Genomic DNA, 72089 nt, shown 5'->3' on the forward strand with positions numbered 1-72089 from the left:
AGATCAAGTATTAATGTTTGAAAGGGATCCATGTCCAAACCACACTGGTAGACAGCCGGAGGAGGGCTTTGATCAAGTGATCTAAGAGGGCGTTTCTGCTCGATCTTTTCCAACGACTCTAACCATGGTGAGGTAGGTGTTTTAATCCATTTCTTCACCGTTCTTTAAAATCCTCTCACAAGTTGGACATTCCTATCTGCACACAAGTGACACCACGAGAGATGCATGGGTGTTCCACTAGTGAGGTGACATTGTTGTCCGAGAGGGGGCACAAAGGACAAGGAGACCCCCCCACGTGCCCACGACCTAGGCACCTCGAACAGCTGGTGACTCCATTGGGATAAGCCACCCTATAGTTGGTACGAATTCCTTTCAAATAAATGTTTAATCTCTTTCTTTCTCAAAAATTGATATGGTGTTCAATTACTCATCTTTCATTCAAATTGGGGATTTTATTATCCCTACATTTGTAGTTTAACCCATGGGAAGAAAGATCTTATAGTCCACTGCTCCCATGTATCTCTTGAGTGGTCGCTCTGGCCCAATCACCCTAGCTCAAGGTAAGGAAAACTCGGGAAAGGGTACTCAAACCCTTCGTCCCCACTTTACTGACATCAAAGGCAAGTCCATTGATGTCAACTGCATAAGTTGTTTTAGGACCATCTTTCTTCATGCTCACTCTACTATTGGTAGACACTCCTCTACTAGTAGACAGTCTACGAGTTATAGGCTTAAGATTGGTTCTAACACCACTCCTTCTCTTCCCATGGTTTCTTTATTTCAGACCACCATCTCCATGGATAGCTGCAAAGTTACCCCACCCTCTCTCTACACCGGCACTAGTACGTTGCCCCACACACGATATGTTGGCGATTCCCTCGCCAGACCATCTTGTTTGGATGGCTCTAATGCCACTCCCCTCACGCTTATACATGTCATGGTAAATGGTTCAACCATTGTTGTGATATATCGGGGCAAGCAAAAGTTGACGCCAGCCACCTCACTTAATTCTGATCTCTTGGGACTCAGACCTGCTAAATGTGGTCCTAGAACCACCCTTGCATTCCATGTTAATCTCTCAGCTAGGGGAAGTCTGAAGGCTACACTGAAACGAGTACACGACCTTCAAATTAATCAAAGGTCAGACACAAATATGCACATGCATGTTAATAGCTCCAAACCAATCTAAATTGCAAAGATTGGCATTCCAAATGCCAAACCTTTCACTGCATTGGGGGCTGGTTCCCAAGCCACCCTAAACACTTCTATGGACTTTGCACACACATGCAGATCAAATATTGCTGCCGGGTACAAGGGAGAAGGGCTATTGCATACGCCCCCATCTACCCCTAAATCCATGACTACGTGGTACTTGAAGAAGTTCTCTTCAAGCACCATCCTGACTACTCCTTCTTCATAAATGCAACTCATCCCTCGAGGCTGAACTCGGGGCAAACTGATGTCCCCAAAGATTACAAAGCATTTCCTCCCTTCTTCATGCAAATCCAAACCTCCAAACTCAACTCCAAGCTCCCTCCTCCTAGGGCATCATACGTTATTCAAATTAATTGACCTTGTTGCCATCTCTATGGGACAAGCCAGTTGATCTGGATGTCAAAGCCAATTTCAATTCTGAGAGAAAATTTATTGGAGTCTACGAATCAAGCAAATAAAAGGGATGAATGTGCTACTTTGGAAAGAAAGTAGAGTCTTCAAATTCAGAAGACCTACTAAAACAAAACTCGTTCTATCCATTGCAAATCACGAAAGAGTCTGAAACAAGTGACATCGTTCACTTCAATGTCATAGAGGTGCAAGAAGATGAACCAAGTTCATCTGATCCGTAGCCCAAAGGCCGTCACAAGCAACCAAAGGAAATATGACCGCAAGGCCGCCACGAGCCCATTCGAGTTAAGCAATGATCCCATGGCCTTCATGCACCATGCTTACCATCAATGCAGCCCCTAGGCCTTCAAGAGCCAATACTCACTTGATCTCTGAGGCAGTCCCTAGTTCAATCAGGGTAAGCTGAGCCTTTACTATGTGGATTGTCAAATCAAGGTGTGAAAAGAATCAGGATCACCCCCTTTTATGAATCACTTAGTTCTAATGAAAAAGGTGATGTGTTGGTGGTGAGCCAAGAGGGTGAAGAATCTGAAGACCCAATGTCTTGCTTCAATAATATTCTGAGCAATACTTTGGATAGGCTCAACGGGTTCGAAAATGCTCGACCTATCAGGGTATCTTCACACCAAGAGGCCAATTCTCCTCTCAAGCCTCAATTCGAAGAAGAACAAAGGAGGCCTTCACCTCCTCCTATGGCCCAAACTCCAAGACCTTTATACACCCGGTCTTCCACGACGATTAACCCAACATAGCTTCTCAAGCTATTTCCCCATCGTTACGCAAGAAGGCATTCAAAACATGATCAATAGAAGTATCCAAGGCTTGCAAACTTCAAAGCCATAAGAAAATGTTTACTATAAAAAGCCTTATCCACCTTTTATTGACCAAATCCCTTTTCCCCTAGGTTACCAAAAAGGATGATTGCTTGTCATCGATGGCATTGACTCACCACAACAACATGTGGCACACTTCATGTCAACATGTCAAGAGTCAGCTTTTGACCCTAGACTACTCCTTCGATAGTGTTTAGAAACTCTGTTTGAGCCCGCTTTCAACTGGTATGCACGGTTACCCCCAAATTAAGTTTATTCTTGTGAGGAAATGGAACGTTTGTTCTATATGAGTTTTTACAAGGTGAAACGAGAGGTTCAAGCCATAGAACTTCTCACAATGACCCAAGGAATGAATGTACCATCAAATGAATAAATCCAAAGATGGAGGGATCTCGCGGTGTATCAAAAGCAACCCTATGTCTAAAATTAATGTCGTGCAAACTTGCATAAGAAACAGGAAGAAACATCAAATTTGTGTTCACTATAAAAAAAAAAACCGTTGTGTTGAGTTAAAAGCAGCCAAGCAAGTCAAAAATGAACTTAGCATAAATGACTGTACCAAACTTCTAAAAAAATAATTTAGAATTTTGGTGCGAAGCAAAAAGAAAGAAAAAGAAATTTTTGAACAAGTAAAAATTTCGATAGAAAAAGTGGAAAAAATGAAAGAAATTTAATAAGAAGAAAATGTATGTTGTTAGAAAAAATAACAACAAACTAAATAAATCATGTCGTTGCTACATCTGCAAGGAAGAAGATCACATTGAACCTAATTGTCCCCAAAAAGGGAAAAATGCCAAAAAGATGATCAAATTGCTTGATGAAAACAATCTTAAAATTTTCTTTGGAGAAGAACTCTCTGAAGATGAAATTGAACATGAATTAATCTCAGAATCTAGCAGTGTGTCAGAGGAAGATGATGAATATGTTTTCATCAAGCATGCTGAAGAAAAATCATAAAACTCCTCTCAGAGTTTTGAACAAAATATAAAGCGTGGTGATGTGATTCAAGAAGAGTTATTCATCGACAAAGAAAAATTGAGAAATTAAAAAATTTCAAAAGAGAAGAAATCTATTTCCAATTTTGGAATATCCGGCAGTTTTAGCACTTCAGTGGAAACACCACTGCAAAAGCAATTGTGAATGGTATCATAGCTTGTTACTGTTGTTACTATTGTTGTTGCTATTTAAAGTATATGAAGTACAGTTTGTTGAATTCAGGCTATCATCATTTTTGGTAAGATTTTAATTTCTTTACTTTACTTTATCTTTATGATGTTTACGTTCATTTTTATTTCGATTTAAATTATTTCTTTCACAAAGCAGTTTTATCTCTTTCAGTTTTTCTAAAACCCATACGCTCGTGTGTGGTTTCTCGAATTGTTTAAGCCATTTAGCCAGGAGTGCGTTTAGGCTGTTGAGTTCAAAAGAAACTTTTTATCACAGGAGGGCTTTAGATGCCAAGAAAAGTAATACGGGAGTTATAGATTGCTTAGCAAAAGATAATGAATTAGATCAAAATGACTTAGAACATTTGTATCATTTAGATAAAAATGAAGAAAAAGGTATTTCAAATATTAGTTGGAGTGTAAATGGACTTTTTGATTTTTGCATATTTTTCTGGAGCTGAGATCTGATTTCAAAATTAGTTTCTTTGATAAGACCAAATAGGTATAAGATTTCAGGAACATATTATTTCCAAAATTAGGAATTTTCCAAATGAGATCGTAGATATAAAGCATCTACAAAGCTTCCTAGGAATCCTTAATTATGGGATAAATTTTATTCCAAACCTCTCTAAAAAGGAAAGAATTCTTTTAGAAAAATTTAAAAAGGATAAATGATTCTCTTGGAATGTGGATGACACAAACATTGTCAAACGTATCAAAGAAGGATTGAAACATATTCCTTCAGTTTATTTTCCTAAACAAGGAGAAAAACTGATCGTTGAGACTGATGCCTCAGATGAAAATTGAGGAGTCGTCTTAAAGGCTGACATTGAAGGAAAATTAACTTGTATGTGGATATAATTCTGGAAAGTTTATACCAAACGAACAGATTTATATGATAAGCTTTCACATTTATCTTTCATTAGAACACTTTATTATCAAAACAGAAAATAAAGTTGTCAAAGACTTCTTGTCTAATAAAAAGTGAGAGGAAAACCCTCGATGCATAAGATGAATGAACCTTTGCAAATTTATACTTTTACTGTCGAATTCATCAAAGGTTCTAGCAATATATTAGATGATTTTTAAAGCAAGGAAGAATGGACAGACAAAGACGATATCCTAACCAAGGATCCGTTGATAGACAAGGACAAAATCCTAAATAAGGATAAGTTGATAGAGGAAATCCTAAACAAGGACCAATCTATCCTAAATAAGGATTAGTCGACAAAGGAAAGCGCACACTCCTAAACAAGGAGGACATTGAATGGTTTCGGGTGAATAACTCATTTGGTCAAACCCAAAATCCAGAAAATCTTTCTTACAAAGAAGCTTTGGAATTACAAAAAGATTATCACCAAAACTTCCTTGTGGAATCTAAACAAGTTTTTAGTTTTTTTAGAAACCCTGAAATTTTTTTCAATATTTATGAAGAATTAGATCAAGTATCGAAAAACCATATCTTAGGAAACAAAGGCAAGTTTATAAAACACATCAGTTCACTCTCTGACCTGATAACTAATCAGAGTCACAACTTTGAAAAATTCAAAGAGAAAATATTTCTATCCATTAAACAAATAGACTGGAACGAAGATTTCTCTTTTGAAAAAATTAATTCTTTTTTTTGAAAAAACATGAAGTTATGTTGTGTCTCGACTTTAATCAAAACTGTGATTATAACGAGATTGTGGAATGGTGCCTTACTGGAAAAACCATATTTGAGCACCTTCAAGGACTATCCCTTAAATTCATGCCCAACTTCAGAAAGAGTATGGTCTACAGAGTTTCCAAATCATGGATGCACATTGACAGCCTGACATTCAACATAACCAGCACCACTGGCCGGTTCTCTAGAGAAAACTTTTACCAGTCGTGCCAAATTTGGGAATTGAGAAAAACATATCAGATGGATTTCGTAGTAGAGGAAGAAATAAAAAATTTTGATGTCACTGAATATGCCGTTAAAAGTATAGTAGTATTCACTAAAAAATTGCATGCTATAAAAGAAACAAAATTTACATACGGTAGACGACTGATTGTAATTGATCGTCTATTAGCTTACACAGCTAAGGAAGAATTATATATAGATTTAGAAAAATATCTAAATCTTTATCTTACAACAGTACCGATGGATCTCCCCTCTGACCTAGCCAATCAAGCTGAAGAGCACCTTGAGATCTTTCAAGATACATTGCTGCACAGATGGGAAAACAATTCCTTTGCCAGTAGTGACAATTTCGACAGTATTGGAAACTCCAATATTGCTAACATGATGGAAAGATAATAATGGAAAAACAATGGACGAATCAACTGCAAAAATTATCCAGTACACGTGGCCTTCATGATGCAAGCCATGACATCATCAATGATGCAAGCACTAATGAAAGCACTTATGCCATTGATGACATCATGTGTTGCATCATCGCTTGCATCATCAGGGACACATGTGCTGGATAGTTTTCTACTGTCGCTGGTTTAAAAATATTTCAAAAAATCAACAAAAAAATTTTTTAAAAAAATTTAAAAGGTAAAAAATAAAATAGATAGTTTAGGATCTATAAATAATATAGACTTGAACCCAAAGTCAAAAAATATGTTAAATAGTTTTGAACAGTCTTTAAATGAAAATAAGATTTTCAAAGAGACTTATAAACCGCGTAAGTCACTTTATTATGGAATTGAAATCATGACTATAGAAGAAGAGTATAATGATTTCAAAGCCATAAAAGAAATACTTGAATATTGGAAATCCCGGTATAACAAAGAACCTAATTTTGAAATAAGATTTCAGCTCCATAAAGATATCCAAGAATTGTTTTCTGAAAATTAAAAACTCATGATAAAAAATAATTACCATCTCATCTTATACCTTCTGGTTCATCTTAAACCTTCGGAAAATATCCAAGAATGGTAGTTTTCCCATTCTTGGGCTGAATACCTTCTGGTTTCAGGGTCAGAATCCAAGTGACCTAGCTCCTCCACCTTTCTTTTTCCTTTGAGGTGTTGAGGTCTGAAGCTAGTTTTTCAGCTTCGCTCTCTGAATCTGATTCTATATCTGACTCAACCTTTACTTTGAAAACCAAAAAAGACTCATATTCATCTATGTTTAAGATGAGATGGTAATTGCTTTTTATCATGAGTTTTTCAATTTCACAAAACAATTCTTACATATTTTTCTGGAGATGAGATCGGATTTCAAAATTAGTTTCTTTGATATACCGGGACTTCCAATATTCAAGTATTTCTTTTATGGCTTTGAAATCATTATACTCTTCTTTTAGAGTCATGATTTCAGTTCCATAATAAAGTGACTTAGGCGGTTCATAAGTCTCTTTGAAAACATTATTTTCTTTTAAAGACTGTTCAAACCTTCTTAACAAATTTTTTGACTCAGGGTTCAAGTCTATATTATTTGTTGATCCTAAACTATCTATTTTATTTTCTACCTTAGAAATTTTTTCTGAAATCTTTTGTTGTTTTTAGAAATATTTTTAAACCAGTGAGAGCAAAAATCAAAAATACCATTTACACTCCTATGATAATTTGAAATACCTTATTCTTTATTCTTATCTAAATGATACAAATATTCGAAATCATTTTGATCTAATTTATTATCTTTTCCTAAGCAATCTCTAACTCCTATGTTGTTTTTCTTGGCATCTAAAGCTCTCATGTGATAAAAAGTTTCTTTTGAACTCAAGAACCTAAAGGCAGTTCTGGCTAAACGACTTAAACAATTCGAGAAACCACACACAAACGTATGGGTTTTAGAAAAACTGAAAGAGATAAAACAACCTCGCAAAAGAAATAATTTAAGCCAAAATAAAAATGAACATAAACATCATAAAGATAAAGTAAAGCAAAGAAATTAAAATATTACAAAAAATGATGATAGTATGAATTCAACAAACTTTACTTCATATTATTTAAACAACAACAACAATAGTAATAACAACGATGACTCTGATACCATTTACAAAACACATCTGATGGACAACCGGATTACAGTGGAGACGAAGAGTAATGAAGATGAGAAAGAAGGAGAATTTGAATGAAAGGCATGCAGAAGAGAAAAAAGAAGCAAAGGTATTATAACAGAAACATAAGACAAAGCTGAAGGGAAAGCAAAAAACTAATACTAGAACTCTACGGCTCGAACTCAGAGTGAAGCTCTGATTTTCGATGCTCAAATTGAAAAACTGAGCCCCTATTTATAGAAAAATGGGGCAAATTTAAAATCATTACAACACGTTTAAAGTCCACAATAATGATAGTAGATGAGCTATTATTGGGGCATGTGAGCAATAATGGAGGCGATGAGGTGCCCCGTCAACCTTGATAAGATGTCCAGTCAAACTGCTGAGGTGTTCAGCATTCCATTATGGCAGCCTGTTGAGGTGTACTGAAAGCAATAATGGTTGTCAGTTGACCAATAAATGAGACAAGTTCACCATATGGGTGCGGTGACATCAGCACTTACATCATTGCTTGCATCACTATTTATAAATTCGAAACTATCTATTTTATTTTCTACCTTAGAAATTTTTTCTGAAATTTTTTGTTGATCTTTTTTGTAGATTTTTTTAAATAGTTTTAAACCAATGATTGAAAAAATAAAAAAGACTATTTACACTCCTACTAAGATTTGAAATATCTTTTTCTTCATTTTTATTTAAATGATACAAATGTTCAAAGACATTTTGATCTAATTTATTATCTTTTGCTAAGCAATCTATATTCCCCATGTTTTTCTTAGCACTTAAAGCCCTCATGTGATAAAAAGTTTCTTTTGATTTCAACAGCCTAAATGCACTCCTGGCTAAACAGCTTAAATAGTATGAGAAACCATACACAGGTGTATGGGTTTTAGAAAAATTGAAAGAGATAAAACTACCTTGACTAAATAAATAATTTAAACAAAAGTAAAAATGAACATAAACATCATAAAGATAAAGTAAAGCAAAGAAATTAAAATCTTACCAGAAATGATGATAGCCTGAATTCAACAAACTTTACTTCATTAACTTTAAGTGGCAACAATAATAGTAACAACAGCATCAGGCTCTGATACCATTTACAAACACATCTTTTTGGCTTTTTTACCTTTTTGGGGACAATTAGGTGCAATGTGACCTTTTTCGTTGCAGATGTAGCAACGACATGATTTCTTTAGTTTGTTGTTATTTTTCTAACAACATACCTTTTCTTCGTATTAAATTTCTTTCCTTCTTTCCACATTTTCCACCGAAATTTTTTCTTGTTGAAAAATTTCTTTTTCTTTCTTTTTGCTTCGCATCCAAATTCTAAATTGGTTCTTAGAAGTTTGGTACAGTCATTTATGCTAAGGCCTTTTTTGACTTGTTTGGCTACTTTTACCTCAATACAATGGTTTTTTATGACAACGAACACAAATTTGATCCTATTTCCAAGAGTATCTACTGGTGTGTTATCAGTAACATCTTGTCATACTTTTCAGTGCAAATTTCATCTCATGGAAAATGCATGTTTTTGAAAAGTTGTTCTTTCCAAAAATCAGATTTATTGTCATCTAACATTTGGTATCATTTTTTAATTCTTTTGCAAGAGGTTCAAAACTTTGGATTTTGCAAATTTTTAACTTTGTGAATGAATAATCTGAATCTTCTCTCAGATTAGGATCAAATGCAGTGCCAGAGAATTCCTCTCTTAGAAGTTTTGTTACTTCTTTCAGGAGTTCTTCTTTTTTCTTATCAAAGAGTTTTTCTTTGACAAGTTTTTCTTTTAGTGAATCTTCCCACTTTCAAAGGAACTGTAAAACATCACCTTGCTGTGTGCCCGCAAGATAATCAAAAAATCTATCACTAGTCCATGAAGGATTTCGAAAACACATGAGTTCACTCTTTAACCTGATAATCAATCAGAGTCGTAAGTTTGAAAAACTCAGAGATAAAATATTTCCATCCATTAAACAAATGGATTGGAATGAAGATTTCTCTTTTGAAAAAATTAATTCTTTTATTGAGATTTCACAACTCCTCGATCATCAAACAGGTAATCCTGTTTTCGAAAAGATCAAAAGAATCTGTCTCTATAAAAAGGCTAAACAAGTCGTACCTAGCAACATATTTTCAAAAATATCCCAAACAGTGGACAGAGGTCAATTTTGAAAAATTCGAGATTTCTTGGAAAGTCAGTTGGAAACCTTTATCTTGACCTACACCAAAACATGAAAGTTGTGTTGTATCTTGACTTTAATCAAAACTATGATTATGGCGAGATTATGGAATGGTTCCTTACTGGAAAAATCATATTTGAGCATCTTCAAGGACTGTCTCTTAAATTCCTGCCCAACTTCATAAAGAGTATGGTCTACAGAGTTTTCAAATCATGGATGCACAATGGCCACCTAACATTCGACATAACTAGTAGCACTGGATGGTTCACTAGAGAAAACTTCTATCAGCCATACCAAATTTGGGAATTGAGAAAAACACATCAGATGGATTTTTATATCTCTGAAGAAAAAATTGTAACAGAGGAAGAGATATGAAATCTCAACATCACTGAATGCGTTGTTAAAAGTATAATAGCATTTACCAAAAAATTGTATGATATAAAATAGACAAGAATGATATAGACGGCATAAGACTGTTTATAACAGATCTTCTGATAGCTTACACAGCCAAGGAAGAATTAGATATAGATTTAGAAGAATATCTAAATCTTTATCTTAAAACAGTATTGATGGATCTCCCCTCTGACCTAGCACAAAGAGGGATTGGCATGAAAGACTCTCTGAAGTTCTATGGGCCCATCGCATTACAGCTCTAGGTCCAACTCAGTCGACCCCTTATTCTCTGATATATGAGGGTGAGGCTGTGTTGCGCCATGAAATACAGTTTCCCTCACTTAGAATAGCTGTCCATTATGGGATAACAAATGAGGAACGGGCTGCTCTTCATTGTCAAGAGCTCGATACAGTCAACGAAAAGAGATTCCAGGCGCAGCAATGTCTTGCAATTCAAAAGAAACATATGCAACGAGCTTTTGATATGTCAATCAAAATATGGTCATTTGTGAAAGGAGAATTGGCCTTGTCAGTAAGAAGACAAATCGTCAGTCATGGTCGAATCAAGGGAAAGTTTGAACCGAAATGGGAAGGTCCTTATGTGGTGAAAAAGGCTTTTCCTATGGGCATATATACTAGTTAATAGTGATGGCGAAGAAGCTATGCCCCCAATCAATGGGAGATGCATGAAAAAGTATTATTCATAGATATGGTCCAAGTAGCACGACCTTAAACTGCATGGCAACGGTCCAATTTATACAATCCTAAGCTATAGTGCACGTCCTGACCGTAAAACACTAAACTGTTTCAGACAATGGTCTAAGTTATATGACCTTAAACTATAGCATTCTGACCGCATGACGCTAAACTGATTCACACAATGGTCTAAGTTATACGACCTTAAACTATAAAACACATCCTGGCTGTATGACGCTAAACTGCTTCGCATAATGGTCCAAGCAGCACGACCTTAAACTACATGGCAATGATCTAAGTTATACGACCTTAAACTATAACACACGTCCTGGCCGCATGACAATGCTTCACACAACGGTCCAAGCTATACGACCTTAAAGTATAGCATGCGTCCTAATGGCAAGCCATTAAATTGCATCACATACGGTATCGAAGGCATGACCCTAACTGCCTTCACTCAGTCTTGGTGGATGACTTTAAAACACACCGACTCTACCCTAAAACTGCCTTCACTTGGTCTTGGTGAATGACCTTAAAATACACCGACTCTATGGTCTCGAAGGCACGACCCTAAAATTGCTTCTACTAGGTCCTGATGGATGACCTTTAAACACAACGACTATATGGTCTCGGTGGCATGACCTTAAAGCAGCTTCCACAAGAAAGATGGACATGACGAAAACCTGCAAGGGAATCATGGGTAAAAGTGTCAAAAAAAGAGAAAAATAAAGCGAAATGGAAGACATGGTGTAAAATCCATGGGAAAAATAGGTACAAAAAACATAGATATGGGGTTATTGTGAAAATTAGAAATGGCACATGCCCCAAGGACATGAACATTCAAGTTACATATATTGGAAATCAAGCATGCCTCAAAGCAAATAAAGCCCCTAAGCTCATCTCTTATCCCATTTTGAAAGGAGACAAAGACTCACAAAAGATAGATGGAGAGTGCAAACCATAAAGAAAAAACACAAGCCACAAAGCAAAGAAAGCGAAGATTTCATTTCATAAACAAGAAGGCTTACAAAATTGTGGTTACAATTATCAGTAGCTACAGAAGGAAGAATCCGTTCTAGATGAATCTTCGACTTATGGATGTGCAGCCAAAACGCCACCTCCTCCTTCCAAAATTGTGATCTCCTCATGAGAGGCAGTATCTTTATTTTCATGCTCAATGGCACTGAAAACAGTAGATTGTTCATGCTCAATGGCACTAAAAAACAAGGGGATGCTTGTTATAAACTTTTCCCTTCTTTATATCCCATGGTTTTAAATAAAACCATTTGATCACTTTAAGAAAAAGGGCATGTCCATGTTTGTAATTTGGAGAAACCACATTTGTGAATAAATAAATATCTTCTGATACGGAGCCAATGGAAATCAAACAACCCATTCTTTTCACATGCTTCACACCAATGGAACAAATCTACATCGTTTCTTCACACCTGCAAAGAATCACATGTGGAAAAAAACATTTAAAATCAAATAATCTTTAAAAATTGCCTTGGCTTTATACATGCCAAGCATGTCACAAGTGAGAACTAAAAGACATATGACAAAAAGATCACTTAAGTCATAACAAAATATAACACCATAATAAAACATATGACCAAATAAAACAAACGCCTAATTCCAAATAGGCCCCCATGCACCATTAATTGCTTCATGGTGATGTCAGAAGGTGAGTAGGGCCCAAGGGTTCCATGTGGCCACCCTATGGCCACTAGGGTGCCACGTAACATTCTCGGGGATGTCCTCGCTTGGAATTTCAGCAAACAAAATTGAAAAAGATTAGTTTGGTGTTTTAAAAATTATGAAAAATTCTAAAAAAATTCTCGAATATTTTCTACATTATTTCTCAATAATAAAATATCTTTTATCATCACAATGAAATAGGTGGATCAGAGGTAAATGAGATATCTAGATTTAACATTAGTTATTGGAGTACTCCATTGGGTTAGTCCTGATTGATGTTCCATCGGTGTCTAAAGCGAACCCAACGGACTTATATTTTACAGTCTATGGAAGGGACACATAATTGATCACTTCAAAGTCACTGAGAAAAACTTCTCATCATCAACTTCTCAATGAATTACAGGTGCACTCCTGTGGGACATACTATTATTCTAATATATGGGTCTTTTGAAGGCACAAGTACACTTGCTCTTCTATATCGGATTACACTACAGAAATGTGGCTTCCCATGCGACCGTAAGTGCACATGCCATGGAGAGATCTCGTGTCAAGGTACAAACTTCTGTCTCATAAGTCATAAAGCATTCATACATGGCCGATACTCTCAAATTACTCGGGTTCTATTGTACTCGATTGGTTCTCCTAACCTTGGTCCTCACAACCATGAGACGTCCTAATCAAGATAGCCCTGACTTGGAGGTGACCATCACACCTACCCGAGAGAAGACACTCTCAAAATTTAAACACTCATTGCCTCATGTACTCAGGGTATATGAATCTAGGGCTCAATGCACCGAGCACCCAAATTCATTCTCTCTCTTACTCCCACTAAGCGAATAACTATTGGCTTTAAGTCCTTGAAAAGCCACATAATCAACAATTTCTTTGTAAAACTTAAAATTTGAGATGGTTTCTTGTCTACAAATTTTGAGATAAGTTTCTTTCTTTGAAATTGTGGGGGTAGTTTCTCTGTCTAAGACTTAAAATTTGAGATATTTTCTCTCTTTAAAAATTTGTGATAGCTTCTCTCTCTAAATACTTTTCGGTACTTTCTTTCTCTAGAATTTAAAATTAGAGATAATTTCTCTCTCTAAATTTTTTGAGATAGTTTCTCTCGATAAAGCTTAAAATTTGAAATAGTTTCTCTCTCAAAAAGATTGAGATAGTTTAACTCTTTAAAAATTTCTAGATATTTTCTTTCTCTAAAATTTTCAAGTACTTGCTTTCCCAAAAACTTAAAATTTTGCATAGTTTCTCTCTCTATGACTTAAAATTTGAGATAATTTCTATCCCTAAAAATTTTGAGATAGTTTTTCTCTCTTAAAAGTTTTAAGTACTTTCTCTCTATAAAACATAAAACCTGAGATAGTATCTCTCCAAAAATTTTCAGGTACTTTCTCTTTAAAAAATAAAAAATTTGAGATATTTTCTCTCTCTATATAAATTTTGATAAAGATTCTCTCACTAAAACATAAAATCTGAGTCCGGTTATCTCTAAAAGTTTTGAGATAGTTTATCTCAAAAAATTTCAATTACTTTCTCTCTATAAATATTAAAGTTTGATATAGTTTCTTTCTCTAAAAGTTTTGAGATAGTTTGTCTCTTTAAAAAAAATTTAGGTACTTTTCCCTCTAAAATTTGATATAGTTTATGTCTCTAAGATTTTTAGATGTTTTCTCTCACTAAAACTTAATTTGAAATTGTTTCTCTCCATAAAAATTTTGAGATAGTTTTTCTCTAAAATTAGATATAGTTTCTCTCTCCAAAATTTTCAGATACCTTCCCTCTATAAAACTTAAAATGTGAGATAATTTCTCTCTAATTTGTGGGGTGCGTTTCGGTTTAATTAATTTACATTTTATGAATTGGGCATCTTCGTAACAGGGAAATCTAGTTGGAAATCATTTCGAAGGGTAAAGGCAGTTCTTGATTTTCAGCTTGGAATGAGGAAAATTATTTCTTACAAAAATGCTTGTCTGTCGCAAAATTTATCCAAACACAAGAAATGTACTATCTTCCAAAAAGAAAATAACATTTCTGTGAATTTAATTTTCAAGTACCTAAATGGCCCCCAAATTTATTTATGAATCAACTTCACATGCCAAGCCATGCTACTTCACATTGCAAGAGCTTGGTAGAGGGGAGTGATTCAACTTGTAATGTAAATAACTTTGAAGAGGAGTTCGCCCTCAGTACACTCACGACTCAAGAGCACTCCTAAGTATCCGCTCTAATTAAAATATAGGGAAAAGTTTATGGGCCCGATCATAGATATTTTGGGAGAGGTTTTTCCATCACAATAAAATCTTGAAATTAACGAGCAAGTAAAACTGTGCTCCCGCCGAAGCAATACTATATACTTACTTCCTTGGAAAGAAGGCCAACTCGGAAAGATGTTTTTGATTCAAAATTTTGGGAACAACCTAAAGATCACTAGATGATTATATTCAAAAGAAAAATTTTGAATTTTTGAGTTTTCTAACACCTAGATCTCCACCACCAAAATTTGATCAGTATCTATTCAATCTAGAGGTATTATTATCGGGCAAGCTTTCAATGTTTTTCATATTGCAGAAAACTTATATACTTCCATTTATTAAACCGTCCATTCTAAATGGACGACTGAGATGACCCCAATCATAATGTCATGTCTCTACACCATTTTTTTTTATTTTTTATTTTTCTTAAATATCTTCATACCAAATTTTAGACGTCCACTCCTCTCTTAAAATCGCACTTGCAAAAAATATAAAACAAATATTCTCAATAAAATAAAATGATTAAAATACCCCTAAATTCATGAAGGGATATTTTTATCATTATATTTTATTAAATTTTTTTTTTTTTTTTTCTTAGGCGTGTCCCACTGAGAAGATGGTACAGACCAATTTCATAGTCATAAAAGTTGTTGAAAAAAAATTAAAAATAAAATACTCTGAGACGTCGGATATAGATCAAATGGCAAGTGGCTCACTTGATAAAAATTGAATAGTTGGATCGAAGGGTGTTTCTTTATGCTATAAGGGAAGTATAGAAACCTTTTCAATTAATTTTTTCCAGCCCCTAAAGTGCAATTTGGAAAACATTTTATTGACTGTAGTATAGAGGTTACATCCCCAAAATTTGGCGTCCCTGAAATACTCCTTTATTGGTTTTGTCTAAGGCAGTAAATAGAAAATATTTTACTCTGGTGCATAAAATCGTTAGGAGAAATTAATTATGTCTACCTCTTCAATTATGGCTATGTTAGAAAAGGATTTTCTAGACTGCGTAGTATCAAAATTTTCTAGTATTTATAAATCTATTAGATCTATACCATTTTCGAAATTCTAAATTTCATAATTTAAGATAAAAATCAAAATTTTAATCTATCATAAAATTTTCCATACCAGAACTGCATCTCTAAATAAAATTTAGATATACGTCTTACTTTTACAGTATAAGGGGGATGCCTTGTGCAAACCTACCTTGTTTAATTGGCAAAGGACTGCGTGTGAGGGTTGCAATGGGCCGGACTCTGGCCAGGCCAAAAACTAAGGAAAAAAAAAAAAGGGGCGAACCTATCCGACAACTTGAATATCACGAAAGTGAAGGGGCTCATCTCCCGTAGTGATAATTCCCGAGTGTTAGTTAAAGAAAGCATTCTATGTTCCCCCTATTTCATAGAAGTTCTATGTTCTCCCACCTTTTAAGCCGTTGATTTAAAAAGGAGGGTTGACATTCATTCACTCAAGTTGTCACAAAATGGGGGGCACGAGGTCAACTGGTAACCCATTTTCAAATAAGTCAGATCTAGAGAGAGAGTAACCCATTTTTAAGGAGAGAGAGAGTGGCAGAAGAAAGGAATAGAGGGTTTCTTGGAGGAGAGACAGAGAATGCAGATCAGAGGGAGAGAGGGTTTCTTGGAGGAGAGAGAGAGCACGCAGATCATAGGGACTAAAACCCACGTCCAAAATGCTATTATCTCTATTACCCATTCTCTATTACCAGCACCCCATGACATCATTTTCTCTCTCTTAAAAAAATGCTTGAAAATACCCCCACTGAAGGGTTTTTTGGAGGAGAGAGAGAGCACGTAGATTAGTAGGAGAGAGGGCTTCTTGGAGAGGAGAGAGAGAGCACGCACCATTAAAAAAGGGACAGAAAGGTTCTTGGAGAGAGATTTTGTTTTTCAGAGGATTAGAGCAAGAAGATCCTAGAGAGAGAGAGTCCAAAGGCAGGCAAGAGGCAACACGGTCATCCAGGAAACAGGGTCTGCTCTTGTCATGCCCTGGCCTCTAGGTCAGTACCCAAGGCTCTCATCTTCGCCGTTAATTTGCAGATCCCATGTTTGATATTTTTCAATTTTATTTTTTATTTAATTTTAGATGTGTGTTTTCCTGTGCGTATGTTTTAAAGTAATCTCTGTAGCATCATTTGTGAAATTTATAGCTTTTTGCTCTCTTTCTCTCTAGCATTATTTGTAAAATTTGGAGCTGTTTATTCTCACTCTCTCTATCTTTGTTTCTTGAATTGTACTAATTTTTTGTGAAATAGGATTTGAATTCTAAGGTCTTTGTTGGAACTGCGCCGATCGATTTATACTAACATTGTAGCAAGATTGGAAATGCTCGTAAGGTGTTTAATGAAATGGAGGCTAGGGATGTAGTCACTTTTACCTCGATGATTTCAAGTCATTGCAGGATTGGTGAATTGAGTTTTGCTCAAGAACTCTTTGATGCCATGTCTGAGATAATCACAACTTCATGGAGTGGTTTGATTGATGGCTACTCAAGGGGTGGTGATATAGAAAAAGTGGCTTCACTCTTTGATGAAATGAGTCATAAGGATTTGGTTTCTTGGACCACCATGACCTTGAGATTTTCAAAAGTTGGAAGGTTTAAAGAGGCAACTGTGTTCAAAGAGATGGAGGCCCAAGTTGTGAGCCTTGATGCAGTAACCATGCCTACAGTGATCTCAACTTGCGCACAACTAGGGGTCCTTGATTTAGGGAGAGACATACATAAATATGTTAGCCGAAATGGTTTCAGTCTTTGGACTCTCTCTCTCTCAAGGATCTTCCTTCCCTAATCCTCTGAAAAACAAAATCTCGCTTCAAGAACCTCTCTTTCCCTCTTGTAATGGTGCGTGTTCTCTCTCTCCTCTCCAAGAAGCCCTCTCACCCTCTAATCTGCTTGCTCTCTCTCTCCTCCAAAAAACCTTTCAGTTGGGGTGTGTTCAAGCATTTCTTTAAGAGAAAGAAAATGAGGTCAGTGCTGATATTGGAGAATGGGTAATGGAGATAACAGCTTTTTGGAGGTGGGTTTTATTCCTCTGATTTGCTTGCTCTCTCTCCTCCAAGAAACCCTCTCTCCCTTTGATCGTTGTGCTCTCGCTCTCCCCTCCAAGACACCCTTTGTTCCATTCTTCTCTCGTGCTCTTTCTCTCCCTAAAAATGGGTTACTCTCTCTCTCTAGTATGGACTTATTTTAAAGTGAGTTATCGGTTGACTACGTGCCCCCATTTGTGATAACTTGAGTGAATGAATGTCAACCCTCCATTTTAAATCAACGGCTAAAAAGGTGGGGGAACATAGAACTTCTATGATATTGGGAAATATAGAAAGCTTTCGCGTCAATTAATAGGAGCAATTTTTGTCGCTTCATTATTTTTCGTAAGAATCATGACTTCTATGTCCAAATCCGAGATTTCTACTTACCAAAAATAAACCAAAAAAATTTGTGATTTGTAGTTTTAGTGGCCATCATATTTCGACACATATCTTGCCGCCAAGAGGTGAGGTGCATTGGAGCCAATTGGCAATGCATTCAGAAGAGTGTACGCAGAGTAGAATATTCCGACAACCTAACGGCGATGCAACTACCTTATAACGATCGAAGACCTCCTCCTTTTTTGGTTAGTATGAAAAGGCCCTCTCTCTCTCTTCATTTGTCCAAATCTTCTTAAACCTCTCTCTCTCAATCTCTCTCTCAGCTTTTATAATCTTACCTCTAATCTTATCTTCGTTTTTCAAGTTTCATCCCATCATTTCTCTCTCTACACCTCCTTACTCCCTCTCTATTGTCTGCATCATATATCTCTGTCTTTTCATCTTCTTTCTCTCTTATCAGTCTCTCACTTCATCTCTCCAAACCCTAACTTGCATAATCTTTCTTTGCCATTTCTTTAACTCTCATACGCATCTTTTCTCTTTCTCTCTCCCTCTTTTTTCTCTCTCCTACCTCCATCACAATCTCTCTCTTCATCTTCTTTCTCTCTCTTATTTGCGTCACCTATCTCTCACGCTTTCAATCCTTCGTTCTTTCCCCAAAGAAACCTTGACGAACCAAGATTTGGCTCCTTCACCATCATCGCCATCATGGCGCACAAGCGCTCACCTTCATCCTCTCCCCTCTTCGTCCCACCTATGACAAGTACAACTACAATAAGATCCAGAATCCCATGCCTACGCCCACCAGGCCGATGGCCACTCCCAAGCACAACAACATCTACAGATTCCACTCCTTTGGACACCCTGGGTGCGCCGCCACCTTCTCAGGAGCCTTCCAAGACAACATGCAGGACTTTTTGACCCATTGGGCCCAACCCTTGGCCCATCAAATCGAGGGTAATCCCACTTGGGTAGTACACTTGGCCCTATCTCAAGAAACCCTGACCCTTCACTATTGCATCGAGGAGGACGTCCGCGATTCGCCGTGGCCCCACTGTGACCATTGGCGTTGGGTAGGTACGTGAAAATTACTCAGATTTCTTTCATTTTGTTTAGATTAGTGGAAATTAGTTAGAATTATTGAATCCCTGATTGGATCATGGCGAGAACCACTCATGTAATAGCCGGATTGACAACGAATCCTAGAAATCGATACTTTTCCTTGTATCACTTGGGTTTCATTTTTTTATCACAGTATTAGGGTTTGATTGTGTGCAGTTTGTCTTTTTCTTTTTAAAATTATGGTGAAATTTTTCAAAATACCTATGAAGAATTTACAATTTAATGATATCTTTTGATTTATAGATTGTTTTAGTGCAAATGGGTAAACTGATTAATAATTCATCTTTTATGGCATTTTAATAAATTTTCTTTAGTTGTAGATGAACTAAATACAAACAAATATCTAATCAAATGAATGAAAAAGATATATATGAATATAGGCATGGAAGAGAAACAAGAAATTGCCCCAAGTTAATGAAAACGAAAAGATATATATATACGGATATAGGCATCTGGTGTTGACGCTCTCTCTCTCTCTCTCTAGGTTGGAGCCACCACCTGGTCTTACGGTGTCGCTACCAATTCATAATCGCCACCTCCGACCTATCCCTCTGCCTGCTACACAGCAGTACCTACCTCCTCCATGGCCTCATCCACTGCAACGTCTTCGGCCGCCTCCTCTCCCTCAATGGCCGTGAAAACGGTTCCAAACACTTCTCTGGCCACCACACTATGGACCTCTGGGATCGCATTTGCTCCATGCTTTGCACCAGGTACACCATTTTTTGACCAAAGTTTGCCTGAATCTCATCATTTTCCAAGAAACATCACTGGATCCACTAATCTCTTTCTTTTTTACAGGAAGGTGACAGTTGAAGACACTGTGCAAAAGCACTCTATGGAGCTGCGTCTCCTTCACAGCGCAGCCTATGGCCATCCATGGCTTTGGCAGTGGGGCTATAGCTTCTGCCATGGAAGCTTCGGCATAATAGAGCTCCGCTACTCGATGGCTGTAAAGACCCGGAACCAGCTTTCCCTTGCCATGCGTGACCCCCCACACCAAGATTGTTAAAATCATAATCTGTCACTTTCTCTCTTCACCGCATTCCCTTCACTCTCTCTTGACCGCCTCTCTCTCTCTCTCTCACTGCCTCATCCTTACTATCTCTTTAAAACCACCTCAATAAAAGGCGGTGGGAAACGACCATCAAAAGATACGTGAAGCATCTACCCTTTTTCATCCCTCGACAAATCAAAAGAGAGCACGCATAAAAAAATTGTGTACTTTGTAGAGGACCATCTCATAAAAAATTATATGTACTTTGTAGAGGACCATCTCAACTTTGTAATAAGACGGTAAAAAACAAATCGCCCTTGAAGGCTTATAAATAGGGCATAGGTTTCTTATTTTTTGTGCGTGAGAGCGTAGAAAAAAGAAAAGGTTTAATTAGAAAAATACGTTCTGATCCCTAAAGACCATAACATTTGTTTGCTATCAAAATTATTCCTATGAAATAGTGAAATATCGTTGAGTTGATTCTTCCACCTCTTCATCCCTATCTTTCTTTGCTATTTTCAAAATTATTATATCGACGCTTCCACAAATTCGGAGCATTTGGTGTCAGAGCCTAGATTTGTGCTTCCTAAAAGACCACTTTACCGATGGCATTAATCTCAGGTATGAATTTTACCCAAAATTTAATACCTGTCTTAGATGGAGAAGATTACGACTCATGAAGTCTCCAAATGAAGACTCTCTTTATCTCACAAGATTTGTGGGATATTGTTGTAGAAGGTTATGCGGTACCAGAAGAGGCAGCAGCACTTGATTCATGGTCGCAGGGAAAGCAGAATGAATTATAGGAAAATAAAAAGAGAAATGCCAAAGCCCTTCGTTCAATCCAGCAAGCTATAAGTAAATCTATCTTTCCTAGAATAAAAATTGCTTCAAAATCAAAGGAAGCTTGTGATATTTAAAAAAATGAATTTCAGGGATCCAAAAAAGTGATTTCTCTCAAACTCCAAAATTTATAGAGAGAATTTGATAATTTGATGATGAAAGATAGTGAAACAGTTCAAAACTTATTTACTAGAGTCGCGAGAATAATAAGTCAGATTAGATGTTATGGAGATGATATTCTTGATAAAAAAATAGTCCCGAAAATTTTGAGAAGCTTGCCTGTAAAGTTTGACCATATTGTTGTTGCCATAGAAGAGTCAAAAGATTTATCTAAATTTTCATTATAAGATTAAGTGGGTCTCTTGAAGCACATGAGCAAAGAATGAAAAAAGTTTCAATCCAAAATTTAGAAGAAGCTTTTCAGTAAAAAATGACAATTTTAGCAAAGAAAAATATTGAAGAAAATAAAGAAAGGGGGGCATTTCAAAATTATCAAAGAAGTCGTGGAAGACAAAATTTTTCCAGAAGCCAAGGAGGAGGAAGAATTAATTTCAATAGCTACAAAAATCCAGATGGAAAAGGTAAATCTGAATCTTATTGTATTATTAGCAAAAAATCAGGGCATGAATCCAAGGATTAACGATGTAAATGTCAAAAATGTAGAAACCCCAATCATTCTCAAAGAGATTGTTGGTTTCAACAGAAAAATGAAATACAGAAAAATGAAGCAAATTTTTCTATGAAAAATAATAATACAGGCCATATGTTTTATTCATGCATGAATGTCCAATAGAATTCACATGATATTTGGTATCTGGATAGTGGTTGTCGCAATTATATGACAGGAAATCAAAGCAGTTTTGTTGAGATGGATGAAAAAGTAACTTCTCAAGTCAAGCTCGGTGATGGGAAGATCCAAAATGTTGAAGGAAAAGGAGTAATTGCAGTAGAATAAAAAGGAGGCAATCCTAAATTAATTTATGATGTTCTTTATGTTCCTGGCTTGACTCAAAATCTTTTAAGTGTTGGTCAATTCATGAAAAAAAGATATTCAGCCAATTTCAATAGAGATGAATGTGTGATTTCTTATAAGAAAAATAAACAGATTATAGCCAAGGTAAAAATGACCCCAAATAAGATTTTTCCTGTGGTGATGCCGTTATGTGAAAATTATGCATTGAGTTATGAAAATATTAATAAATCTTACTTGTGGCATTTAAAATTTGGGCATTTAAATTTTCAAAGTTTGAAATTAATGAATTAGAAAGGTATGGTAATTGGGCTACCACCATAAATGAAGAAAGAAAAACATGTGGAGGTTGTATTTATGGAAAATTACATAGATTATCATTTAAGAGTAATCTTGGAGAACTAGAGTTCCATTAGAACTGGTTCATGCTGATATTTGTGGACCAACTCAAACAGAAACCTTTAATAAAAAAAGGTATTTTCTATTAATTGTTGATGATTATAGTAGAATGATGTGAGTATATTTCTTGGCTAAAAAATCAGAAGCATTTTCAGTTTTTACTCAGTTTAAAGTTGATGCTGAAAAACAAAGTGGTTTTCCATTAAAATATCGAGGAGGAGAATTTACATCAAATGAATTTTGGACTTTTTACAAAAAGAATGGAATTAGAAGAGAGTTGATAGCAGCCAATACTCCACAACAAAATGGAGTAGCAGAAAGAAGAAACATAACAATAGTCGAAATGGCTCGGAGTATGTTGAAAGGTAAATATTTTCCTAATAAATTTTGGGCTGAATCTTTTTATACTGTTGTTTATATTCTGAACATGCCTCCTATAAAATCCCTCCAAAATAAAACACCTTGTGAGGCATGGTATAAGAGAAAACCAAATATAAATTATTCTAGAGTTTTTGGATATATTGCTTATGGAAAAATTACATCTCAAAACAAAGAAAATTTTGATGAAAAAGGTGAAAAATATATCCTTGTTGGATACAGTGAAGTTTGAAAAGCTTATCGTCTTCACCATCCAAAAAACAAATAAATTGGTAATTTCCAGAGATGTTTTCTTTGATGAGAAAAGTGAATGGAACGGGAATGAAAACTCTAGCCAAGAAACAATAATTTTAGAACATGATGATTCAAATGGAAGTCCAGATCCAAGTCTGTCAAGTCGAAGTTCAGAAAGTCCAAGACAAGGAAGTTCAAGTTCAAGTTCTTCAGATTCAGATACACCTCTCAGAAAAGTAAGGTCTCTTTCAGATATTTATGAATCATGTGATGTTGCTTTCTTTTCTAGTGAACCACAAAATTTTGAAGAAGCAACTAAAGGAAAAATTTGGTTAAATGCTATGAATGAAGAAATTTTTGTTATAAAGAAAAATACTACATGGGAATTAGTAGATCACCCAAGAGGAAAATAAATAATTGGTTTGAAATGGATTTACAAAACCGAATATAATGAAGATGGGTCCATTCAAAAGCATAAAGCTCGACTAGTGGCAAAAGGCTATTCACAACAACCTGGAATAGATTTTAATGAAACTTTTGCCCCTGTTGCCAGAATGGAAACCAATCGTACTGTTTTGGCCATGGCTGCCCAATTAAAAATTCTAGTTTTTCAGTTGGATGTAAAATCTGCTTTTTTGAATGGGGAACTTGAAGAAGAAGTTTATGTTGAACAACCATTGGGTTTTATTGAAAAAGAAAATGAAGAAAAATTTTGTAAACTAAAAAAGGCATTATATGGATTAAAGCAAGCTCCAAGAGCCTGGAATAGTTAAATTGATAAAAATTTTCCAAAAAATGGATTTGAAAGGAGCCCAAGTGAACCTTCACTTTATGCGAAATAGGGAACTAGATATTCTTTCCTAATTGTATGCCTTTATGTGGAATATTTGATTTATACTGATACAAACAAAAGAATGATGAAAGAATTTAAGAAAGCTATGATGAAAGAATATGAAATGACTGATTTAGGAATTATGAAATATTTTCTTGGAATCCAAGTAAAACAGTCAGATGGAGAAATTATTATCTCTCAAGAAAAATATGTTGAAGATCGTTTGAAAAGATTCAGATTGTCAAATTGTAAACCAGTGAGTACTCCATTGGCAGTGAATGAAAAATTGTCAAAATATCGTGGTGCAGAAAAAGTTGATGCATCTATTTATCGAAGGTTGGTGGGATCTTTAATTTATCTAACTAATACAAGGCCAGATATTGTGCCTGCAGTCAGTATTTGTTTCAGATTCATGAATGAACCTAACAAATTGCATTTTGCAGGAGCAAAATGGATTTTAAGATATATCCAGGGAACAAAGAAACACTGTATCAAATATATTTATGAAAATACTAATAATCTTGTTGGATTTTCTAATAGTTATTGGGCAGGTTCTATTGATAATAAAAAAAGCACTTCCGGCTCTATATTATGCCTAGGTACAAAAGTGATATTGTGGTCATCAAGAAAACAAAATATTATGGCTCTATCATCTACAGAAGCCGAATACATCTCAGCAATAAGTACAACATGTGAGTTGTGTGGCTCAGAATTATTTTATTACACATGCAGCAAAAGCAGAATACCCCTACAACTATTTTCTGCGACAACATGTCAGCAATTGCAATGATGAAAAATGCTGATGCGGCACATCCATCACTGGGTCAAGACTGGTGACTCCCTCAACGTGCATGCCAAAGAAGCTCAACAATAATAAAGTGGTAGTGGGAATTGAGGAGTTGGCCACATCATGGCTGAGCCGGTGGTCACCCAAGCGGTTGAGGCCTCTGCGCGTGTCGTGGCCAACGTCTTGGAGGTGAGCGACAACTAGCAATTGTTGTGCTAGGAGGTTCAAGATGGTGCTCGCAGGCGTATCGGGGACACATGCCTCCTCGATTTCGTGCTCAAGTCGCTCAACAATTGCACGGTCGCCTGATGAAGAAAAAAAAAACTATTATTATTATTTTTAGTTTATCTTTTAACTTTAAGAGGTGCGCATGAGTTTGTGTGTGAGTTGATATTTGTGTATTTGGGTTAATTAGTTATTGATTGATTCGGGTTACTTAGTTTGGAATATAAATAGATAAGGTTAAATTAGAGGAGGTAGTTTAGGAATATAAATACGTTAAGGTTAAGTTTAGAGAGAGGTTATCCATATCAATAATAATCAAAGTTGGGGAGAATGTTGGGCAAAACATGGGATAGAAACGAGTCTAATGTTTGGCAAGTGAATTAAAGAGAGAGAAGATAGGGAAAATTAGCATGTGATTTTAAAAGAGAGAAAATAGGGAAGAAAAGATAAAATAGGAAAAGTATAGAGAGAGGTTTTTTTTTTTTAAATGTTATCTTATTTTTTAGTCTATTTAAAGGGGGGTTTCCCTTCATTGTAAAGGAAGGTGGATGAGTTAATAAAATTTGGTCTTGTGAAGAGATTTTTGGGGCAAATTCCCTTGCAGACCTTGAGAGAGGGTATATTCTCTCAACCTTGGGGTGAATTCCCTTGCAGACCTTGAGAGAGAGTATATTCTCTCAACTTTTTATTTTTATTTTTATGGTGTTATTATTTCTTTGCATCAAATCTGCATTAATTGGTATCAGAGCTGCCTTAATTGGTATCAGAGCAAGTTAGGTTTAGAGTTTACAATGCCACCAAAAGCGAATCAAGCGAATCCTGCTCTTATGGATTATCGTTGGGGGCAAGCTATAGAAATTTTAACTAATGCCCTAGAGGATTTTTTAACTGAAGTATGTGAGATGCATCAGGAGATAAATCAGATGTTGCAGTGGTTGGAGAGTAACCTTCATCGTGAAGAAGGTACTAGCAACCACATTAATCTTGCAACATCAGGAATTTCACGACAAATCCAAGGTGTTGATTTCGAGCGCAACGAAGATTACAAGCCAGATCCGAGTCCTATACAGCAACCAGGAGAAGATTATAGGCTAGATCAGCGTCCTATAGAATGACCACGAGAAGATTATAGGCCAGATCCACGTGCTATAGAACGACCACAAGATTTTGGTATTAAAGTCGACCTCTCAGAATTTCATGGTAAGCTCCACATCGAAGGCTTTATTGATTGGTTAAATGCAATTGAAAATTATTTTTAATGGAGTAAATTACAAAAGGAACGTAAGGTTAAACTTGTTGCTACCAAACTTCGTGGGTATGCTGCGGCCAAGTTCAACAATCCCGATTTCGTAGTGGAAAAGGAAAAACTACTGGCTGGCAAAAGATGAAAAAGAAATTGAAAGAAAATTTTCTTTCTGCAGATCATGAACAAATTTTCTTTCAAGAACTCCAAAATCTTTGACATAATGAAAAAAAGGAGAATACTGTATGGGGGAGTTTTATCGATTAGTTGCTCGAAATAACCTCCAAGAGACGGAAGGATAAAAGATTGCTCGATATGTAAATGGCCTTTAAGTTACTATTAGGGATGATGTTTGTTTACATAGTCCATGGACTTTAAGTGAAGCTTTTCAACTTGCTTTACAAGTAGAAACGAAATACCAAGGGACTACCGATAAACGCTTTTACCCCCAAAAGGAAGTTTTACGCCAATCGAAATTTAATGAAGAAAAACAAGATAAGGCAAAGTTTATGTGTTATCGATGCAACGAACCAGGACATTGTTCGTTTGAATGCCCAAAAAAGAAGATCGAGGTACACTTGACTAAGGAAGAGGAAGATGTTTCGGAAGATCAAATTCAACAAATCGACCTCCATGGTGATGAAGAAAGAGATCCGCTTTGAATCAAGCTCGAGACCGAGCTGCTCCCAACCTCGAGAGAATGATGCAGAAAAAAATATATATATTATTATTATTTTGAGTTTATCTTTTAACTTTAAGAGGTGGGCATGAGTTTGTGTGTAAGTTGATATTTATGGATTTGAGTTAATTAGTTATTGATTCATTTGGGTTAGTTAGTTTGAATTATAAATAGATAAGGTTAAATTAGAGGAGGTAGTTTTGGAATATAAATAAGATAAGGTTAAGTTTAGAGAGAGTTTATCCTAATCAACAAAAATCAAAGATGGGGAGAATTTTGGGCAAAACATGGGATAGTCTAATTTTTGGCACGTGAATTAATGAGAGAGAAGATAAAAAAAAATTAGCACGTGATTTGAAGAGAGATGAAATAGAGAAGAAGAGATAAAATAGAAAAAGGGTAGAGAGGGGTTTTTTTTTTAAGATGTTTATCTTATTTTTTAATCTATTTAAATGGAGGTTTCCCTTCATTGTAAAGAAAGGTGCATGAGTTAATAAAATTTGGTCTCGTAAAAATATTTTTGGGGTGGATTCCCTTGTAGACCTTGAGAGAGGGAATATTGTCTCAACCTTGGGGGTGAATTCCTTTGCACACCTTGAGAGAGGGTATATTCTCTCAACCTTTTCCTTTTATTTTTATGGTGTTATTATTTCTTTGCATCAAAGCTGCATTATCGACCCTCACCTCATTCGGCGCACTGTCAATCTCAAAACGAAGATCAGAGAATACTCGTTGTCATTGTTATCCACCGAGCTCGACAACTGTGAAGGTGAAGCGGCTACAAAAACCAAGAAAAGTGAGTCAGGAGACCACCCTCAAAACCAGATTCAGGTGGGGAGAAGTGAGTTCGAGTGAGACCTAGAGTACGTGTACAGGATGGTTCGGGGAAGGGGGTTTGGGTGGCGAGGTTGTGGAGGCAGCGAGGCGCGTGGTCCTAGACACGAAGCACCTTGCCAAAGAGTGGCCGACAAGGGACGACGATGGGAAGATGAGGTTCATGGTGAGTGTGGTGGCGGCTGAGGAAGAGGAGGGGATTTTCTCATCCGCAACTACTCCACCCGAGCTCGTGGTGCTACCACTCCACGCTTCAGTGGGCGACCTGCGTGCTAAGGCCGAGCGCATACTCTGCAACACCTACTACCTCATGGAGGGCTTTGTAGAGCAGGACCTGATCTGGCCCCAGGGCCTGGAGGTCAGCGAGGTGGAACTGCTGTTCCACGTGGCCCAGTTGGGGATGGGGATGGGGGTGTGGGTCAGAGGGAAGCGGGGGGAGAGCGGGGCGGCGAGCCTGAGGTACGAAGGTGGGGCGGAGGAGTGGAGGATGGAGTGCGAGTGTGGTGCGAGGGACGACGATGGGGAGAGGATGGTGGCGAGCGACCTGTGCGAGGTGTGGCAGCACACGTGGTGCCTTGGCATCCCGGACGCAGAGGAGGTGGCGCACCTCTGTTTCTGTGACAGGTGCGCCTCCGCGCTGCTCCAGCCGTTGATCGTGTGATGGAATCCATTGTCGTTGTTTGTATTTAACAAATTCTTTAGAAAGCTAGTCTATCGGCTCAATTTTGAACATTGGCTCATTACGCTTGAATTTTTTAAACTAAGTGGTGGATATTTTATATGGAAATAAAAGATGTTTTATATGGATATCGATCCTGGTATGTGCCTTTGAAGTTCATATTTCAGCTTAAAAATTAGTACGGCCCCAACATGTTTGTACACTTTTATAAATAATTTGAAAAACAATCGTTCAAAATTAATTTCCTTAAAAAAAAACATTAAATAGAATTAAAAAATCACAAATATAAAATTTAAAAATATAAAGGAAAGAGTTTATATTGGGTTGCAACCTTGAATTGTTTAAATAATGTGCATTGGAAAAACTTATCATAAAATATTATTTGATGTTGAAAATTCCTCTAATTGATTTTTCACATCGAGATCGAGATGTATGAATATATATAAAAAACAAAAAGAATTTTGGATCTTGAAAATGGTATATCTTGCAACATATTATTTAGACCGGCTATTTTAAAGAATTTCTTGTTTTTATAGATCTACTTGATTTGAACAGCTTTCGGGGTTGAAAATCTTATAATTAGATATGAAAATAGACATTTAGGTCAATTTCTTGCACCAAAATCATATTTATGATAGCATTTGGAGTTGCGGCTTAATTTGGTTGTTTAAAGTTGCAACCTTATGCAAACCACACCCAAATATGGTGCTCATTAATTGTAATTTTCTCACATAATGTATGTCATTATTTGTAGTTGTTTTGGTATAACTATTTGTATGTGATGTTTATCCTTAAAACTTGTTAGCACAAATCTCTAAATAGAAATTTGTATTTAAAAAATATAATAAATATTGTTTAAATTTCAAAATTATATTTAATGTCAGTGGAACTATGCTCACATTATAGCTCATGTGGAGCCATATTTCTTTGATAGAGCACTTGTGAGACACCAAAAGAAGTGCCTCCGTGCATTTAATGTTGTTAGTGTTGTTCTCTTGAGAATCCGATCATTTATATATGGTGAGTTGCCAAGGGAATTCCGATATTTCTCCAGGGTGAGTTGTCAAGTGAATCTATTATAATAATTATGCTTTTGATTAAAACTCATATAATCATTGTTGATAGCATGGTTGGTACATCGTTCAACCAAAAGTTATTATACTCCTCGAGAGTAGAATGTTCATTCACTCCCTTGGGTAGAATGCCAGTTAGAATGAATTTTAGGATCCCAAATTTTGGGATTTAACCTCTTCCGATTGAGTAGAGTGTTTATTTACTCCCTCGGGTAGAATGCCACTTAGGATTAATTTTAGGGCCCCACTAATTGGGGATGTAAACTTTTAAACCTATAGATTAATCTCAATTGAATTTTTTTTTAATTTCAACCTCTATGTACTTGAAAACATATAATATCTTGAGAATGAATAGAGACCATCCAATTTTTAGATAACGAGATCTAAGTGTTAGAATTCTTTAGTACTTCCCAAAATTTTATATGTATAAATCCTCCCAGAGTAGGTCTTTGGAGGGGAATAGAAGTAAACTATGCTCTTGAGGAAGCATAGTATATGTGCTTTGTTCTTAATACAAGAGCTGGGTTTTGAATCCATGACCTTTAAGAATGAAGAATTATAGGACAAAAGAATTGGGTCATGGCATATCTATAGTCAAGACACATTTTTTTACTGTATCTATCCAGTGTGTCCACAAAATTTGTTCTTTGGCACATACATATCATATGTTAGACTATTGTAGAGGCATGTCAATGTTTATAAGTGTCAACACATTTAACATTGTTGAAAGCGCTTTTCTAGGCTTGGAGATAGATAGTTGCATAGAGGGTTGTGCAGTGCTGACGTGGTTGCATGTGGTCTAATGTTTTTTTTGACAAACATGCAACCATATATTCGTTTGAAGTATCTGAATGGAGCACTTTCTATCTTCCTCTCAATAAGTACAACGCAAAAGCCAAGTACAAAACGTCCTCATATCGAGAGATGAGTGGGATTTGTAGAAAATTTCTCATTATTTTGAAATTTGTGGGCACTCATCTTAAAAATACAATATTTTGTGCGCTCATTATTTTTAAATGTGTGTGCACTCGTCTCAAAAATGAAAGATTGAAATGTGTGTGCACTCATCTTAAAAATCAAAGATTGAAATTTGTGTGCACTCATCTTAAAAATCCAGATTGCGGGGGTGAATGAAGTTTTAGTTTCGTAATCTCTTGTAGTAGATTAAAAATATATTTTTACATCTAATTCTGAAATTTAGACCTAAAAAACTTGTGTGAAAACATATAGTAAGAATAATATGTAGATTAAAAATATATTTTTATATCTAATTATGAAATTTAGACCTAAAAAAATGGTGTGGATTGAGTAGATCAGTAAAGAAAACATATAGTAGGAATAATATGTCACATTTTGCACTATGTTTTAAGATTTGAAATCTTTTCTTTTATATCCATACATCTTGAGGTAAAAATTAATATATTGGAACATTTTTCAACATCGAAACAACATGTTTTGATGGATTTTTGAGGTGCATGTGTTGACACCTCGATCTTGATTGAGGAAACTATGGTGGACCAAAATACCCTGTGCAAGCCTCCTCGATACTTGAACCACTCACACCTACCTTAAACCAACCGTAAACTAGTCTCCAAAGCCCTTAAGACACATGGGGAGAGCTGGAATTGCTTAAAAAGCGAGATAAGTCAAAACGGGATTCGAGAAAGACAACTAAAGAACAATCCGGAAGCACAGAGACCTGATGCCACTCCAAACACAGTCAGGGACACTCCCAATTGTGATAGAAAGGTGAATCCTACAGAAGCAGAAGCGAGTGACCACAATTAAGAGAGAAGGATCTGGTACCACTTATAGTAGCGTCAATGCCCCCTTGGACTGCCGCCAGACCAGAAGTGCCCAAAACGGCAGCAGTCTAACGAAAGTGACTTAATGCTGCGTGATTATGCTTCCCAGGGACTGACACTTGTCTAAGTGTACTGACGTGACCATCGGTGTCAGTACAGACCTGCGTGTTGACTTTTGGTTGGTTGATCCCCTGTACGACCAGCCACTTAAAACATGATGCGTGGCATTTTTTTTATTATGGAGCAAGTCTACATGGTGCCCAATTCGTGACACAATTGTGTTTACAATGCAAAATTTGACAGATTTTCTGACAAAGATCTCTCGGATCTTGACACCTTAAATTGATGAAAAAGAAATAAATAAAGAAGTGGTAAAGAAAGTGAGACAAATCGAATTCAGATCAGCCCTAAAATGAGTAGATTTGCTCTCAGATATGTGGCAGAGCCAGCATGATCCAAAGACAAAAAAACCACGATTTTAAAGAAGAAAATTAATCAAAACAGATCAAAATAAATTGAAAATGATATAAGGAGAAGAGAGAAGGGGGGAGAATACGATACCAAACCGGGCCGGATGGTCCAGAACTCTCGAGCCCATGAGGGCTCGTCTGTATCAGAACAGGTCCTCTTTGCCTCTCTGATTCGGATGTTGACCAGTAAGTCTCTCAAGCAAAAGGGTTTTGTGCCCTAGAAATGGTTTTAGAACTAAGGTTTCTCAGCTCATCGAGTTTTTCTCTCAAGCAATAGTCTTAGGGTTTTTAATCTTTCTCTAAGGTTTTAATCCCTATCTAGCCTAGGGTTTTTTCTTCTCTGAAGCCCGTCCCCCCTCAAATGGCCATGAAAAGATATCTTATAGGGGCCAAATTTAGATGGGAAGGATAATCTTCCCATAACCAACAGATTCCCCAGTCAAAGATGCAAATTTTGGGGGTCCGGATCAAGGCGACATGGCTTGTGTCGCCCGAGCGACCAGAGCGACACGCCTAGTGTCGCTCAAGTAAAATGGGGAAAAACCTCACAAAAGGTAGAAAAAACAACATGGAAAAAAAAAATTTCATTTCGAGCCAAAAAAGAATGGCATCGCCCGAGTGGCACTGGCAGTGTCGCCTAGTCTAGGCTGAGCAACACTGCTAGTGTCGCCCAACACAAATTGGTTCGAACTGAATTGTTTCTTTTCAGGTGTGTTCCTTAGCCTCTTGTGAAGATCTCAAAGAAAATTTGGGTCAAAACATATTTTTAATGATTGTTTTGGTAAAATAGGGCGTTTACAAGAATCTGGGTCAAAACATTGCTTCTGCGGGGTTTCGAGTAAGCAGATTGGTTCTGGGTCACGAGGTAGGCTGTGTGAACTATGGATTTTAGAATAAGCGTGGTCTTAAGGGTTCAAGAAACCACATAATTTTCAAGATTTAAAATGGGGCGTTTACAGTTGCTCCTCTTTAGCATTCCCTGTCCTTCGAGGGACAGGTGAGTGGCAATGAACTAGACACTCTGACGTTCCATGTCCTTCAAATGGCAGGTGAACGTCATAGATAATGCAAAAATTTTGAATTTCTTCCTGACGTCACGTGGTATTAGGCCACACCAACTAATCCCTCCAAGTCATTGTGCTCACGGAGCTCACCCACCTAGGGTATTTTTCCTCCTAGGGTTTTCAGCGTGAGAAGTCTGCGAGTTACACAAGCTGGAAACTCAATTTGGATTTTCTGGCCATGCCACTTAACTTCAGGGGTTTCATAGTTTGAATTTCTAACCTTGACATCTTCTTTTATCTCCTTAAGGTTTCCTAAGGCTTTCTATGGGAAAAGGCTTTCTATAGGAAGAGACTTGTTTGATCGATTTCAAAGAGAGAGATAAGGCTGCAATACAGCAATCGTGACAACATGGTAATCATCATATAGGGGTGTCCAAACTCTTTTGTATTAAAAGACATTTTTGAAGTTTGGAAAGTAGGGAGAGATTTGAATTAGAACTCCGAGCAAGGACATGTTACGATTTTAACAAAGAAATTAAAGTTTTTGAAAACACAGGACATATATAGTGAAAAATTTTGAAAATGGAAAGATATTTTGAAAAACAAGGTTGGTTAGCAGTTTAACTTCTACAACCATAGAGCCCTCTAAGAAGTTTAGCGTCATTCAACGATGGACCATACACTCAACCCTTTTACATCATACGGGGATAGACATAATACACCCGATCTTTTTATGCCATACGGGGCTAGACAGAATACACCCGACCTTTTATGTCATACGGGACTAGAAGGAATACACTCGACCCTTTTACATCATACGGGGATAGACGGAGTACACTCGACCCTTTTACGCCATACGGGGATAGACGGAATACACCCGACCCTTTTACGTCATACCGGGCTAGTCGGAATACACCTGACCTTTTATGTCATATGGGGACAGATGTTACTGTCTCGGCTCTTTTACGTCACATGCGTTTGATGTTGAAATGATACACCTGACCTTTTACATCATACGGGGATAGATGGTACCTGTCTCGGCTATTTACGTCGCATGAGTTTGATATTGAACTGGATACACCAGACATTTTACATCATATGGGGCTAAACAATACCTATCTTAGCTCTTTTTTATGTCGCACGAGTTTGACGTTGAACTGAATTGGACCTTGGTTGGCAGTTTAGGCTCATGCCACCGAGGAGAAATTTTTTTTTTTTTTAATTTTGAACTTTTTATTTTTGAAAAATTGGTTGGCAGTTTAGGCTCATACCACCGAGAAGCATTTCTTTTGTTCGAATTTTTTATTTTTGGACAATTGGTTGGTAGTTCAGGCTCGTGCCACTGAGGAGTATTTTGAAAATTAATCAAAATATTTAAAAACGGTCATAAAAAACATGGAAAAAATCCAATTTGGTTCCCGGAAGTCCCCAAAATTAAGTAGGGGTGTTTTTGTCAAAATATTTTTGGGCGGCACTGGTGGTGTCAACTGGGCGGCACTAGTGGTGTCGCCCTTGTCAGGGCGACACGGCTGGTGCCACCCACCAAAAAGAAAAAAGTATTTTTTTTTAAGTGTTGGGGAATTAAAAACAAAAAATATTTTGACAAGAAATATTCGGGCGACACCAGTGTTGTCGCCCAGGCGACATGTGCAGTGTCGCCATCATAAAGGTCTAAAGGGTTGAACTCGCCATTGATCAAAGGATCATCATCAGCATCCTTGTAAGGCTGAACACCTTCACCCAGAAAGGTGATGCTTGAATATGCTGCAAGGCAGAAAAAGATGCAGAAAAAATTCAGAATGATCAAGAGATATTCATGACACTCGGTCATCTATCAAAGATCATTGTATTATATAAATTTGCACTCAGATGTCCTTGACAAATAAAACTATGTTGTAACAAACATGCCACTGCTCACATAGCAGACAACGCAAGTACGCATAAAAAACAGTTAAAGAGATGATTGAAAACATCAATGGCACTTAAAAACAAGGGGATGCTTGTTATAAACTTTTCCGTTCTTTAATTCCCATGGTTTTAAATAAAACCATTTGATCACTTTATGGAAAAGGGCATGTCCATTTTTGTAATTTGGAGAAACCACATTTGTGAATAAATATCTTTTGATACGAGGCCAATGGAAATCAAACAACCCATTCTTTTCACATGGAACAAATCTACATCGTTTCTTCACACATATAATGAATCCCATGTGGAAAAAAAATTTAAAATCCAATTATTTTTTAAAATTGCCTTGGCTTCATACATGCCAAGCATGTCACAATTGAGAACTAAAAGACATATGACAAAAATATTACTTAAGGCATAACAAAGTATAACACCATAATAAAACATATAGGGGAAAGTTTAGACAAGGTTTCAACCTTAAAATGTAGAATTACATATGCACCTCAAAAATCTATCGAAATGGTTGTTTTAATATTGCAAACCCCTCAATTTATTCATCTCCACATTGAGATATACGAATATAATAAAAAAAAAGTTTTTGAATCTTAGAAATAGTGCACCTTGCAACACATTATCTAGGCCGTCCATTTTCAAGATTTTAATATATTTATAGATCTCCTTGATTTTACTATTTTTTGTGTTTAAAATTTTCTAATTAGATATGAAAATGTATTTTAAGATAATCCTAAGAATTTTTTACAACAAAATTACATGTTATGAAAAATCGGGGCAAGCAAAAGCTGACCCCAGCCACCTCACTTAATTCGGATCTCTTGGGACCCGGACCCACTAAATGTGGTCCTCGAACCACCCTTGCATTGCATGTTAATCTCTGAGCTCGGGGCAGTCTAAAGGCTACACTCAAACGAGCACACGGCCTTCAAATTAATCAAAGGTCATACACAAATACGCACATGCATGTTAATGGCTCCAAACCAATCCAAATTGCAAAGGTCGGCATTCCAAATGCCAAACCTCTCACTGCATCGGGGGCTGGTTCCCAAACCACCATAAACACTTCTGTAGACTTTGCACACACATGCAGGTCAAATATTGTTGTTGCGTACAAGGGAAAAGGGCTATTGCATACGCCTCCATCTACCCCTAAATCCATGACTACGTGGTACTTGAAGAAGTTCCCTTCAAGCACCATCCTAACTACTCCTTCTTCATATATTCAACTCATCCCTCAAGGCTGAACTTGGGGCAAACTGATGTCCCCAAAGATTACAAAGCATTTCCTCCCTTCTTCAAGCAAACTCTAACATCCAAAGTCAATTCCAAGCTCCCTCTTCCTAGGGCATGACATGTTATCCAAATTAATTGACCTTGCTCTCATCTCTGTGGGATAAGGCAGTTCATCTGAATGTCAAAGCCAATTTCAATTCAGGGAGAAAGTTTATTGGAGTCTACGAATCAAGCAAATAAAAGGGATGAAAGTGCCACTTTGGAAAAAGAAAGTAGAGTCTTCAACTTCAGAAGACCTACTAAAACGAAACTCGATCTATCCCTTACAAATCACGGAAGAGTCTGAAACAAGTGACATAGTTCATTGCAATGTCATAGAGTTGCAAGAGGATGAACCAAGTTCATCTGATTCGTGGCCCTAAGGCCGTCACAAGCAACCAAAGGAAATATGGCAGCAAGGCCGGCATGAGCCCATCCGAGTTGAGCAATGGCCCCATGCGCCACGCTTACCATCAATGCAGCCGCATGGCCGTCAAGAGCCAATACTCACTCGATCTTTGAGGCAGTCCCAAGTTCAATCAGGGTAAGCTGAGCCTTTACTATGTGGATTGTCAAATCAAGGTATGAAAAGAATCAAGATCACCCTCATTTATGAATCACTTAGTTCTGATGAACAAGGTGATGTAATGGTGGTGAGCCAAGAGGGTGAAAAACCTGAAGACCCAATGTCTCACTTCAATAATATTTTGAGCAATACTTTGGATGGCTCAAAGGGTTCGAAAATGCTCGACCTATCGGGGTATCTTCCCACCAAGTGGCCAATTCTCCTCTAATTCGAAGAAGAACAATGGAAGCCTTCACCTCCTCCTATGGCCCAAACTCCAAGACCTCTATACCCCCCTGTCTTCCAGGATGATTAAAACAACATAGCTTCTCAAGCTATTTCCCCATCGGTAACCCAAGAAGACATTCAAAGCATGGTCAATAGAAGTATCCAAGGCTTGCAAACTTCAAAGCCATACGAAAATATTCACTATAAAAATCCTTATCCACCATGTATTGATCTAATCCCTTTTCCCCTGGGTTATCGAAAAGGAAGATTGCTTGTCATCGATGTCATTGGCTCACCGCAACAACATGTGGTACACATCATGTCAGCATGTCAAGAGTCTGACTGCTCCTTCAACAGTGTTTGGAAAACCTGTTTGGGCCCGCCTTCAACAAGTATGCCCGATTACCCCCAAATTAAGTTCATTCTTGTGAGGAAATAGAACTTAATTTAAAATCACCATGTGGAAAAAAAATTTAAAATCAAATTAACTTTGAAAATTGCCTTGGCTTCATACATGCCAAGTATGTCACAAGTGAGAACTAAAAGACAAGACAAAAGAATTACTTAAGGCATAACAAAATATAACGCCATAATAAAACATTTAGGGAAAAGTTTAGATAAGGTTGCAACCTTAAAATGTAGAATTACAGATGCACCTCAAAAATCTATCGAAAAAGTTGTTTTAATGTTGAAAAACCTTCTATTTAATCATCTCGACATCGAGATGTATGAACATAAAAAAAAAAACGTTTTTGAGTCTTAGAAATAGTGCATCTTGCAACACATTATCTAAGCCGTCCATTTTCAAGATTTTCATATGTTTATAGATCTCCTTGATTTTTAGTATTTTTTGAGTTTAAAATTTTCTAATTAGATATGAAAATGTATTTTAAGTTAATCCTAAGACTGTTTTACAACAAAATTACATGTTATGATAAAATTTTGAGGTATGCCTCAATTTGATTGTTGGAGGTTGCAACCTTATAGAAACCGCACCCTATAACAGAATAAAACAGACAACCTTATTCCAAATAGGCCCCCACGCACCATTAATTGCATCATGGTGATGTCATTAGGCGAGTAGGGCCCAGGGGTTCCACGTGGCCACCCTAAGGCCACTAGGGTGCCACGTGGGATTCTCGGGGATGTCCTCGCTTGGAATTTCAGCAAACAAAATTGAAAACGGCTATTTTGTGTTTTAAAATTTTTGAAAAATTCTAAAAAAATTCTAGAATATTCTCTAAATTACTTCCCATAATTAAAATACCTTTTTATCATCACAATGAAATAGCTAGATTGGAGGTAAATGAGATATCTAGGTTTAACATTAGTCATTGGGGTACTCCATTGGGTTAGTCCTGAAGGATGCTTCATCGGTGTCTAAAGCTAACCCAATGGACTTATATTCTGTTGTCTATGGCTAGGACATGTAATTGATCACTTCAAAGTCACTGAGCAAAAACTTCCCGTCATTGACTTCTCAATAGATTGCAGGTGCACCCCTGTGGCACATACTATTACTTTAGTATAGGGGTCCTCTGAAGCCACATGTACCCTGGCTCTTCTATGTCGGATTACACTACAGAAGAGTAGCTTCCCTTACGACTGTAAGTGCACATACCATGGAGAGATCTCGTGTCAGGCTACAAATTTTTGTCTCATAAGTCAAAAAGAGTTCCATACAGGGCAAATACTCTCAATTTACTTAGGTTCTATTGTACTTGATTGGTTCTCCTAGCCTTCACCAACCATCACAAGATTGAGATGACCTAATCACTATAGCCCGGACTTGGAGGTGACCCTCATACCTACCCAAGAGATGACACTCTCAAAATTTAAATACTCATTGCCTTATGTACTCAGGGTATATGGATCTAGGCCCTAGTGTACCAAGTACCAAGATTCATTCTCTCTCTTACTCCCACTAAGCGGAAGACTCGCAGCTTTATGGCCTTGAAAAGCCACAAAGTCAACAATTTATTTGTAAAACTGAAAATTTGAGATGGTTTCTTTGTCTACAAATTTTGAGATAAGTTTCTTTCTTTGAAATTGTTGAGGTAGTTTCTCAATCTAAGACTTAAAATTTGAGATGTTTTCTCTCGTTAAATGTTTTTTGATAGTATCTCTCTCTAAATATTTTCCGGTACTTTCTTTCTCTAGAATTTAAAATTTGTGGTAATTTTGCTCTCTAAAATTTTTGATATAGTTTCTCTCTATAAACCTTAAAATTTGAAATAGTTTCTCTCTAAAATTAGATGAGTTTCTATCTCTAAAATTTTAAGATACTTTCTCTCTCGAAAACTTAAAGTATAAGATAATTTATCTCCCTAATTTGTGGTGGTGTTTTGGTGTAATTAATTGTATTTTACAAAGCGGGCATCTTGTAGCAGGGAAATCTAATTGGAAATCAATTTCAAAGGGTAAAGGCGGTGATATAAATTTCTTGATTTTCAGCTTGGAATGAAGGAAATTATTACTTGCAGAAATACTTTTCTGTCCCAAAATTTTGATCCAAACACAAGGTATGTACCTTCTCAAAAAAAATAAAAATAAATAAATAAATAAATAAATAAATAAAATTTCTGGGAATTTAATTTTCAAGTACCTAAATGGCCCCCAAATTTATTTATGAATCAACTTCACATGCCATGTCATGCTATTTCATATTGCAAGAGCTCGGTAGAGGGGAGTGATTCTACTTGTAATGTACTTTGAAGAGGAGTTCGCCCTCAATACACACGACTCAAGAGTACTCATAAGTATACGGTCTAATTAAAATCTAGGGAAAAGTTTATAGAGGCCCGATCATAGAAATTTTGGGAGAGGTTGTTCCATCACAATAAACTCTTGAAATTAACGAGAAGGTAAACTGTGCTCCCGCGGCAGCAATCCTATATACTAACTTCCTTGGACAGAAGGCTAATTTGGATAGATGTTTTTGCTCCAAAATTTTGGGAAGAGCCTAAAGATCACTAGATGATTATATTCAAACGGGAAATTTTGAATTTTTGAATTTTTGAGTTTTCTAATACCTAGATCTCCACCACCAAAATTTGATGAGTTTCCATTCAATCTTGAGGTATTATTTTCGGGCAAGCTTTCTATGTTTCTCCTATAGCATAAAAGTTATGTACTTCCATTTATCAAACCGTCAATTCTAAATGGACGATTGAGATGACCCCAATCATAATGTCATGTGTCTATACCATTTTATTTTTAATTTTTTTTAAAAAATATTTTCATACTAAATTTTGGTTGTCCAGACCTCTCTTAAAATCGTACCTGTAAAAAATATAAAAAGAAATATTTTCAATAAAATAAAATGATTAAAATACCTCAAAATTCATCAAGGGATATTTTGGTCATTATATTTTATTGAATTTTTATTATTATTTTTGGTAGGCGTGTCCCATTGAGAAGATGATACATACCAAATTTCGTAGTCATAAAAGTTGTTGAAAAAAAATTAAAAATAAAATATTTGAGATGCTGGATATAGATCAAATGGTGAGTGGCTCACTTGATATAAATTGAACGGTTGGATCGGAGGGTGTTTCTTTTATGCTATAGGGGAAGTTTAGAAACCTTTTCAATTAATTTTTTCCAGCACATGAAGTGAAATATGGAAAACATTTTACTGATTGTAGTATAGAGGTTACATCCCCAAAATTCGGGGTGCATGAAATACTCCTAGACTGGTTTTGTCCAAGGCAGTAAATAGAAAATATTTTACTCTGGTGCATAAAACCCTTAGCTGAAATTGATTATCTCTACCAATTCAATTATGGCTATGATGGCAAAGGAATTTCTAGACTGCATAGTTTCAAAATTTTATAGTATTTATAAATCTATTAGATCTATACCATTTTTGAAATTCTAAACTTCATAATTTAAGATAGAAACAAAATTTTTAATGTCAAAAAATTTTCACCGCACCTCTAAACAAAATTAAGATATACGTCTTACTTCTACAGTATAAGGGGGACGCCCTTGTTTAATTGGCAAAGGACTGCGTTTAAGGGTTGCAATGGGCCAAACTCTAGCCGGGCCAAAAACTAAGGAAAAAAAAAAAAAAGGGGGACGGCCCGATCCGACTCCTTGAATATCACGAAAGTGAAGGGGCTCATCTCCGGTAATGATAATTCCCGAGTGCTAATAGGAGCATTTTTCGTGGCTTCAATATTTTTTGTCAGAATCATGACTTCCGTGTCCAAATCTTAGATTTGAATTTACTAAAAACAAATAAAAAAATTCGTGATTTGTAGTTTCAAGGGTCATCATATTTCGACATGTGTCTCGCCACGGCGAAGGGCGTCAGAGCCCACTGGCAATGCATTCGGAAGAGTGTACGGAGAGTAGAATATTCCAACAACCTGACGGCGATGCACATACCTCATAACTATCGAAAACCCCCCTCCTTTTTTTAACGAAAGGGCCTCCTCTCTCCCTCTCTCTACATTTGTCTGAAACATCTCGCTCTCAGCTTTTATAATCTTGCCTCTGATGTTACCTTCTTTCTTTAAGTTTTATCCCATCATTTCTCTCTCTACACCTCCTTTTGCCCTCTCTCTAGTCTGCATTGTCACTCTCTCTCTCTTTTCATCTTCTTTCTCTCTTGTCCGTCTCCCTCTTCATTTGTACAAAACCTTCTCTTTCTTCATCTCTCCAAACCCTAACTTGTAAAATCTTTCTCCGCCATTTCTTTAACTCTCATACACATCTTGTAGCTCTCTGTCTCTATTTTTTCTTTCTCTCTCCTACCTGCATTACAATCTCTCTTTTCATCTTCTTTCTCTCTCCTACCTGCATTACAATCTCTCTTTTCTTCTTTTTTCTCTCTCTTACCTACATCACCTACCTCTCTCTCTTTCTAACCTTCATTCTTTCCCCCAAGAAACCCTGACGAGCCAAGATTTGGCTCCCTCACCATCATCGCCATCATGGCGCACAAGCGCTCAACCTCTGAACCCATCTTCATCCTCTCTCCTCTTTGTTCCACGTATGACAAGCACAACTACAACAAGATCCAGAAGCCAATGCCTACGCCCACGGAGCCGATGCCCACTCCCAAGCCCAACAACATCTACAGATTCCACTCCTTCGGACACCCAGGGTGCCCTGCCACCTTCTCAGGAGCCTTCCGAGACAACATGCGGGAGTTCTTGCCCATTGGGTCCAATCCTTGGCCAATCAAATCGAGGGTAAGACCACTTGGCTAATACACTTGGCCCTATCTCAAGAAACCCTGATCCTTCTCTATGTCATCGAGGAGGACGTCCACGATTCGCCATGGCCCCACTGTGACCATTGTCGTTGTGTAGGTACGTGAAAATTACTCAGAATTGTTCTTGATTTCTTTCTTTTTGTTTAGATTAGGGAAAATTAGTTAGAATTATTGAAATCCTGGATTGGATCATGGCGAGAACCATCGATTAACGTCAGTGGACGCAGCCGGACTGACAACGAATCCTAGAAATCGATACTGTTCCTTGTATCACTTGGGTATCATTTTTTATCACTGTATTGGGGTTTGATTGTGTGCGGTTTGTCTTTTTCTTTTTAAAATTATGGTGAAATTTGTCAAAATACCTATGAAGAATTTACAATTTAATGATGTCTTTTGATTTATAGATTGTTTTAGTGCAAATGGGTAAACTGATGAATAATTCATCTTTTATAGAATTTTAATAAATTTTCTTTAATTGTAAATGAACTAAATACAAACAAATTATCTAATCAAATGAATGAAATAGATATATACGAATATAGGCATGTAAGAGAAAAAGAAATTGCCCCAGGTAAATGAAAACGAAAAGATAAATATATACGGTTATAGGCATCTGGTGTTGACGCTCTCTTTCTCTCTTGGTTGGAGCCACCACCTGGTCTCACAGTGTCGCTACCACTTCATAATCGCGGCCTCCGACCAATCCCTCTACGTGCTACACAGCAGTACCCACCTCCTCCACGGCCTCATCCACTGCAACGGCTTCGGCCACCTCCTCTCCCTTAATGGCCGTGAAAACGGTTCCAAACACCTCTCTTGCCACCACACTATGGACCTCTTGGATCACATTTGTTCCATGCTTTGCACCAGGTACACCATTTTTCGATCAAAGTTTGCCTGAATCTCATCATTTTCCGGGCAACATCAACGGACGCACTAATCTCTTTCTTTTTTACAGGAAGGTGACAGTTGAAGACACCGCGCGAAAGCACTCTATGGAGCTGCATCTCCTTCACAGTGCGGCCTATGGCCATCCATGTTTTTCGCAGTGGGGCTACAGCTTCTGCCATGGAAGCTTCGGCATAACAGAGCTCCGCTACTCGATGGCGGTCAAGATCCTGAAGCAGCTTCCCCTTGCCATGCCTGGCCCCCAACACCAAGACGCCCACCTCCATTGCATCGTTGGAGAATACAAAACGATATGCAACTCGGTAATATCCACTCTGGGGGAGCTCTTGCACGCCATGCTCCTGCTCAACGCATGCCTCCCTTGGCAAACGGCAAATGCGGCACCAACCATCAATGGGTCATGACTGGTGACGCCCTCAAAGTGCATGCTAAAGAAACTCGACAATAATAAAGTGGCAGTGGGAATTGAGGAGTTGGCCGCATCATCGCCGTGCCGGTGGTCACCCAAGCGGTTTGAGGCCACTGCACGTGTCGTGGCCAATGTCTTGGAGGCGAGCGGCAGCTCGCGATTGTCACGCCAGGAGGTACGCGACCGTGCTCGGAAGAGTATTGGGGACACCGGCCTCCTCGACTTCATGCTCAAGTCGCTCAACATTTGCACGGTCGGCCCTCACCTCATTCGGCGTACCGTCAATCCCAAAACGAAGGTCTTAGAGTACTCGTTGTCGTTGGTATCCACCGAGCTCGACTACTGTGATGGTGAGGCGGCCACAATAACCAGGAAAAGTGAGTCAGGAGACCGCCGTCAAAACCAGATTCAGGTGGGGAGAAGTGAGGTCGAGAGAGACCTTGAGTACGTGTACAAGAGGGTTTTGAAAGGAGGGTTGGGTGGCATGGTTGTGGAGGCGGCGAGGCATGTTGTCCTAGACACGAAGCACCTCGCCAAAGTGTGGCCGATAAGGGACGACGATGGGAAGCTGTGGTTCATGGTGAGCATGGTGCTGTCTGAGGAGGAGGCAGGGATGTTCTCTTATGTGACTACGCCACCGGAGCTCGTGGTGATCCCGCTCCACGCATCAGTGGGCGACTTGCGTGCAGTGGCTGAGCGCACACTCCGCAACACCTACTGCGTCATGGAGGGATTTGTAGCGCAGGACCTGATCTGGCCTCACGGCCTGGAGGTCAGTGAGATGGAACTGTTGTTCCGCGTGGCCCAGTCGGGGATGGGGATGGGGATGGGGGTGTGGGTTAGAGGAAAGGGGGCGGAGAGGGGGGCGGAGAGCCTGAGGTACGAAGGTGGGGCCGAGGAGTGGAGGGTGGAGTGCGAGTGTGGTGCGAGGGACGACGATGGGGAGAGGATGGTGGCGTGCGACCTGTGCGAGGTGTGGCAGTACACGCGGTGCCTTGGCATCCCCGACGCTGAGGAGGTGGCGCACCTCTTTTTCTGCGACAGGTGCGGCTCCGCGCTGCTCCCTCCTGACATGCTGGCTCACGAGCCGTCGATCGTGTGATGGATTCCACTGTCGTTGTCGTTGTCGTTGTCGTTGTTTGAGGGGGCCAAGGACTCCTTGGCTTTGTATTTATAACATTCTTTAGAAAGGCAGCCTATTCAATTTTCAACATGGGCTCAATTCGCCAGAATTTTTTAACCTATGGAAATAAAAGATGTGTTAAATTGATATCCATCCTCGCATGTGTTCATATTTCAGCTTTAAAATTGATCCAAATTAATTTTTTTTTAAAAAATACTATATAGAATTCAAAAATCACAAATATGAAATTTAAAATTATGAAGGAAAGAGTTTATATTGGGTTGCAACCTTGAATTGTTTAAATAAGGTGCATCTGAACAACTCATCACAAAATACTATGTGATGTTGAAAAATCCTCTAATTGATTATTGACATCGAGATGTATGAATATATATAAAAAACGAAATGGGATTCGGATCCTGAAAATAGTATACCTTGCAACATATTATTTAGACCATTTATTTTAAAGATCTTCTTGTATTTATAGATCTACTTTATTTGAACCACTTTCGGGGTTGAAAATCTTATAATTAGATATGAAATTGGACTTTTATGTCATTTTTACCCAGAATCATATTTATGATAGAATTTGGAGGTGCGGCTTAATTTGATTGTTTAAAGTTGCAACTTTATGCAAACCACAACCAAACATGAATACATAATAAAAAAATATACGTTTTGTTTCTTTTTGGTTTCCAGAATGGTGCTCAATAATTATAATTTTCTCACATAATGTATGTCAACCATTATTTCTAGTTGTTTTGGTATAACTATTTGTATGTCATATTTATGCTTTAAAGTTGTATGCTCAAATCTCTTAAATAGAAATTTATATTAAAAACATATAATAAATATTATTTAAAATTAAAAATTATATTTTATGTCAGTGGAACTACGCTCACATCTAGTTTCGGGACCATATTTTTTTGATAGAGTACTCGGGATACAAATATTATACCAAAAGAAGTGCCTCCCTCCATTTAATGCTGTTAGTAATGTTTTCTTGGGAATCCCATCATTTCTATATGCTAAGTTGCCAAGGGAAGTCCGGCATTTCTCCAAGGTGAGTTGTCAAGGGAATCTATTATAGTAATTATACTTCGGATAAAAACTCATGTAATCATGGTTCATAGTATTGTTGGTATATCCTTCAACCAAAAAGTATTATACTCCTCGATAGTAGACCGTACATTCATTCCCTCCGGTAGCATGCCAGTTGAGAATTCTTGACACTACTGGCATTCCCTCGGGTAGCATTCATTGAGAGAGAAGGGTCCGGTGCTACTTATAGTAGTGTCAATGCCCCCTTGGACTTCTGCCGGACCAAAAGCACCCAAAATGGCAGTAGTCTAACGGAAGTGATTTAAAGTTGTGTGATTATGCTTCTCAATACGGACTGACACTTGTCAAAACGTATTGATGTGACTACCGGTGTCAGTACAGACTTGCGTGTTGACTTTTGGTTGGTTGAGGTAACGTCCATGCAGCCACCAGACATACGAGGTGCCAATACCTGTCTGACACCATCGCTACTCAGAATGCTACGTAGGAGCTCCAAATAGCAACACATCCTGATCCCTTGTACGGCCAGCCCCTTAAAACATGATGCATGGCATTTTTTTTTTATGGAGAATGTCTGAATGGTGCCCAATTCCTGACACATTTGTACCCAATCCAGCCACTATGATTTGAAAGAAATTAAATGGATTACAAAGAAATTAAGGAAGCATTTAATTTTGAAGGTTGCATTTAATGTTTAGTAATGATGACTCCAACGCCCTTGCTAGTGGCGACGGAGGCATTTTGAATGGCACGATAAAATGGATAGTCAAGATTGTCCCAAGAAATGTTCCAATGGCTATCTTAAGCTTTATTTTGCTGTAAATAAGACACTTTATCTTAGGTTAAGTACGTGATCTTTGTGTATTAAGCACATAAGCTTGGCTCGAGTAAACCTAGACCAAACCTGAACCTTCACCCAAGTTTCTAAACTCTAATTTCAAATTCAACTATATTTAATATTGAAGATGACCTAGATAATTAGACCGTCTCGACTCCCTTCCACCTATATTCAGTTGCCATATTAAAACCCTGAGGATTGGGATCGACCATGCAACTACTAGCTCTATATCAGCACTGATTCTCGTTGCCGGGCCTAGGAGACCGGCCTAAGGTCCCTTGTCTCTTTCTCTTAACTTCTAATCATGTTATCCTTGTTTTCTTTTGTTCTCCATTAATGAACATTAATTATTTTATTTAAATCTCTCTCTATCACACACAATAATACCCACCATTAAAGCTTCTAAAATCCCTTCCTCTTCATTAAACCATTTGCAAAGCTCCTTTGAAACTCCAATGCTAAGGTCTACAGAAAGCCGGCTTTCTCGACGTTCCGTGAGAGAGATACAGCCTTGTGGCTCGATTCTCGTAGGGTTGTAATTTGAAGGGACTCTTTCTCTATTAAAACCCATTTTCACCCGAAACCAAGGCGGGAAACTGAGTTCTCTGCCAGCATTTTTGAGTATAAATAGTCTAGCACCAACTATGGGGCCCATCAAGCTTTCCTTACACCATAGTTGCAGAAGTGACTCTCTGAGTTTCGTTCCGAGGGCCACCATCAACCAGGAGTTCATCCAGGCTCTCGTTGAGTCATCTGTTGCTCTCTCGAAGCCAAAACAGCCGAGAGACACTGGAAGTAGTTTCAAAAGCCATTCCTAATACCTCCTGTGTCCATTGTCAAAGAGCTATAGTTTGGTACAATTTTTATACATAATTAGAAGCCAGATGATTCCAATTTTGAGGTGGAGGAAAGGCACAGTTTTTTGATTTTTGGAAACCCATTTTTCAACAAACTACCGAAATTAGAAAAAGCTCAATTCCAGACCAAAACTAACGAAAATTACTGCAAAATGATTGTGATAGTGTCCTCTGCAGTTTGTGAAGAAAAATGAAGACTTGGAACATTACAAACCAAGCTACATTGATGGTTAAAGATTTGCAGAGTTTATGAACTTGGCCCAATTTTGGGTTCTTCCTTAAAAATTTGTTTCAAGGTAATTAAAGGGTGTCAAAATGTTGACAAGAATGCAAGCATCAATTCTATGATTATTGATCGCCCAAATTACCATCATAGGTGTTCAGAAAAGCTCCCAAAGGCTAGCCATGGAAAGAGGCCCCTCATGGAGAGATGGTTTTATCATTTGTTGAAAAGTGCTTGGGAGTAGTTTTGTCATTTGGTCCAATTTTGAGATGATTATTTTAATTCATTAATTCTGTATTTTTTGATAATTTGGGGTACTTTTGAGCATTCCACCTTTGTTTAGTGGTTGCTTTATGTAAGGAAACCCATGTCACTTGTAATCAGGGTTGGAAAGGTCAGCAAGGTTGAAAACGTTGGAAAAATTGAAAGGTTAAGTCTACGAATTCGGATAATATTTGAGCACTTGGAGTGCCGTACCTAACTGCTTTGCTTTTGCTCGTGAGTTCAACACTAACAAGAGAGGAGAGAGAAAGATTTTCCTAGAGAGAGAAATGACCCCAGACCACCATACACCGTAGCCCATTCCCTACTCCACCTCAACCCATTTTGTACACCACGTCCCATACACCACACTCCACTTAAACCCAAACCTTATGTCTCACGTGCCCCAGAGAGGGCTCATCGAGGTGCACTAAGTCACACACATACCATAAGTCCACTCTCTCTTCTCTCCTCCTTTCCCTCTCACATTCCCTCATCTCTCATTCTTTGTTGCCTAGGGTCACTGACCAACACCTAGGGCAGGCCTTATTCCATCTCTGCTTCTGCCCGGGCACTAGCATGCACTCATCCACCTGAACTCTAACACGCACTCGTCCACCCGCGCTCTAACGCGCACTCATCCACCCGCACTCTAGCACACACTTGTCCACCTGCGCTCTAGCACGCACTCATCCACCCGTGCTATAACGCACACTTATCCACCCGCGCTCTAATGCGCATTTGTCCACCTGTGATCCAATGCGCACTTGTCGACCCGTGCTCTAATGTGCACTCGTCGACCAGTGCTTAGCTGTGCACTTATTCACCCACGCGCTAACGTGCACTCGTCCACCCACGTGCTAACACGCACTCGTCCACCTATGCTCTAAGAAGCACTAGTCATCCCTTAATCATACGACATTCAGCTACCTGCGCTCAGGCATTTTCACACTCCGTCCCACGCATTCCACTCACACACATCCCTTTCTTCACCCCCGCCTAGCCATCCACATTTACCGCATTACTTCATTGGTTGTCTTTCTCATGACTTGAAACACTTGATTAGGGAGATTCATAAGGTAGTGTTTTAGATGCTTAATTCTGAGGTTGCTGCTCTAACTATCTTCTTGCACAGTGAATTGAGGGTGTAAGAAATATTGTTTCTTTGGAACCCATTTACTCGAGTTGTAGTCGTACTAAGCTTGTATTCATCAAAATTTTGATTCTCGCTGTCTCAACCACCCCATCATATAGTTTTCAAGTTATTAGAGGACATTTCTCCTCTCCCATTTCCAAATCATTGCAGAGCCACTCACTCACAGAAACCCATTAAAAGAGGAGAATTTTCACTTGAATTCCCATAACAGTTTATATGAAAGACCAAGATCAAGCATTAATATTTTGAAAGGGATCCATGTCCAAACCACGCTGGTAGACAGCCGGAGGGCTTTGATCAATTGATCTAAGAGGGCGTTTCTGCCCGATCTTTTCCAACGACCCTAATCGTGGTGAGGTAGGTGCTTTAATCCATTTCTTCACCGTTCTTTAAAATCCTCTCACAAGTTGGACATTCCTATCTGCACACAAGTGACACCACGAGAGATGCATGAGCGTTCCACTCGTGAGGTGACATTGTAGTCCGAGAGGGGGCACTAAGGACCAGGAGACCCCACCCACGTGCCCAAGACCTGGGCACCTCGACCAACTGGAGACCCCATTGGGATAAGCCACCCTATAGTTGGCACGAATTCCCTTCAAACAAATATTTAATCTCTTTCTATCTAAAAAATTGATATGGTGTTCAATTACTCATCTTTCATTCAAATTGGGGATTTTATTATCGCTACATTTGTAGTTTCACCCATGGGAAGAAAGATCTTACAGTCCACTGCTCCCATGTATCTCTTAAGTGGTCGCTCTGGACCAATCACCCTAGCTCAGGGTAAGGAAAACTCGGGAAAGGGTACTCAAACCCTTCGTGCCCTCTCTACTGACATCAAAGGCAAGTCCATTGATGTCAACTGCATAAGTTGTTTTAGGACCATCTTTCTTCATGCTCACTCTGCTACTGGTAGACACTCCGCTACTAGTAGACACTCCACGAGTTATAGGCTTAAGATTGGTTCTAACAGCACTCCTTCTCTTCCTATGGTTTCTTTATTTAAGACCACCATCTCCGTGGCTAGCCGCAAAGTTACCCCACCCTCTCTCTACATCGGCACTAGTACATTTCCCCACACACGATATGCTGGCAATCCCCTCGCCATACCATCTTGCTTGGATGGCTCCAATGCCACTCCCCACACGCTTATACATGTCATGGTAAGTCGTTCAACCATTGCAGTGATATATCGGGGCAAGCAAAAGATGACGCCAGCCACCTCACTTAATTCGGATCTCTTGGGACTCAGACCTGCTAAATGTGGTCCTAGAACCACCCTTGTATTCCATGTTAATCTCTCAGCTCGGGGAAGTCTGAAGGCTGGATACACTCAAACGAGCAGACGACCTTCGAATTAATCAAAGGAATACACAAATAAGCACATGCATGTTAACGGCTCCAAACCCATCCAAATTGCAAAGGATGGCACTCCAAATGCCAAACCTCTCACTGCATCGGGGTCTGGTTCCCAAGCCACCCTAAACACTTCTGTGGACTTTGCACTCATATGCAGGTCAAATATTACTGTCGGGTACAAGGGAGAAGGGCTATTGCATACGCCCCCATCTACCCCTAAATCCATGACTATGTGGTACTTGAAGAAGTTCTCTTCAAGCACCATCCTGACTACTCGTTCTTCATATATGCAACTCATCCCTCGAGGCTGAACTTGAGGCAAACTGATGTCCCCAAAGATTACAAAGCATTTCCTCCTCCCATCTTCCTGCAAATCCAAACCTCCAAACTCAACTCCAAGCTCCCTCCTCCTAGGGCATCATACGTTATTCGAATTAATTGACCTTGCTGTCATCTCTGTGGGACAAGCTAGTTGATCAGAACGTCAAAGACAATTTCAATTCTGAGAGAAAATTTATTGGAGTCTACGAATCAAGCAAATAAAAGGGATGAAAGTGCTACTTTGGAAAAAGAAAGTAGAGTCATCAACTTCAGAAGACCTACTAAAATGGATCTCGTTCTATCCATTGCAATGTCATAGAGGTGCAAGAAGATGAACCAAGTTCATCTGATCCATAGCCCAAAGGCCGTCACATGCAACCAAAGGAAATATGACCGCAAGGCTGTCATGAGCCCATTCGAGTTGAGCAATGGCCCTAAGGACTTCATGCTCCATGCTTACCATCAATGCAGCCCCAAGGCCGCAAGACCCAATACTCACTTGAACTTTGAGGCAGTCCCTAGTTCAATCAGGGAAAGCTGAGCCTTTACTATGTGGATTGTCAAATCAAGGTGTGAAAAGAATCAGGATCACCCCCATTTATGAATCACTTAGTTCTAATGAACAAGGTGATGTGATGGTGGTGAGCCCAGAGGGTGAAGAACCTAAAGACCCAATGTCTCGCTTCAATAATATTCTGAGCAATACTTTGGATAGGCTCAAAGGGTTCAAAAATTCTTGACCTATCAGATTATCTTCACACCAAGAGGCCAATTCTCCTCTCAAGCCTCAATTCGAAGAAGAACAAAGGAGGCCTTCACCTCCTCCTATGGCCCAAACTCCAAGACCTCTATACACCTCTGTCTTCCATGACGATTAACCCAACATAGCTTCTCAAGCTATTTCCCCATCGGTTATGCAAGAAGGCATTCAAAACATGATCAATAGAAGTATCCAAGGTGTGAAGACTTCAAAGCCATAAGAAAATGTTTACTATAAAAAGCCTTATCCACCTTTTATTGACCAAATCCCTTTTCCCTTGGGTTACCAAAAAGGAAGATTGCTTGTCATCGATGGCATCGGCTCACCACAACAACATGTGGCACACTTCATGTCAGCATGCCAAGAGTCAAGTTTTGACCCTAGACTGCTCCTTCGACAGTGTTTAGAAACCCTGTTTGGGCCCTTTTTCAACTGGTATGCACGGTTATCCCCAAATTAAGTTCATTCTTGTGAGGAAATGGAACATTTGTTCTACAAGAGTTTTTAGGAGGTGAAACAAGAGGTTCAAGCTATAGAACTTCTCACAATGACCCAAGGAATGAATGTACCAACAAATGAATAAATCCAAAGATGGAGGGATCTCGGGGTGTATCAAAAGCAACCCCATGTCTAAAATTGACGTCGTGCAAACTTGCATAAGAAACAGGAAGAAACATCAAATTTGTGTTCACTATAAAATAAAAAACCGTTGTATTGAGCTAAAAGCAGCCAAGCAGGTCAAAAGAGAACTCAGCATAAATGACTGTACCAAACTTCTAAAAAAATAATATAGAATTTTGGTGCGAAGCAAAAAGAAAGAAAAAGGAATTTTTCAACAAGCATAAATTTCAATGAAAAAAGGGCGAAAAATTAAAGAAATTTAATAAGAAGAAACGGTATGTTGATAGAAAAAATAACAACAAACTAAACAAATCATATCGTTGCTACATCTGCAAGGAAGATGATCACATTGAACCTAATTGTCCCCAAAAGGGAAAAATGCTAAAAAAATGATCAAATTGCTTAATGAAAACAATCTTAAAATTTTCTTTGGAGAAGAACTCTCTGAAGATGAAATTGAACATGAATTAATCTCAGAATCTGGTAGTGTGTCAGAGGAAGATGATGAATATGTTTTCATGATGCATGCTGAAGAAAAATCATAAAACTCCTCTGAGAGTTCCGAACAAATTATAGAGCTCGGTGATGTGATTCAAGAAGAATTATTCATCGACAAAGAAAAATTGAGAAATTAAAAAATTTCAAAAGGGTAGAAATCTATTTCCAATTTTGGAATATCTGGCATTTTGAGCACTTCAGTGGAAACACCACTGCAAAAGCAACTGTGAATGGTATCTGAGCTTGTTACTGTTGTTACTATTGTTGTTGCTATTTAAAGTATATGAAGTAAAGTTTGTTGAATTCAAGCTATCATCATTTTTGGTAAGGTTTTAACTTCTTTGCTTTACTTTATCTTTATGTTGTTTATGTTCAATTTTATTTCGATTGAAATTATTTCTTTCACAAAGCAGTTTTATCTCTTTCAGTTTTTCTAAAACCCATACTCCTGTTTGTGGTTTCTCGAACTGTTTATGCCATTTAGCCAAGAGTGCGTTTAGGTTGTTGAGTTCAAAAGAAACTTTTTATCCAGGAGGGATTTAGATGCCAAGAAAAATAAAATGGGAGTTATAGATTGCTTAGCAAATGATAATAAATCAGATCAAAATAACTTCGAACATTTGTATCATTTAGATAAAAATGAAGAAAAAGGTATTTCGAATATTAGTTGGATTGTAAATGGAATTTTTGATTTTTGCATATTTTTCTGGAGCTGAGATCTGATTTCAAAATTAGTTTCTTTGACAAGACCAAACAGGTATAAGACTTCAGGAACATATTATTTCCAAAATTGGGAATTTTCCAAATGAGCTTGTAGATAAAAAGCATCTACAAAGCTCCTAGGAATCCTTAATTATGGGATAACTTTTATTCCAAACCTCTCTAAAAAGGAGAGACTTCGTTTGAAAAAATTGAAAAAGTATAAATAATTCTCTTGGAATATGGATGACATAAACATTGTCAAACATATCAAAGAAGGATTGAAACATATTCCTTCAGTTTATTTTCCTAAACAAGGAGATAAACTAATCATTGAGACTGATGCATCAGATTAAAATTGGGGAGCCCTCTTAAAGGCTAACATTGAAGAAAAGAGTTTGTATGTGGATATAATTCTGGAAAGTTTATACTAAATGAACAGACTTATATGATCTACGAAAAAGAATTACTGGTAGTTTTACGTGGAGTAAAAGCTTTTACATTTATCTTGCATTAGAACACTTTATTATCAAAATAGAAAATAAAACTGTCAAAGACTTCTTGTCCAATAAAAAGCGAGAGGAAAACCCTCGATGCATAAGATGGATGAACCTTTTGCAAATATATACTTTTACTGTTGAATTCATCAAAGGTTCTAGCAATATATTAGATGAGTTTTAAAGTAGGAAGAATGGATAGACAAGGACGATATCTTAACCAAGGATCCGACGATAGACAAAGACAAAATCCTAAACAAGGATCAGTTGATAGAGGAAATCCTAAGCAAGGACCAATCTATCCTAACCAAGGATTAGTCGACAAAGCGCCCACTCCTAAACAAGGAGGACAACGAATGGTTTTGGGTGAATAACTAATTTGTCAAACCCAAAATCCAGAAAATCTTTCTTACAAAGAAGCTTTGGAATTACAAAAAGATTTTCTCCAAAACTTCCTTGTGGAAACTAAACAAGTTTTTAGTTCTTTTAGAAACCCTGAAATTCCTTTCAATATTTATGAAGAATTAGATCAGGTATTGAAAAACCATATCTTAGGAAACAAAGCCAAGTTTAGAAAACACATGAGTTCACTCTCTGACCTGATAACCAATCAGAGTCACAACTATGAAAAATTCAAAGAGAAAATATTTCTATCCATTAAACAAATGGACTGGAACGAAGATTTCTCTTTTGACAAAATTAATTATTTTCGTGGGATTTCCCAACTCCTCGATCATTAAACAGGTGATCTCGTTTTCGAAAAGATCAAAAGAATCTGTCTTTATGAAAAGGCTAAACAAATCTTACCTAGCGATGTATTTTCTGAAACATCCTAAATGCTGGACAGAGGTCAATTTTTCAAAATTCCAGAACTCTTGGAAAGTCAGTTTTGAAATCTTTATCTTGATCCACACCAAAACATGACAGTTGTGTTGTGTCTCGACTTTAATCAAAACTGTTATTATGACGAGATTGTGGAATGTTGCCTTATTGGAAAAATCATATTTGAGCACGTTCAAGGACTATCTCTTAAATTCATGCCCAACTTCATAAAGAGTATGGTCTACAGAGTTTCCAAATCATGGATGCACAATGACCATCTGACATTCAACATAACTAGCACCACTAGATGGTTCTCTAGGGAAAAGTTCTACATGTCATACCAAATTTAAGAATCGAGAAAAACATATCAGATGGATTTCGTAATAGAGGAAGAAATAAAAAATCTTGATGTCACTGAATATGCCGTTAAAAGTATAATAGCATTCACTAAAAAATTGCATGCTATAAAAGAAACAAAATTTACAGACGGCAAAAAACTGTTTGTAATTGATCTTCCAATAGCTTACACAGCTAAGAAAGAATTATACATAGATTTAGAAAAATATCTAAATCTTTATCTTACAAGAATACTGATGGATCTCCCCTCTAATCTAGCTAATCAAGTTGAGGAGCACCTTGAGACCTTTCGAGACACATTGCTGCACAGATGGGAAAACAATTCCTTTGCCAGTAGTGACAATTTCGACAGTATTGAAAACTCCAATATTGCGAACATGATGGAAAGATAATAATGGAAAAACTATGGACGAACCGACTGCAAAAATTATCCAGCACACGTGTCTTTCATGATGCAGGCGATGATGCAATACATGACATCATCAATGATGCAAGCACTAACGAAAGCACTTATGTCATTGATGACATCATGTATTGCATCATTGCTTGCATCATCAGGGACACATGTGCTGGATAGTTTTTGCAGTCGCTGGTTTAAAAATATTCCAAAAAAATTAAGAAAAAATTTAAAAGGTAAAAAATAAAATAGATAGTTTAGGATCTATAAATAATATAGACTTGAACACTGAGTCAAAAAACTTGTTAAATAGTTTTGAACAGTCTTTAAATGAAACTAATATTTTCAAAGAGACTTATGTACCGCGGAAGTCACTTTATTATGGAATTGAAATGATGACTATAAAAGAAGAGTATAATGATTTCAAAGCCATAAAAGAAATACTTGAATATTGGAAATCCTGGTATAACAAAGAAACTAATTTTGAAATAAGATCTCAGATCCATAAAAATATGCAAGAATTGTTTTCTAAAGATAAAAAACTCATCATAAAAAATAATTACCATCTCATCTTATACCTTCTGGTTCATCTTAAACCTTCAGAAAATATGCAAGAATGGTAGTCTTTCCATTCTTGGGCTGAATACCTTCTGGTTTCAGGGTCAGAATCCAAGTGATCTAGCTCCTCCACCTTTCTTTTTCCTTTGAGGTCTGAAGCTAGTTTTTCACCTTCGCTTTCTGAATCTAGTTCTATATCTGACTCAACCTTTACTTTGAAAACCAAAAAAGACTCATATTCATCTATGTTTAAGATGAGATGGTAATTGTTTTTTATCATGAGTTTGTCAATTTCACAAAACAATTCTTGCATATTTTTCTGGAGCTGAGATTTGATTTCAAAATTAGTTTCTTTGATATACCGGGATTTCCAGTATTCAAGTATTTCTTTTATGGCTTTGAAATCATTATACTCTTCTTCTAGAGTCATGATTTCAGTTCCATAATAAAGTGACTTTGGCTGTTCATAAGTCTCTTTGAAAACATTATTTTCTTTTAAAGACTGTTTAACATTTCTATACTAATATTTTGACCCCAGGGTTCAAGTCTATATTATTTGTAGATCCTAAAATATCTATTTTATTTTCTACCTTATAAATTTTTTCTGAAATTTTTTGTTGTTTATTAGAAATATTTTTAAACCAGTGATTGCAAAAATCAAAAATACCATTTACACTCCTATTAAGATTTGAAATACCTTTTTCTTTATTCTTATCTAAATGATTCAAATGTTCAAAATCATTTTGATCTAATTTATTACCTTTTGCTAAGCAATCTATAACTCCCATGTTGTTTTTCTTGCAATCTACAGCTCTCATGTGATACAAAGTTTCTTTTGAACTCAATAGCCTAAAGGAAGTCCTGGCTAAACGACTTGAACAATTCGAGAAACCACACACAGACGTATGGGTTTTAGAAAAACTGAAAGAGATAAAACAACCTTGCAAAAGAAATAATTTAAGCCAAAATAAAAATGAACATAAACATCATAAAGATAAAGTAAAGCAAAGAAATTAAAATATTACAAAAAAAGATGATAGTCTGAATTCAACAAATTTTACTTCATATTATTTAAGCAGCAACAACAATAGTAATAACAACGATGACTCTGATACTATTTACAAATACATCTGATGGACAAGCGGATTACAGTGGAGACGGAGAGTAATGAAGATGGGAAAGAACGAGAATTTGAAGGAAGGGTATGCAAAGGAGAAAAAAGAAGCAAAGGTATTATAACAGAAACATAAGACAAAGCTGAAGGGAAAGTAGAAAACTATTACGAGAGCCCTAAGGCTCAAACTCAGAGTGAAGCTCTGATTTTCGATGCTTAAACTGAAAAACTTAGCCCCTATTTATAGAAAAGTGGGGTAGATTTAAAACCATTACAGCGCATTTAAAGTCCACAATAATGATGGTAGATGAGCTATTATTAGGGCAGGTGAGCAATAATGGAGGCGATGAGGTGCCCCGTCAACCTTGATAAGGTGTCCAGTCAAACTGCTGAGGTGTTCAGCATTCCATTATGGCAGACTGTTGAGGTGTACTGAAGGCAATAATGGTTGTCAGTTGCCCAATAAATGAGACAAGTTCACCATTATGGGTACGGTGACATTAGCGCTTACATCATTGCTTCATCCCTATTTATAGATTCTAAACTATCTATTTTATTTTCTACCTTAGAAATTTTTTCTGGAATTTTTTGTTGATTTTTTGAATAGTTTTAAACCAGTGATTGTAAAAAACAACAAGACTATTTACACTCCTACTAAGATTTGAAATATCTTTTTCCTCATTTTTATCTAAATGATACAAATGTTTGAAATCATTTTGATCTAATTTATTATCTTTTGCTAAGCAATCTATATCTCCCATGTTGTTTTTCTTGGCACCTAAAGCCCTCATGTGATAAAAAGTTTCTTTTGATGTCAACAGCCTAAATGCACTCGTGGCTAAACAGCTCAAACAGTTTGAGAAACCATACACAGGTGTATGGGTTTTAGAAAAACTGAAAGAGATAAAACTGCCTTGACTAAATAAATAATTTAAACCAAAATAAAAATGAACATAAACATCATAAAGATAAAGTAAAGCAAAGAAATTAAAATCTTACCAGAAATCATGATAGCCTGAATTCAACAAACTTTACTTCATTTACTTTAAATAACAACAACAATAGTAACAACATCAACAAGCTCTGATACCATTTACAAACACACCTTTTTGGCATTTTTCCCTCTTTCGGGACAATTAGGTGCAATGTGACCTTCTTCGTTGCAGATGTAGCAACGACATGATTTCTTTGGTTTGTTGTTGTTTTTCTAACAACATACATTTTCTTCGTATTAAATTTCTTTCCTTTTTTCCACATTTTCCACCAAAATTTTTTCTTGTTGAAAAATTTCTTTTTCTTTCTTTTTGCTTCGCACCCAAATTCGAAATAATATTTTAGAAGTTTGGTACAGTCATTTATGCTAAGGCCTTTTTTGACTTGCTTGGCTGCTTTACCTCAATACAATGGTTTTTTATGATAATGAACACAAATTCGATCCTATTTCCAAGAGTATCTACCTGTGTATTATCAGTAACATACTTGTCATATTTTTCAGTATAAATTTCATCCCATGGAAAATGCAATTTTTTCAAAAATTGTTTTTTCAAAAAGTCAAATTTATTGTCATCTAACATTTGGTATTATTTTTGAAATTCTTTGGCAAGAGGTTCAAAACTTTGAGTTTGCAAATTTTAACTTTGTGAATGAATAATCTGAATCTTCTCTCAGATTAGGATCCAATGCAGTGCCAGAGAATTCTTCTCTTAGAAGTTTTGTTACGTGTTTTCAAGAGTTCTTCTTTTTTCTTATCAAAGAGTTTTTCTTTTAGTGAATCCTCCCACTTTCGAAGGAACTGTAAAACATCACCTTACAGTGTGCCCGCAAGATAATCGAAAAATCTATCACTAGTCCATGAAGGATTTCGAAAACACATGAGTTCACTCTCTGACCTGATAATCAATCAGAGACGTAAGTTTGAAAAACTCAGAGATAAAATATTGCCATCCATTAAACAAATGGACTGGAATGAAGATTTCTCTTTTGAAAAAATTAATTCTTTCATTGAGATTTCAAACCTCCTCGATTATCAAACAGGTGATCCTGTTTTCGAAAAGATCAAAAGAATCTGTCTCTATAAAAAGGCTAAACAAATCTTACGTAGCAACATATTTTCAAAAATATCCCAAACAGTCGACAGAGGTCAATTTTCGAAAATTCAAGAATTCTTGGAAAGTCAGTTTGGAAACCTTTATCTTGACCCACACCAAAACATGAAAGTTGTGTTGTATCTCGACTTTAATCAAAACTATGATTATGGCAAGATTGTGGAATGATGCCTTATTGGAAAAAACATATTTGAGCATCTTCAAGGACTGTCTCTTAAATTCGTGCCCAACTTCATAAAGAGTATGGTCTACAGAGTTTTCAAATCATGGATGCACAATGACCACCTAACATTCGACATAACTAGCACCACTCACTAGAAAAAACTTCTATCAGCCATGCCAAATTTGGGAATTGAGAAAAACACATGAGATGGATTTTTATATCTCTGAAGAAAAAATTGTAACAGAGAAAGAGATATGAAATCGCGACATCACTGAATATGCCGTTAAAAGTATAATGGCATTCACCAAAAAATTGTATGCTATAAAAGAAACAAGAATGACAAATTTTACAGACGGCAGAAGACTGTTTATAACAGATCTTCTGATAGCTTACACATCAAAGGAAGAATTAGATATAGATTTAGAAAAATATCTAAATCTTTATCTTGCACTGATGGATCTCCCCTCTGACCTAGCACAAAGAGGCGAGGCTGTGTTTCGCTTAGAAATACAGTTTCCCTCACTTAGAATAGCTGTCCATTATGGGATAACAAATGAGGAACGAGCTGCTCTTCGTTGTAAAGAGCTCAATACACTCGACGAAAAGAGATTCCAGGCGCAACAAAATATTGCAATTCACAAGAAACATATGCATCGAGATTTTGATATGTCAATCAAAATATGGTCATTTGTGAAAGGAGAATTGGTCTTGCCAGTAAGAAGACAAATCGTCACTCATGGTCAAACCAAGGGAAAGTTTGAACCAAAATGGGAAGGTCCTTATGTGGTGAAAAAGGCTTTTCCTAATGGGGCCTATATACTGGTTAATAGTGATGGCGAAGAAGCTATGCCCCCAATCAATGGGAGATACATGAAAAAGTATTATTCATAGATATGGTCCAAGTAGCACAACCTTAAACTGCATGGCAACGGTCCAATCTATACAATCCTAAACTATAGTGCACGTCCTGACCGCAAAACACTAAATTGTTTCATACAACGGTCTAAGTTATATGACCTTAAGCTATAACACACCTTCTGACTGCATGACGCTAAACTGATTTGCACAATGGTCTATGTTATACGACCTTAAACTATAGCACACATTCTGGTCGTATAACGCTAAACTGCTTCGCACAACGGTCCAAGCAGCACGACCTTAAACTACATGGCAATGGTCTAAGTTATAATAGCTTAAACTATAGCATACGTCCTGGCCGCATGATACTAAATTGCATCGCACAACGGTCCAAGCTATACGACCTTAAAATATAGCACACGTCCCAATGGCACCGCATTAAATTGCATCACATATGGTCTCGAAGGCATGACCCTAAAACTGCCTTCACTCAGTCTTGGTGGATGACCTTAAAACACACCGACTCTATGGTCTCGAAGGCATGACCCTAAAACTGCCTTCACTCGGTCTTGGTGAATGACCTTAAAATACACCGACTCTATAGTCTCGAAGGCATGACCTTAAAACTGCCTTCACTAGGTTCTGATGGATGACCTTTAAAACACATCGACTCTATGGTCTCGGTGGCATGACCTTAAAGCTGCTTCCTCAAGAAAGATGGACATGACGAAAACCTGCAAGGGAATCATGGGTAAAAGTGTCAAAAAAAGAGAAAACTAAAGAGAAATGGTAGACATGGTGTAAAATCCATGAGAAAAATACGGTACAAAAAACATAGATATGGGGTTCTTGTGAAAATCAGAAATGGCACATGCCCCAAGGACATGAACATTCAAGTTACATATATTGAAAATCAAGCATGCCTCAAAGCAAAGAAAGCCCCTCAGCTCATCTCTTATCCCATTTTGAAAGGAGACAAAGACTCACAAAAGATAGATGGAGAGTGCAAATCATAAAGAAAAAACACAAGCCACAAAGTAAAGAGAGCGAAGATTTCATTTCATAAACAAGAAGGCTTACAAAATTGTGGTTACAATTATCAGTAGCTACAGAAGGAAGAATCCATTCTAGATGAATCTTCGACTTATGGATGTGTAGCCAAAACGCCACCTCCTCCTTCCAAAATTGTGATCTCCTCATGAGAGGCAGTATCTTTCTTTTCAAAGTGAGCATGAAACAAATCAAATATACTCATTTCTTATTTCTACCAGTGGTTCAAGACAAGGTACCAGGTGGTAGTTAAAAGAGCAGCAATGAACGAAGATCCAAGAAGATGATCACCTGCTAGCCAAATTGGCAGTTTGCCCAAGTGCTGAACCTTGGAGTTGCCCAAATTATGCAAATACGCTACCACCATGATGAAGATTACAAGCCAACAAGAATCACCATATAAAGTTACTCCATCAAGACCTTGATAACCTATTATCATATTCTGATGGATGAGATTGGGTTCAGGCCTGATGACCTTCAAAATCTTATGAACAACCTTAGACCTTGTCTTCACTTTTGAATGATAAACATTCAAGATAGTAAAAGTTGCAGAAAAAATTCAGAATGATCAAGAGATATTCATGACACTCAGTCATATATCAAAGATCATTGTATCATATACATTTGCAATCAGATGTTCTTGACAAACAAAACTCTATTGTAACAAACCTGTCATTACTCACATAGCAGACAGCGCAAGTATGCATAAAAAACAGTTAAAGAGGATTGAAAACAGTAGATTGTTGATGCTCAATGGCACTTAAAAACAAGGGGATGCTTGTTATAAACGTTTCCCTTCTGTAATTCCCATGGTTTTAAACAAAACCATTTGATCACTTTAAGGAAACGAGCAAGTCCATGTTTCTAATTTGGAGAAACCACATTTGTGAATAAATATCTTATTGATACGAAGCCAATGGAAATCCAACAACCCATTCTTTTCACATGCTTCACACCAATGGAACAAATCTACATCGTTTCTTCACACATGTAAAGAATCGCATGTGGAAAAAAACATTTAAAATCAAATTATCTTTAAAAATTGCCTTGGCTTTATACATGCCAAGCATGTCAGAAGTGAGAACTAAAAGATATATGACAAAAAGATCACTTAAGTCATAACAAAATATAACACCATAATAAAACATATAACCAAATAAAACAAACGCCTAATTCCAAATGCCCCCCGCACCATTAATTGCGTCATAGTGATGTTAGTAGGTGTGTAGGGCCCAAGGGTTCCATGTGGCCACCCTATGGCCACTAGGGTGCCACATAACATTCTCTGGGATGTCCTCGCTTGGAATTTCAGCAAACAAAATTGAAAAAGGCTAGTTTAGTGTTTTAAAAATTTTAAAAAATTCAAAACGATTTCTCGAATATTTTCTAAATTATTTCTCAATATTAAAATATCTTTTATCATCACATTGAAATAGTTGGATCAGTGGTAAATGAGATATCTAGATTTAACATTAGTTATTGGAGTACTCCATTGGTTTAGTCCTAAATGATGTTTCATCGGTGTCTAAAGCTAACCCTACCGACTTATATTCTACATCCTATAGAAGGGACACATAATTGATCACTTCAAAGTCACTGAGGAAAACCTTCTCATCATCGACTTCTCAATGAATTACAGGTGCACCCTTGTGGGACATACTATTATTCTAGTATATGGGTCTTTTAAAGGCACATGTACACTTGCTCTTCTATATCGGATTACACTACAGAAGTGTGGCTTCCCGTGCGACTGTAGGTGCACATGCCATAGAGAATCTCGTGTCAAGGTACAGACTTATATCTCATAAGTCATAAAGCATTTCATACATGGCTGATACTCTCAATTACTCGGATTCTATTGTACTCGATTGGTTCTCCTAGCCTTGGCCAATCCTCACAACCATGAGACGTCCTAGTCAATATAGCCCTGACCTGGAGATGACCATCACAACTACCCAAGAGATGACACTCTCAAAATTTATACACTCATTGCCTCATCTACGGTATATGAATCTAGGGCTCAATGCACCGAGAACCCAGATTCATTCTCTCTCTTACTCCCACTAAGCGAAAAACTATTGGCTTTAAGGTCTTGAAAGCCACATAATCAACAAATTCTTTGTAAAACTTAAAATTTGAGATGGTTTCTTGTCTACAAATTTTGAGATAAGTTTCTGTCTTTGAAATTGTTGGGGTAGTTTCTCAATCAAAGACTTAAAATTTGTGATATTTTCTCTCTTTAAAAAATTTGTGATAGCTTCTCTCTCTAAATATTTTTTGGTACTTTCTTTCTCTAGAATTTAAAATTAGAGATAATTTATCTTTCTAATTTTTTTGAGATAGTTTCTCTCGATAAAGCTTAAAATTTGAAATAGTTTATCTCTCAAAAAAATTGAGATAGTTTATCTCTTTAAAAATTTCTAGAGATTTTCTTTCTCTAAAATTTTCAAGTACTTGCTTTCCCAAAAACTTAAAATTTTGCATAGTTTTTCTCTCTATGACTTAAAATTTGAGATAATTTCTGTCCCTAAAAATTTGAGATAGTTTCTCTCTCTTAAAATTTTTAGGTACTTTCTCTCTATAAAACATAAAATCTGAGATAGTTTCTCTCTAAGAATTTTCAGGTACTTTCTCTTTAAAAAATAAAAAATTTGAGATATTTTCTCTCTCTATAAATTTTGATATAGATTCTCCCACTAAAACATAAAATCTGAGTCCGGCTATCTGTAAAACTTTTGAGATAGTTTATCTCAAAAAATTTCAATTACTTTCTCTCTATAAATATTAAAGTTTGATATAGTTTCCTTCTCTACAAATTTTGAGATAGTTTGTCTCTTTAAAAAGAATTTGGGTACCCTCTAAAATTTGATATAGTTTATGTCTCTAAGATTTTAAGATGTTTTCTCTCACTAAAACTTAATTTGAAATTGTTTCTCTCCATAAAAATTTTGAGATAGTTTCTCTCTAAAATTAGATATAGTTTCTCTCTCCAAAATTTCTAGATACCTTCTGTCTATAAAACTTAAAATGTGAGATAATTTCTCTCTCTAATTTGTAGGGGCGTTTCGGTTTAATTAATTACATTTTATAAAGTGGGCATATCTGTAACAGGGAAATCTAGTTGGAAATCATTTCTAAGGGTAAAAGCAGTTCTTGATTTTCTTGAGTTTCAGCTTGGAATGAGGAAAATTATTTCTTACAAAAATGCTTTTCTGTCTCAATTTTTATCCAAACACAAGAAATGTACCATCTTAAAAAAAAAAAAAAAAAACATTTTTGTGAATTTAAGTTTCAAGTACCTAAATGGCCCCCAAATTTATTTATGAATTTTGGGAACAACCTAAAGATCACTAGATGATTATATTCAAAAGAAAAATTTTGAATTTTTGAGTTTTCTAACCCCTAGATCTCCACCACTAAAGTTTGATCAGTATCTATTCAATCTTGAGGTATTATTTTCGGGCATGCTTTCAATGTTTTTCCTATTGCATAAAACTTATATATTTCCATTTATTAAACCGTCCATTCTAAATGGACGACTGAGATGACCCCAATCACAGTGTCACGTCTCTACACCATTTTATTTTTATTTTTATTTTTTTAAAATATCTTCATACCAAATTTTGGACATCCACTCTTCTCTTAAAATCGCACTTGCAAAAAATAAAAAAGAAATATTCTCACTAAAATAAAATGATTAAAATACCCCTAAATTCATGAAGGGATATTTTTGTCATTATATTTTATTCAATTTTTATTTTTTATTTTTCGTAGGCGTGTCCCATTGAGAAGATGGTACATACCAAATTTCATAGTCATAAAAGTTGTTGAAAAACAATTAAAAATAAAATACTCTGAGACGTCGGATATAGATCAAATGGCGAGTGGCTCACTTGATATAAATTGAATAGTTGGATCAGAGGTTGTTTCTTTTATGCTATAAGGGAAGCATAGAAACCTTTTCAATTAAATTTTTCCAGCCCATAAAGTGCAATTTGAAAAACATTTTATTGACTGTAGTATAGAGGTTACATCCCCAAAATTTGGGGTCCCTGAAATACTCCTAAATTGGTTTTGTACAAGGCAGCAAATAGAAAATATTTTACTCTGGTGCATAAAATCGTTAAGTGAAATTGATTATCTCTACCTCTTCAATTATGGCTATGATAGAAAAGGATTTTCTAGACTGCGTAGTTTCAAAATTTTCTAGTTTTTATAAATCTATTAGATCTATACAATTTTTGAAATTCTAAATTTCATAATTTACGATAAAAACCAAAATTTTAATCTATCATAAAATTTTCAATACCAGAACTGCATCTCTAAATAAAATTTAGATATACGTCTTACTTTTACAGTATAAGGGGGACGCCCTTTGCAAACCTACCTTGTTTAATTGGCAAAGGACTGCGTGTAAGGGTTGCAATGGGCTGGACTTTGGCCGGGCCAAAAAACTAAGGGAAAAAAAAAAAAAGGGGCGGGCCTATCCGACTACTTGAATATCACGAAGGTGAAGAGGCTCATCTCCCGTAGTGATAATTCCCGAGTGTTAGTTAAAGAAAGCATTCTATGTTCCCCCTATATCATAGAAGCCCTATGTTCCCCCTCCTTTTAAGCCATTGATTTAAAAAGGAGGGTTGACATTCATTCACTCAAGTTGTCACAAAATGGGGGGCATGGGGTCAACTAGTAACCCATTTTGAAATAAGTCGGATCTAGAGAGAGAGTAACCCATTTTTAGGGAGAGAGAGAGAGCGTGGCAGAAGAAAGGAATAGAAGGTTTCTTAGAGGAGAGACAGAGCACGCAGATCAGAGGGAGAGAGGGTTTCTTGGAGGAGAGAGAGAGCACGCAGATCATAGGGACTAAAACCCACATCCAAAAAGCTATTATCTCTATTACCCATTCTCTATTACCAGGACCCCATGACCTCCTTTTCTCTCTCTTAAAGAAATGCTTGTGTAACAATCCTAAAATTTCAAAAAAAAAAAAAAAAAAAAAAAAAGGAAAAGAAAAAGAAAGGGGAAATGATGCTTTTAATAGGTGATGGTCTGATTGAGTATGATGGTCCTTGGGGACCATCACTATTTTCAAAACTTTTATTTTGGTTTAACTTTTGCTTTTGCCTGCTTTTGCCTTTGCCTGTTGCTTTTGCTTCTTGCTGCCTGCTGTTCGCCACGTCCTTTAACGGACGTGGTTTTCGTATGTTAAAAGCAGACGCTTAACGCGACACCTCAGGTATGAGGTAGAGCGTAATCAAATATTATAATAATACGTTCTAAGATTTTAAATAAGGGAGGTGAGCACTCCTACCCTGGAAAATTTTGAGATCTCTCTCTCTCTAGCCAAATTTTATCGAAGTTCCCTCTCAAATATTTGTGGGTAAGTGACATCGTCTTCCCGAAAATTAGTCTATTTTTAATAAATAGTGATATTTCCGTCTAGGATCTTTAATTTATCAGTTTTATGTGTAAGTGACCTCATTGTCCCGAAAAATAATCCATTCTTTATAAAAATAAAATGAAATAATTATTTCAGCTTATTATCATGAATTTTAGGCACGATAAATTTTATGCGCACACGACCTCATTATCTTGAAAAATAATCTTTTTAATAAAAATTGTGATATTTTATCTATGTTAGAAATTTTGAATGCTGTAAATTAGAAAAACAAATTTATTTATTTTTCTTGTCTATTGTTAGAAATAAATGTGATATTTCTGCTTTTAGTAAAATTGTGATATTTCTTTCTACTGTTTTGAATATTTAGACATTGCAAAATTTATGTGCAAATGACTGCCTTATTATTTAAAAATTGACATTTTTGCAATTGATTATAGTATTGTTGTGAAATGTTTATTTGTGGATTGATATCCCATAAATTGTGATAATTCCGTATTCTTGAATTTCTATAAGAGTTTTTCTATACATATTAAATTGGCAATTATGCTAGAATGCCTTTACAAACTGCTACCTTTCTAAATTTGAGCCCAAAATATTTGATTGGTTATTTTTGAAATGTTATAGAGAGTGACTATTATTAATGGTTTAAGTGAAATTCATATTAATGATTTCGGTGATATGTTGAGTACATGATATTGCTGCTTTCGAATGTTTAAAGAGATTTAGAAACAATTTAAGTATGCAAGTGGACTCATCCAGTTCGCCGGTGTAGTTTAAGTGGACCTATCAGAGACGTCGGTAGGGATTAAGTGGACTCATCCGGTATGCCGGTGATGTATAAGTGGACCTACAGGGATTATGTGGACCTATCTGGGACGCCGATAGGGATTAAGTGGACCCATCTGGACGCTGATGGGGTATATAGGTTACCTACTTGGGACGCCAGTAGGGTATTTTGTAAAATCCTTTGAATTATGTACTGCCGTTAAAAGTGTTATAAGCATTTCAATTACTCGGATTATACTTAATTATGCATTTATTGAAAGTGAAACTGTTGATGCATTTCGGTTAATAGATCTCATTTTGGAAAATATTGATATCTTTCAAACATGATTAGTTTTGGGATTATGATGATCACTTACTGAGTAGGCAAACTCATCAAACTATGGTAAACATTTTTCAGGATAACTGCGGATTCATTTTGAGTGGTAGTCAAGATCAACCTTGGAAGATACTGTTGTTGTGCTAGCTTTCTTTATTTACTTTGTAAGACCTCGCCACTGTAAATTTGTCCTATCAATAGATGTATATATGTTTTGTCCGTCACATCTCAGGAATAACAGTATTGTAAATTCTTAGGGTGTGACAATTATGGTATCAGAGCAATAGGTTTAAGATCCTTAGAAAATTTAAAAAGAATGTACTTAAAAATCACATTTATTATGTGTACAGACCGGGATAAAGTCAAGATCAAGAATAGCTGAAGCCAATATGAAAGGAATTCACAAGAACTTGGAAATATGGTTGCTCTAATGCAACATCAGATGGAAAACAACAATCCACCCAGGCAGTCAGTTACAGAAAACGGTGAGAGCAATATCGAACAATTTAAGAAATTAAACCCACCTTCTTTTAAGGGTGCTGTAAACCCACTAGAAGCCAAGGGATGGATTATGCAATTGGATAAAATATTCGAGGTTATGGAATGTCCTGATGATAAGAAGGTGGCCTTGGCAGTTTTTATGTTAGAAGGTGAGGCACAACACTGGTGGCGAATGACAAAAGGAGTATTGGTCAAAGAAAATAAAACCTTGACTTGGGAAGTATTTCTGGAGGCATTTAGTGAAAAATATTTCCCAGATTTTATTCGAGACCAAAAAGAAATGGAATTTCTAGAATGAATCAAAGGAAATAGGACAGTAGCACAGTACGAGGCCAAGTTTACTGAATTGGCCAGTTTTGCACCACATATGATTAACAATGAGGCAAGAAAGGTGAGGAAATGTGAAAGGGGTCTCAGGCCAGCTATTAGAAGCAGAATATCAGTCTTGAAATTAAGAGTTTATGCTGAAATAGTGGATCGTGCCCAAATTGTCGAAAAGGATTTTGAAGATTACCAAAGACGAAAAATCAGAACAGTCATGTTAGACCTACATCATCTAATCGACAACAGTTTGAAAGGCCTAACAAGAAGCCAAGGCCCTCACCATTTCAAAACCCAATAGAACCATGTAGAAAATGTGGGAAAAATCATGGATCAAGCCCTTGTTATTGGAATACCGGAGCCTGTTTTAAGTGTGGAAAATTGGGACACCAGATTAAACAATGTCCTAGCTTACAGACACAACAGCTTCCAAAGCAGGGAGAGATAGCTCCAAAGCTTCAGATGAAGGGAAGAGTATTTGCGATTACCGAGCAAGACGCTCAGGCCTCAAAATCAGTGATCCAAGGTACTCTTACTATCTTCCAAAAAGTAGCTCATGTTTTGATTGATCCTGGATCTACTCATTCATTTGTGTCACAACACTTTGCATGCCACTTAAAGCTAGAACCACAACAATTAGAATACATTCTAGAGGTAGCCACACCGATGGGAGATTCAATTAACACCAATATAATGTACAAATCATGTGTAATAAAGATAGAAGAAAAGGAACTGTTGGTTGATTTAATACTCCTGAAAATTCAAGATTTTGATGTAATCTTAGGCATGGATTGGCTTTCTGCATACCATGCAAGTATTGATTGTTATAAGAAAATTGTTACCTTTAGTATTCCGAATCAACCAGTATTTTACTTCAATGGTGTCAAAGAAGACTCCCCATCATATTTAATCTCTTGTATTCGAGCTAATCGCCTCCTTCGAAAAGGATGTCAAGGCTTTCTTGCCTATATCAAAGAAGATAGGAAGGAAGAAATAAATTTGGATACCACTCCGATTATCCGAGAATTTCCCGACGTATTTCCTGAAGAATTGCCAGGATTAACGCCGGATAGGGAAATTGAATTCTCCATTGAATTAGTGCCAGGGGTAGCACCAATTTCTAAGGCACCTTACAGAATGGCTCCTGCAGAACTTCAAGAATTGAAACAACAATTGGAAGAATTATTAGATAAAGGTTTTATCAGGCCCAGTGTGTCACCTTGAGATGCTCCAGTACTGTTTGTCAAAAAGAGAGATGGGACTATGAGATTGTGTATTGATCATAGATAGTTGAATCAAGTGACAGTGAAAATAAAGTATCCATTACCTAGAATTGATGATTTATTTGATCAATTACAAGGATCACAAGTGTTTTAAAAAATTGATCTTAGATCTGGAAACCATCAGCTTAAGATTAAAAGTGAAGATGTACTCAAGACAACTTTCAAAACAAGGTATGGCCATTATGAATTTTTAGTCATGCCTTTTGGATTAACCAATGCACCAGCTGCATTTATGGATTTGATGAATCGGATCTTTAAGCCCTTTTTGGATAAATTTATTGTGGTATTCATCGATGATATTTTAATTTATTCCAAGAATCAGAAGGAACATGAGCAGCATGTAAGAATAGTATTACAAATATTAAGAGAGAAGAAATTGTATGCCAAACATAGTAAATGTGAATTGTGGTTTCAACAAGTTATATTTTTAGAACATGTCATATCAAAAGAAGGTCTATCAGTTGATCCTTCAAAGGTTGAAGCCGTTGTTAATTGGAAACAACTAAGCAATGTGACTGAAGTTCGAATCTTTTTGGGATTGGCAGGATATTACAGAAAATTTATAGAAGGATTTTCTCGAATCGCAACCCCATTGACTTGACACAGAAAAATGTCAAATTTGAATGGACAAGTGAATGTGAGGAGAGTTTTCAAGAACTAAAAGTTCGGTTAACTTCAGCACCTATTTTAACTATTCCTGAGGGGAGTGGGGGATTTGTGATTTATAGTGATGCTTCACATAAAGGTTGGGGCTGTGTATTAATGCAATATGGGAAAGTAGTGGCATATGCATCCAGACAGTTGAAAGAATATGAGAAAAAATATCCAATTCATGATTTGGAGATAGCCGCAATAGTATTCGCTTTGAAAATATGGAGGCATTATCTATATGGTGAGCAATTCGTAATATACACGGATCATAAGAGTTTGAAATACCTTTTCTCTCAGAAGGATTTAAATATGCGGCAGATAAGATGGATGGATTTCTTAAAAGATTATGATTGTACAATCCATTATCATTCAGGAAAAGCTAACGTTGTGGCCGACGCTCTAAGTAGAAAATCTATGGGAGTCTTAGCTCATCTAATGATCCAAGAAATGCGATTGTTAGAGGAAATAGTGGACTGGCATCCAACTCCGTCCATTAATGGTGTGCTAAGTAGAATTGCCAATATTAAGGCGGAACTCCAATTAATCCAACAGATTCGATTGGCACAAAAGAAAGACCCTCAGCTTATAACAATTATAGAAGAGGTGAAGCAAGGAAAGAGAGATGAATTCTCTATATGTAGTGAGGATTTGCTAAGATTCGAAGGTCGGGTTTGTGTCCCGAATGATGAGAGTGTAAAGAAAGCTATCTTAGAAGAAGCACATCTTTCTCGTTATACAATACATCCCGGAAGTATTAAAATGTATCAAGACCTGAAGAAAACCTTTTGGTGGAATAGTATGAAAAAAGATGTGGCACTATTTGTGTCTAAATGCCTAACATGCTAGCAAGTAAAAGCTGAACATCAAAGGCCCGCTGGGTTGTTACAGCCTTTACCGGTGCCAGAAGGGAAATGGGAGCACATCTCTATGGATTTTGTCTCTGGCTTGCCTAGAACAAACTCAGGACATGATAGCATTTGGGTCATTGTGGACCGATTAACCAAAGCTGCCCACTTTCTACCGATTCGCACGACGTACACTTTGGATCGACTGGCTCAGCTGTACAATAAGGAAATAGTGCGGTTGCATGGAGTTTCTGTCAGTATTGTATCGGACAGGGATACTCGGTTTACTTCTAAATTTTGGGCTAGACTAAGTCAGCCATGGGGACGAGACTCACCTTTAGTACTGCCTTTCACCCCCAAACTGATGGACAATCGGAGAGGACCATCCAAACCTTGGAAGATATACTGAGGGCCTGTGTTATTGACCTTATAGGAAGCTGGGATGACCATTTACCCCTGATTGAGTTTGCTTATAATAATAGCTTCCAAGCCAGTATTCAGATGGCACCATATGAAGCCCTGTATGGAAGGAAATGCAGGTCACCCATATGTTGGGACGAGGTTGGTGAAAGAAAGCTTTTGGGGCCAAAAATTGTCCAGATAACCACAGATAAAATAGCATTAATTCGTGAAACGCTCAAGACAGCTCAGTGTCGGCAAAAGAGTTATGCCGATAACCGAAGGAGAGATCTTGAATTTGAGGAAAGTGATCGAGTTTTCCTAAAATTCTCACCAATAAAGGGCATTATGAGATTCGGAAAGAATGGAAAGTTGAGCCCACGTTACATCGGACCATTTGAAATCCTGGAAAGAATCGGAGGTGTCGCTTATAGACTTGCCTTACCACCCGAATTGGCAAATGTCCATAATGTCTTTCATGTATCTTCACTACGAAAATATCAGCCCGACCCATCCCATAACTTAAAATATGAACCTTTACCAATCAGGAAGGACCTATCC

General features: G+C 37.0%; 3 protein-coding genes across 3 annotated transcripts; all 3 read left to right on the plus strand.

The window, feature by feature from the left end:
• The first annotated feature begins 17195 nt into the window (after positions 1–17195).
• Positions 17196–28420, plus strand: LOC148783217 (PHD finger protein MALE MEIOCYTE DEATH 1-like). Its single transcript, XM_088859840.1, has 6 exons — positions 17196–17443; positions 19905–20051; positions 20140–20290; positions 24998–25071; positions 27591–27721; positions 27801–28420. The coding sequence occupies exons 1-6, from the start codon at positions 17196–17198 to the stop codon at positions 28418–28420; spliced, it is 1371 nt and encodes a 456-aa protein (XP_088715966.1).
• A 13298-nt stretch (positions 28421–41718) lies between these two features.
• LOC18440944 (PHD finger protein MALE MEIOCYTE DEATH 1) lies at positions 41719–44465 on the plus strand. The gene is made up of 5 exons (XM_088859841.1): positions 41719–41979; positions 42410–42428; positions 42557–42875; positions 42964–43300; positions 43337–44465. The coding sequence occupies exons 1-5, from the start codon at positions 41719–41721 to the stop codon at positions 44423–44425; spliced, it is 2025 nt and encodes a 674-aa protein (XP_088715967.1). The 3' UTR covers positions 44426–44465.
• A 14988-nt stretch (positions 44466–59453) lies between these two features.
• On the plus strand, positions 59454–60008 carry LOC148783218 (uncharacterized). Its single transcript, XM_088859842.1, has one exon. It carries the CDS (start codon positions 59454–59456, stop codon positions 60006–60008), a length of 555 nt encoding a protein of 184 aa, XP_088715968.1.
• Positions 60009–72089: the final 12081 nt, after the last annotated feature.

Source organism: Amborella trichopoda, chromosome 2 (genome assembly GCF_054954075.1).
Source record: "Amborella trichopoda isolate Santa Cruz 75 chromosome 2, AtrichopodaSantaCruz75HAP2 v2.0, whole genome shotgun sequence".
Taxonomy (NCBI): Eukaryota; Viridiplantae; Streptophyta; class Magnoliopsida; order Amborellales; family Amborellaceae; genus Amborella; species Amborella trichopoda.

Bases quoted from the DNA above. Each gene is read 5' to 3' on its own strand.
- LOC148783217 (XM_088859840.1), top strand. From the start codon at position 17,196: ATGGAGGCTAGGGATGTAGTCACTTTTACCTCGATGATTTCAAGTCAT. The intron at 20,291-24,997 runs GTAAAGACCCGG...TTGTTGTGCTAG, and splicing joins AGCTCCGCTACTCGATGGCT to GAGGTTCAAGATGGTGCTCG. The intron at 25,072-27,590 runs TTGCACGGTCGC...TTTGCATCAAAG, and splicing joins GTGCTCAAGTCGCTCAACAA to CTGCATTATCGACCCTCACC.
- LOC148783218 (XM_088859842.1), top strand. From the start codon at position 59,454: ATGACAAATTTTACAGACGGCAGAAGACTGTTTATAACAGATCTTCTG.
- LOC18440944 (XM_088859841.1), top strand. From the start codon at position 41,719: ATGGCGCACAAGCGCTCAACCTCTGAACCCATCTTCATCCTCTCTCCT. The intron at 42,876-42,963 runs GTACACCATTTT...TCTTTTTTACAG, and splicing joins TGTTCCATGCTTTGCACCAG to GAAGGTGACAGTTGAAGACA. The intron at 43,301-43,336 runs ACCATCAATGGG...ACGCCCTCAAAG, and splicing joins AAACGGCAAATGCGGCACCA to TGCATGCTAAAGAAACTCGA.